Raw genomic sequence first — 71299 nt, 5'->3', positions numbered from 1 at the left:
TGGCCTCCAGCTAGAGCCCAAGTACAGACCTTCCTTAATTCACACCGACCTCCAGCCTCTCTGCTCAGGGAGTCTTAAGCCAAATCACTAAGTCACCAGGAGACACAAGAGCTACAAGAAACCTGTCAAGGTTCAACCCCACCCTCAACCATTCTTGCCCTGCAAGCCTGCCTGTGTGGGTCTCAGACTAGACTGAAGAACAGCACAAGGCCACAGGGGCCAGCTTCAAGGGCTCAGCCTAGAAACTTACCTTCCATTTCCCTCTTAGCCCGCTCAGCACTTTCCCTGTGGATTCTGTCCAAGTGCTTTTGCTTCTCTTCTTCTCGTTTCCTTTCTGCCACAGTCCTAACATTTATATCCCGAAAATCCACCTAAGAAATTAAGAAGGAAGTTTAGCATTGCCTACAGCAAACACAAAGTCAAAGTAAAAAAAGACACATTGCCATCAGCACAAGGCCAGGATCTCAGGGATCACTAGTCTACAGCACTTCAAACAAGGCTGCCTCATCTCGCCACATCTTCCCCTAGCTAGAAGAGGGAAGACATCAGTGCCCAGTACAACACCGTTCAGAAGTGGCATGCTCCTCTCACTGCAGGCTGGGATCGCCAGCTAGACCCAGAGACTAAACAGCACACAAACTCCAGAGAGTAGGAGACCACACAGGGACCACAGCCATGCAGGAAGGCCCAGCCATTTGCTTATGCTGCTGACAGGGACATGGCAGAATCTGGGCAGCGGCAGAGGGCTGGAAGACAGAATAGCACCTGGTATCTCACTCAGCACAGTACTAGTCAGAGCCCACGGCAAGAACTAAGCAGGGCTTACTGGCAAGAACAGGGTATGACCCAGGAAGGGGAGGCCATCGTAAAGCAGAGGGCATCTAGGACTATGATTCCACAGGCTCAGCTACACCCTCAGGCAGGTGCCAGGTGCAGCTTTCTTCCTCAAGGCCTTTCTGACCTGGAGAGAGCAATGTCCATTCTACTGCATGCTGAGCCAGCTGCTCTGCCTATCCAGCCTGTGCAATCTGCCAAACACTCAATGAAGAGAGCCCTCTCAGTCCTTGGCTAGCCTGCCTCACTCATCCTAGGGAAGCAGACTGCAGTGTCCAAGACCCACTTACCTTTTTGGTGTGTTTTAGGAAGTGGTAGCCCAAGGCTAGCTTCTTATAAGCCTCCCCAAACTTCTCATTCCAGCCTTCCACAGCCTGCATGGCTTCCTGCCTCAGCTTCTGGGCTGCCTCCCGTGGGGGTGGCAGGGGACAGTCATTATCTGTGCCCAGTGTGAGCTCTAGGAACTCCTGGAAGTCAGAAACAAGCAGCACTCTGAACTGATGAGACCTGGTGAACAGCTCATCCACGATCTGGAAGGCCGAGAGGCGGATCTCAGCATGGTCCTGAGTCAGCTGTGTCATCAGCAGGCGGTGGGCGTGCCTCAGCTGCTCCTCTGAAGACCTGGGAACACAAGCCAGCCTAACCAAATGCTCGCTCACTTTGTGTGTGAGGGCACTACATTACAAGCGGCAGGGACTGTGCTTAGCATCCAGTTTTCATTCTTCCCTCCTACAGCTAAGGGGACATACCACCTAGTAAGCATCAAATGTGACCCACTCCTGGCCTTTTTCTGTACTGCCCAAGAGCCAAGCACATTTTCTACATTTTCAAACGGCTAAAGCAGCTGTTGCTGTGGCACAGTGATAATGTGCCCGACTAGCATGTGTGAGGTCCTCAGCTGGATCTCCAGCGCTGCAGAGATGAGTTCATGGTTGAAACACACAAAAGAATGCTTTCTGACATATACACATTGCACTAAGACTCGAGTGTGAGGAGCTGGAGAGAGGCTCCGTGGTCAAAAGCCTTCGCTGCTCTTCTAGAGGACTAGGTTTGATTACTAGCACCAACATGGCAGCTCATAACCATCCCTACCTCTGATTCCAGAAGATCCGACATACTCGTTAGGCCTCTCCGAGCAGCAGTCATAAACGTGGTGCACAAACATACACACAGGCAAAACACCCATACGCATAAAATAATTTTTAAAAAGCAAATGCCAATGAGTTTTGTTGAAACACAGCTACCCCTGGATGGTCGCCAGCTATTTTGACAGTTGGCATCCAGTGTGCACAGACCTTTCACAGGATAGCAATAAGACAGAACAGGGCAGAGTGAGGGTCAGAAGGCCTCATACAGAACTTTACAAGATTAGCATATAAAAAGACGAGTGGGCAAAGAAGACTGTAACCCCAGCTAAGATCAACGCAAGCATGCTGGTGCTACTGTCCCAGGAATAGAGGCACTCCAGAATGTCTGAGAGTAACCAACGATTCATTATAATACTAAAATATACAACCCTGGGTGGAAAGTTAATATGTTAATGAGTCATGTAGTACATGAAATTAGATCTAGAAGTATATATAAGAGAGCACACACAGAAAGCTCGCGCTACGTAAATAAGCTCCCTTAGAAGTATATCCTTCCTTCCCTCTTTCTCTTTAAAAAAGATGTACTATTAGTGTGTGTGTGTGAGTGCAGGCACACACATGCCATGGCATGCGTGTGGAAGTCGGAAGGCAGCTTTCAGGAGCGAGCTCTCTCATTTAACTCTGGCTGTCAAGCTTGGAAGGTAAGGGCCTTTACGCACTGAGCCACTCGCATGGCAGCTGCTTGAAGACCCCCATCACAGGGTAATCTGGCAGAGGTCAGAAGTTAGCCCTTCAGGAATCAAGGCATGCTGTAGAAGTCACACATCAGGGCTTGGTGTGGTGGCACATACCTTTACTCTCTACACTCAGTGAGTCTGGGGCCAGCCTGGTGTACACAATGAGTTTCAACCTAGCCAAGGCTACACTCATCAAGGCTGAATCAAAAAAAAAAAAAAAAAAAAAGTCACACACCATCACATCCTGCGGCAGCTCCCTAGTAAGGACATACAACTTTAAAGGAGCCCACTAAGCCATGCCCACACATAACTTAGCAATCACTTTTCTGTCTCGTCTTCTCACTTGACCTGAGGCTTAGGTGATGGCAGACACAGAGTAGAGAGGGTGTTGGCTGGATGCTCAGAGACTCAGTTATGCAAGCATCTGTCTAGTTGGCTCTGGGCAGTGGCAATGGTGCAGTGGCTCCAGCCTGGAACATATCTGTCCTTAGCTGTGGTGAATGCTGCTCCTCCTGGCGCTTTCCTGCACCGTGAAAGCTCGCTCCTCTCTCTCCAGTCTTATCCTTCACAGAACTTCTCACTAGCTGCTCTGGACTTCTATATTGCTTCCCTGTGCTCCCCACATTCTAACCCCCCCTTTGCCTTTGTCCTCCTTGTTCACTTACAGTAGACAATCTATCTCTACAGCTACTCATTTAGCTTCCCAGATATTTTATACTCCCTTATACATGAGGTCCAAAGTCAAAGAGAAAAACTGCCTTTCCACTTTTATCCCGGACAACAACCTGAAAAAACCCAGAGCTACCCATGCAGGCAAACCTCTGATTAACCTAGCTGCCTGGGACTTTTTAGAAGCTCTCAGGAGAAGCCTTTTCCCACTGAGGTAGAAAGAAATGTGCTTGTAGTAGGGACCTGAATTCCATTCCAAGGCAGTTAATGCAGGACAAGGTCCCCAAGGAGACAACACGAGCTGGCTCCAACTCTAGCTGAGAGTAAGAAACATAGGAAAGATGGGGATTCAATCTCATAATTGGGGTCCTGACACCCCAGCAGGGACCTACAGATGTAGATTGGTGATAGAAAGCCTCCTTGCAGGGATGAAAACTTAAGAAACCTGTTAACTATGACAAGACTAGAGAACTTGTTCCATGTTTTATTTACTTTTCTGTTGATGTGGTGAGACACTATGACAAAGGCAACTTCAAGAACAAAGAGTTTATTTTGGGCTTAGAGTTTCAGAGTTAGAGTTAGGGTTTAGAGTCCACAATGGTGGAGTGTTAGCTGGGAGCTCACATCTTAAAGCTCAAACAAGAGGCAGAGAGAGCACTGCGGATGGCAGGAGGCTTTTGGAGCCTCAAAGCCTGCCTGGGCGACACACCTCCTCTCACAATAAACATCTCAGAAAACTAACATGGTTGGGAAATGGTAATTTTATTTCCAATACTGGTTTGTTCTCTTCCTGTCCTGATTGTTAGGTTTGTTTGCTTGTTTTCTGGTCACTTGACACAACCTAGAGTTATCTGGAAAAAAAAAACAAACAAACTTGGATAAGACAGTATCTCCATCCAACTGCTTGTAGGCAAGTCTTGGAGGTTCGCCCTTCCTTCCTTCCTTCCTTCCTTCCTTCCTTCCTTCCTTCCTTCCTTCCTTCCTTCCTTCCATTTTTTAAGACAGGGTTTCTCTGTGTAGTCTTGGCTGTCCTGGACTCACTTTGTAGACCAGGACCAGGCTGGCCTAGAACTCATCGGTACACCTGGCTCTGCCTCCCTGAGTGCTGGGATTACGGGTGTGCACCATGGCACCCGCTTCACTTATGTTCTTGATATTGATGTGGGAGGGCCTAGCCCACTGAGGGTTCCCACCACTGGGCAGGTAGTCCTGAGCTGTTTAAGAAAGCAGGCTTAGGAAGCCATGGGGAGTAAGCAAGTAAGCACCATTCCTAAATGGCTTTTGCTTCAGTTTCTACCTCTTTCTAGTTCCTCCCCTGATTTCCCTCAGTGGGGAATGTGACCTGAGAATTTGAAGATAAAATAAAGCCTTTCCCCTGCAAATTGCTTCTGGTCATCGTGTTTTTATGACAGCAAAAGAAAAAGAACTAAAACACAGACTTAAGCGATAATAATTAAGAGATCCCAGATCCCTTACTAAATAAACTTATGAATAGCCAGGGTTGATGAGAATGCTCAAAAGCCAAATGAGCTATTGTTTTCAGTCCCAACCTTTGCAATTGTTTAAAATATAATCCAATAACAAGCATATCACTGGAGGTCCTCAACTTAAAGTGAGAAGCCTTGTTATATCCACAGATTACTTCTGCAACTACACTGTAACGTAGATATCCAGGGTACTTGCAAGCTGTACCAGCCACAGCACTACTCAGATATGAACCTGTTAAAGATATAGATCTCAGGTGGAATATGAGGTCCAAAGGCCTTGTACAAAGCTTACCTAATTAGAATTTAAAAAAAAAAAGTGGGCAAACAGGAAGACGGGAGTCCTCTCAGCTAGGACCAACCAAAACTGACTGGCACCAGAGTGTCTTGGGAGTACCAGAGTGTCTTGGGAGTAATGTATGTTTCAATAAAATACTAAAAATGTACACCCCAGAGGGGATTTAAGATGCTAATGAGGCATTGTCTTCTTTACTCTTCTAGTGCTGTGATAAGACACCACAATTCGAGCAACATACAGAAGAGAGTTTATTGGGGCTTGTGGTTTCAGAGGGTGAGCCCATGAACATCATGGCGGAAAGCACGGCAGCAGACAGGTGGACACAGTGCTGGAACAGTAGCTGAGAGCTCACATCTTGAAACAACATGACGCAGAAAGCTAACTAGGTATGGAGTGGGCTTTCAAAACTTCAAAGCCTAACCAGAGTGACGTACCTCCTCAACAAGGCCACACCCCCTAATCCTTCCCAAACTATTCTACTACATGGGGCCAAGTACTCAAAAATGTGAGCCTCATTCAAACCACCCCGGATGTTGAATGCACGAGGTAATAATGTAGAAATACAATACACAGAGCAAGAAAAGCTCACAATAAGATACAGAAGAGCCCAACCCTTTATGTAACAGAGACATTTAGGATGTTAAACCTTTTCCCTGCTCTAGCCAGCTTCCTTCCTTGGAAGGGTATTCAATCTTAATATATTTTCTTGCTTTATTTGCTACCACACACACGTCTCTGTTCTGAAACACAAAAACCTTCCACAGGTGTCCTCTGAACCCCAGTGACAACAGGACAGGCCCCAGTGCACAGCCCCGCCCTCCTCTACAGGAAATGGAGTTAGATGCTCTCAAAGTCCTCTAGGCGGCTTCTCTTCCCCTCCATAGCACCCTTTGTAAATCTGAGTTACAGGTTTTTCTCGGGTGTGCAGCTAAACCAGGTCTGGACCAGAGTTTTTACGGAAATGTAAACACTCTACCACTTCATAAAGAACTACTTAAATTCTCTCCTTTTGTAAAAAAAAAAGATAACTAATGACCAAGGCAATGAAGGAATTTTGCTTCCTAACTAAATATGACCTGCCTCAAGCGGCAAGGCAGGGACCATCACGGTGCTGTCTTTGGAGGGATTAATAAGGGTGAGAATAAGTATCTTAAGAGACCGGGAGCACACTGATGGTGCATGCCTATGATCCTAAACTTGGTAAGTGGAAGCAGGAAGATCAGAAATGCACAGCCAGCCTTAGCTACACAGTAAGAGGTCAACCTGGGCTACACGAGTCTCATACAGAACAAAAATGAAAGAGAGAGTAGAGGGAGAGGTAGCTAAAAGGCGGTTTGCCTAGCACGCTTGAGGCTCTTGAACTCATCCCTAGAGCCAGGAAAAAAAAAAGCCAGGACCACTCACTCACCCAGTCATGAACTCCTTACTCCAACAGTAAAGACGATACATAGCGATTGCTTTCTAACATCCACGAATGGTCAGAGGCAGCAAGCTCAGCGTCTGCACTACATTCTGGACCCATGTGCCCTGGGATTACAGCGCCAGAACTCTTTCGGGGGTTCTGTGGAGTTTCTGAAACAAATTCTCACTATGTAGCCCACCTTGGCCTGGTCCTCATGATCCCCCTGCCTCCACCTCCCAACAGGCAAGCGCCACCATGCCCAGGTAATTCCTTTCCAGGTGGTGAAGGCAGGAGGTGGCAGAGGTGTACAAGCGGGCGGAGGGCTCGACTTCAAAGGGACCCCACCATCTCCACGGTGTGGGTGCTCAGTTATTATGGTACGTTTAACCTAAATACATACTTGCAAATTTTCTTCAGTTCCTTCATTTTCTGGGCATTCAGTTGGGATTCTCCTGAAGTTGTGAGCTCTTCTATCAACTGTGAAAGTTTCTGATCCATATCTAGAAACAAGGGCCGCGGAGACGCCGGGTTAACCTCTAGTACTTCACAGTCTCGGTTTTATCAACAAAGTTTCCTGGGGGACCTCCAAGTACTGGGGACTATGGCAAGGGCCTTAAGACCCATCAAGACCTTCGATGGTCATTAGCTTAGGTTTCGAAGAGGGAGAGTAACCCCGGCGATCTACAGTCAGCTGTGAGGGAGACGCCGTCGCCGGTTCAGAGGAAGTGTCACTAAATTATACTCAAACTGGCCTCCGCAAGCTGGCCGCACAGGATACTCGCTCTCTGCAAGCGACAGCCCCTCGACCACTGCAGCGGCGACCGATCCGACCCCGCGGGCCGAGAACCTGACCGACCACGACCGTCGGCGCACCGCACTCGCAGCTACAGCCGCCTCGGGAGACTCGGCACCGGGGTCCCGCCGCCGCTGTCACACGGAGCGCCGGATGCGGCAGCCTGTTCCACCCACCCTTTCCGGCGTAGGCAGAGCTCTGCTACAGGTCCCGAAGAGCAGCAAGCGCCCGCTCACCAGGCCCCGCGGCGCAGGAGCGGAAGTCACGGAGAGGCACCCGCCCTCGCCCAGTTCCTGTCAGACTGGGCCCCCCCGCCCGTCATTTGCCCGGGTGGTTCCATAGCGCAGGCGCGAGGACGCGGCTACGCGGTGACGCATGCGCCTCTAGGGGGCGGGGTAGCTCTAAGAGAGCGACCCGCGAGAAAAAGGAGACGGGAGGGCTCAGCAAGTTCTTAAAGGGGAGGGAGCCTTTGGGTCGGGAGCCTGAAGCCGGGGTGCAGGGAGAGGTTTGGATCTGGGCATCAGTTCCTTGGCCACCAGGAGGCTCGCGGCCCATGTACAGCCCCTGTACGTCGGCCGAGAAAGCTCCGAAGAGAGTCTGGGAGCAAGTCTGGTTGGGAGGGGCCGCCTCCCTAGCCGTGTCAGCCGTGTCCACCCGGAGGCCGGCCACCGTGGGAGGCTGCCCTAGGTAGTGGTGGTCGCTCTAACTGGATATTTTAAAGTGTCAGTTCCGTCTCAGCGTAGAATGATTTTAAAGGATATGGCGGCTCACGGCTAGAGCCGCTTGCTTCCTTCTCGACGATTTCACCGTGTCCAGGTCTCGGGCCCTTGCCCACCGCAGACTGCTTCAGCCTACCCGGGTCTAGATTACACAGATCCCGGCCTCTGTCACCTTAGCTCTCTCACAACTCGATCTGCTGGCTGGAGCCAGCCTTTCCTCTGTCAGCTCCTGGTTCACCCAGCAAAAGAGGCATACACCGGTCTTCCCTGTGTACCTTATGCTGGGCCGCGGTTTTCCACATTCAGCAAGTTTGAGTGTCCTGCGGTTCGCTTTTGCTTTTCTGGACTAGACTGCCCAGCACCGCTCCCCCGCCCCCCCTCCCCCACCTACCCACCCTTCTCCTAATCTAGGCCAGTGACCAGAGACAACTGGACTTTTTCTCTCACTCGGGTTCACATGTGAAGATCGTGCAGCCCAACTTCTGAATTGTTCAGGATGCGAACTCTTCCCACAACTTCGTGGCCACTGCCAGGTCCCAGGCCCTGCACACTCTTTGATGTCACGATTGATTGTGGCCTGCTGTTTCCCATTTCATATGCACACACAAAGATAAGCCACGGATTTGCCCCTTCCCCCCTCAAAAAAAAAAGTGAAAGCAAACGAAATGTGTTTGTGATATTTTTATTACATTTGTTTATTGGGGAGCTAGAAGGTGGGCCCTCATGCCATCAGGGCATCTCGAGAGCTAGTGTGGATTCCGCCACTCAGACTGAAGTTACCAGGCTTAGCAGCAAGTGCCTTGACCAGCTGAGTCATCTCAGAATGTCTTTTAAAGAATTAAAAAAAAAAAAAAAAAAGGCTCTGTGAAGACAGACTTGTATATATGTGCAACAAGGCATCCTTCAAAAGCTGAGCTTGCTGCAAACAGGAGCAAGCAGTCACATGCCAGCATGTCACAGGGACTCCCTTCTTCTTCTGAAGAAATGATATCAGATGCAGATTCTGGGCAACTAAAGAATGTAAATGATAAAGCTGATGAAATAATTTCACTTTTCTTTATTTAGGAAAAATTATGACAAGTTATTCAAGTGATATAGAGGGGAAAGATGGTAGTATATGTCCCAAGAGTTGTACTCTTACATAAATTGATATACTACTTGAAGGTACATTTTTATGATAATCACATAGTATATAATGGCATTTCAGTTGATGACAGACCAAACACAATACCTAATGGCATAGCAGACTTTTGTTTAAGTATATTCTATGAACATGTAACAATGTAACTGCCTAATGATCCGTTTCTCAGAGCATACCACTACCATCAAGAGAACCCCTGAAGTAACAAAATGAATAAGACACAGCAGGGCTGGGAGCGTGGCTTACTGATAGAGCATTTACCTAGCATGTATGAGGCTCTAGATTTGAGCCTATGCAAAAACATGGACATCGAGGATGGAAAGAAAGGAAGAAGGAGGATGCCACGATGGGTTAGCCTGAAGAAACCACATGGGGACGGGAGGAAGGACTCCAATAATGGCATGAAGAGGCCCAGATGAAGAATAAAAGCAAGTATTTCTAAGATTATGGATGGAAGATAGGATGGTTAAGGAGGATGGCGTTGGATGGGGGCTGGGAGATGGATGGTGAGGATATTCAGACAGCATAGATAGGAATATCTGACCGGCCCAAGGTAAATAAGGCAATTATAAAATCTTTAAAAAGAAAAGTGAACATCACTCTTAAGACTAGAAAGATAAAATGGGCTTAATTTAAAATAAATAAAATGGATACAGATGAAATGGAAAAAATAACAAAGAGCAAAAGATACAAATAGGAAAAAAGTAGCAGGTAACAGACATAAATCTAATAGTAAAAGTTACATGTCAAAGGCAGGCCTGGAGGCACATGCCTTTAATTCTCCAGTAGGAAGGGGCAGGTGGCTCTTTTTAATTTCAAGGCCAGCCTGGTCTACATAGTGAGTTCCAGGACAGCTAGAGCTATTGAATGAGACCCTGTCTCAACAACGAAACAATTAAATCTGGATGATGGGGCCTTCCTAGCCCCCAGATCAAGAATTCATAGGAAGGTAGTCTTCCCTGGGCACTGAGATTTTCTTTCAATAAGCTATTTGTTCTCAGGACTATCTGACACAACCTTCATCTGAAGTTTTAAATGCTTCTTTTGCTGTTCTTTCAGATGCTTTGTCAAACTTGAAAGACACCGCAGGCTACATAATGAGGCCTTTATGCAAAGGGTGGACAGGATCTTTGAAGTTTCACTGCCTTCCACTCAAAGCAAGTGAGATTGGTCTTGGGACTATGCAGACACTAAACAAGCCAGCAAGACATCATCATCATCATAGATGGATTGAAGGCACCATTCCATCTATCTCTCCATGATCCATCTAGCCTCTTCAACCACACTTTCATGTTCAAAAGGCCTGGGGGAGAGGGATAGCTGGAGAGGGGGCTCAGCAGTTAAGCACACTTGCTTCTCTTGCAGAGAACCTGGGTTCAATCTGAACCCAACACCTGGGCAGATACTCCTATCTACGCTGTCTGAATATCCTCACCATCCATCTCCCAGCCCCCATCCAACGCCATCCTCCTTAACCATCGTATCTTCCATCCATAATCTTATAAACACTTGCTTTTATTCTTCATCTGGGCCTCTTCATGCACTATTGGAGTCCTTCCTCCCGTCCCCATGTGGTTTCTTCTTCAGCCTAACCCAGCGTGGCGTCCTCCTTCTTCCTTTCTTTCCATCCCTGATGTGCACATTTTTGTAGATGAATTGTGGCTCTCACCTGTAACTCCAGTTCCAAGGGATCTGATTCTCTTTTCTGGCCTCTGTGGCCACTGTATGCCTGTGGTACACATACAGCTGTATACACATTTATATACACTCATATATACATAATTTTTTAAAAAAAAGGTCTTGGGATGACACAGCTTCATAGGCTCCAATTTACCCAAACATCCCTCAAGTAAAATTCTCCAATGGTTGTGTGCATGGTGTATTCCAGCAGTACATCCCTGTTTAAAAAATAATAATAATATCTATTTATGCATTTTGTTTCATGCAAGTGTGTTCACCATGCATGTGCCTGGTGCCCTAGGTTAAAAGGCATTGAATTTGCTGGAACTGGCATCACAGATGGTTATGTATGGGTGCTGGGAACCAAACCTGGGCTCGGCAAAAACAAGTGCTTTCAAACACTGAGCCATCTCTTGAGCCCCCAATCCCAAATTTTATTTCTATAGGGTAGAAATATACACAGCATACTAACGGGGTGGAGGGATTACTCACCCATAGAGTAAGCTTAGCCTTTTTTGCTAGCACTGCTCTTCCTCCATGTCCATCTGCTGCTGACCCTTGTTCCTAGGGCTTTTGGGTGTTATCATGAACTGAAAGTCCAATTGGCCCCAGTCTTCACTAAAGCCCAATGTTGTGCTCATTTCTAAACCTTATTTGCAGTATTTATGCCTCTACCTCCCTTCCACTAACCCTTTAACCCTAGGTAAGAGAGAGAAGGTTTGTGGGGAGAGAGGACACAGACCCCTTTACTTCTCCCAACTGTTGAGGGTCAATGGGTTCTTTCGGGGCTATAAAAATCTCTCAACAGCAAATGCAGTAAGCAGTCTCCTCCAAACCCCTGCGTTGAAATGTTTCTCTCCATCTGTCCAAGCCACCACACTCTCTGTCTTTGGACTCTCCAAACTGCCACCATTTCTTTCTGGGTTTTCCTATTTATATCCCTCAGAGTCCTAGACCACTCCTTTCTATGTGCTGCAAGAGGCAGGCTGTTACTGGCAAAGACCACGCCTGGCAGGAGGCAATTATCAGCTGTGGACAAACTACAGCCCAACTAAAATTCCACACTTGGGATTAAAACAAAAACATATTTACATAATATGAGTTTTTAAAGGAACCAAAACTTCCATTACAGCCCAAGTTTTGCTTATTAGAAGGGACTAACAAACATGAATTCAATGAGGGGCCTCTGACCACTCTGCAAAATCCTCAGCTGCAGGAAACATTGACCACCATGCTAAGGGTGCATCTGAGATTTCAATCTCAGGAGAGCTCCTTCCTCCACAGTAGTGGGAATACACCTCAAGAGTGGATGCCCAAAGTTATCCTTCAACCTCCATGAGTACACACACACCAACATACATACGAAACTGATGGTCTGAATGAGGATGGCCCCCACATGCTCATGTTTGAATGCTTGGTTCCCACTTGGTGGAACTGTTCAGAAAAGATTAAGAGGTGTGGCTTTCTGGGAAGGTGTCACTGGTTCTCTCTCTGCCTGATGGTTGTTCCCTCAAAATGTGACCTCTCAGGTACTGCTACAGCACACCTGCCTGCTGCCATGATGCTCACCGACTCTACCGCTCTGGATCAGTGAGCCCTCAAATGAAATGCTTTCTTCTAAACATTGCCCTAGCCAGCATTTTAGCGTGGCAATGAAAAAGTAACCAAGACTAAAACCTTCCAAGTCAGTATCTTAACTTTGTCTTACCTCTCTCCTGCCAAATCATAAGCTCGCATAGAAAATGTCACCTGCATGTCCCCTTTCCGATGTCATTCCTCCCTCATGCAGGTAGTTTTCCTCAAGGCAAACAGCTCAACTTCAACTGGGTGTCTTTGTCACCCAAAACAGAAATCCTGCACCTGCCACTAAAGAACAGGGGCATGCCAACTTACACCATGGACAGTCAAGGCACCAGCAGACCAGAGAAAGCGTTCCCTTTAAGTCTAGCTTGATAAGGCAATGAGTTCATCTGGATTGCTTACAGGAACATAGGAGACTTGAAGGCAGATACAGTACCAAGAAGTTCCCCCATGTAAACTTTTTGTCATCGTTCTGTTTTACAAGACAGGGTTTCTCTGTGTAGCCCTGGCTGTCGTGGAACTCACTCTGTAGATCTGTGTGCCTGTCTCCCGCACACTGAGGTTAAAGGCGCGCACCACCCCCGCCTGGCCCTGGGGGCGGGGAGTACAGCACTTTCACTCCCTCACTTGCTCACCCTGTATAATCTTGGTGATGGGAGAAGCCTCCTGAGCCTTCCCTAGCTCCAAGAAAGCATTCATAGGCTTAGTCACATGACGGTCACGTGCAGGTGATCGGTGATCGCAGCTACTGTGCCTTGAGATGGTAACAGTCCTACTCAACCCGAAGGGCAGCTACGCTGCAAGAAGGCACAGCGAAGTTCTGAGATCATTCTGGTGTCACGGGTACAAGAGGAAGGCCCCACACAGGCTCCAGAAAGTATAGTGGTGTCAACTGGTGCTAGGTCAGAGTCCCCGAAATAGACCACGAGGTGGCTCCAGAGAGCTGGAAGGCAGAGGGTACCACAGGCAAAGTCCTCCCCCACCAGCTTAAACTGGGGAACGTGTCTGGCTCCACTGGAAGAACTGGGTGATGTGGCCAGTGCAGCTGTCAGAGGAAGAGTCCGACCGCAGAGTTAGAGAAGGGCGGAGAATGACCCAAGTGATAGGTGCAGAGAACACTCAGAACCCTGCTTCTGGGTCTACATCCTGACCCCTTGCCCCAGCAGTGGCTCCTAAGATCCCAAGAGCAGCTATCGAGATCCTCCAACAAACCTGCAACGTTCCAGCTCCAGGTGGGAACTGGCTGGCCCAGCAGGAGCCAACTGTTACCTAGGCCTCTCAGCATTTATGTCCTCATTCCTCAGAAAAGCCCCTTGGAGTTTATCAGGCTATGCTGTGTACACTAGACCAAGTTAGGTATGCGGAGTCCCCTTCATTGTAGCGGCAGGACAAACCCAGGTCCCGTACGGGGCTGCGTGGCCTACTGGTCGGCAGGGTGAGCAGAAGAGACCTGAGGTCTCAGAAACACCTCACACGGAAGGTGAGAAATAGAAAGCTATTTTATTAACACGCTTTACATTTACAGTTCATTAGCTAATCAACATCAACATGCAAAAATAAGCGCTAGATACAAACCTCTACAATATGGTTTTGTGTCAATTACAATGGTTCATCTGTTTTGAAAACCCGTCAGTACTTATTTTAGCTGAACTATCAGTTTCTGTAATGAAAAGCATTTACACTCTAGACTACGGAACCACCTGGCAAGGCCTCTGCAGAAACTCAGTCCAGCGGCTTTCCCGTGAATACATTCTCAAAGCAGGAGATAAGGCGGTGCTGGAAGGTGAGCTACTGAGCCTGTGCACAGACCACAGCCCCAGACACCCTGGCCACGTGGGCAGAGCCTCCTCAAGTCGCAGGCCCAGGCGTGTGCGGTGCATGGTGCTTTGGCAGCAGCTAGACAGTGAAGTCAGGAAAGGCCTCGGCACCACGTTACAAGTCACTGCAGCCAACCTGGTTTGGCCAGCACCTTGCCCAGGCTGTGGCCAACAAGAGTTGGCAAAGGACCAGCCTGCTCCTCAAACTCCCCTGAGTCCCATCACTAGCAAAAGAAAGGAAACAGAGAAACACTGGGAAAAAACCGATGAACCGATTCCTACTTCTGAGATGCTCTGGATTTCCTTGTTCAGTCACACCGTAGAGAAAGTTTCCTCTGAGAGGTTCAAGAACTTGCAGAGGCATCAGTCGACTTATGTTACAAAATCCTACCAATCAAACGCTGTTCTTAAGCACAGACTTATTAAACCTCACTTCCTCTTTTTCTAAGAGTGTTTGTCGTTGCTCACTGATCTTTGGTCGCAAGAAACAGATGCCGAGGCAGGCTGGGGTCTGGGGCAGGGGTCAGGGCAGGGGGGATGGTTCCCACCCACCACAGCCTCTGGCCGAGGGCGTGCGCATGGCAACGCAGGGCCTACATGATGTATACTTTCTCAGCTTGGGAGAAGTGGAAGACTTCTTTGGTTCTTGGGCAAACAACTTTATCATCTTGACGAATAGAAAGCAGAGACTGGAAAACAAGACCAGAGTCACGCATTAAAATGAGAAAATCCCACACAAAGTAAAGACCTGAATTAAGGGCATTCCACAAAGTAAGCTATCATAAAATAAACCATCTAATATTATTTCAAAAAATTTCGACTTAAGTGTATGAGTGTTTTTCCCAAAGAACTGGAGTTACTCAGGGCTGGTGCTCTGCCAGAGTAACAAACGCTCTTAACTGAGCCACCATTTCTTTAGTCCCAAGCCATCTAATCTTACAAGTCACTTCTAGAAGGCACGCCTGTCAAAGAAGCCTGAGGTTGTTCGAATGTAGCATGATCCCGCCGCCCCCATGCCCCTTTACTCTTAGACAGCTCCCCTGCCCTGCCCAGCCCTGCCTATAGCCCTGATCATCCAGGCCCCTCACATTGTAGCCATAGACATAGCCATTAGGCAGCATCATGGGTGGGTTGTTCTCATTCATCACGTCACCAGAGATCTTGCAGACCAGGCGTGAGTTGGCACAGTGAGCCATGGGCAGCGGCTGTGCCAGTTTGTTCAGAGAGCGGCTGCATACAGGGCAGTCGGGGCTCTTGGAGCTGCCATCCTCCTTGTAGCACTGTCTGTACACAGGATTAAGGAAAGGCTATACCAACATGATCAGCAACAAGGCAGGTATGCTGTGACTATTAGTATCTAGACACAGGGCATCCTGATGGCCATAGGGACACCATGCAGAAAACAAACAGGGCTAACAGCCAAGGTAAAGAGTGCTATAGCCGTTTAATAATACTGGCACAGAGACCTGAGATAAGCCACCCAGTGGGACAACAGCACCCTTGCTGGCACCCTTCCTTACTCAAATTTCTAGGTAGAGCAGGCAAAAGTGTGAAACACGGATGTTCTGCTGTACTGTCAGAAGACAGCAGGTAAGGACATGCTTATTCTGCAGTGTCCACTAGATGGTGACAAAGATGGACCTTGAGCCTCAGCTTGGATCTCAGACCAAACAAGTCCCAACTGTGATCCCAGAACAGTCACTACTGGTAGGGCAGCCAGGGGCTGGCTACATGTAGCAATCAGGCCAGACACACAAGGGACAGGTTCAGCCAGAGAGGTAGGGTTTAGCCACACAATGGATACAGGTCAACCACACAAGGGAGAGTCACCCAGTGAGACAGGGGTCAGGCCCACAGGAGATGAGGTCAGTCTGAGGTCCGACTGCCAGAAGCCCACAGGGATGGGAGTGAAACATATGAGAGGGGACCAACCACACAAGGGACACGAGCAGCCACACCAAAGACACAATACTACCATAAGGAGGGGTGTCATCACAAGAAGGAAAAGGTCAGCCATGCAGGGCAAGTCATACAAGGGATGGGTCAGTCATCTTCAGGGTAGAGCATGCCAAATAAAAACAAGGAGGGATTAGCCTTTCTTGTCTTTCCTGAGGAGGGAAGCTGCCTCCTTGTCAGAGCCATGGCTATTACGAGTTAAGCTGAGAAGACAAACTAGCTAGACAGAGCTCAAGTCTCAAGGACTATAGAAGCCAGCATCAGGTGCATGGCAACACTTGAAATGGAAAAGCCATGGAGGACCTTGGGAGGACTCACAGACCAAGGAAAGACTAAGTTGCTGGGTCCCAGGCCCTCCCAACCTTCACCCCAGAGGGCAAGCTAGAGCAAGGAGGATACGGTGTCTTTATTGCCGAGAGCCCCGCCTGCAGGGTGAGGGTAAAGACAGAGCTGTTTCCCAGCTGGTGCAGTCGGTAGTTGTCATATCGGAACTGCTGGATCAGCATTCGCCACCGGGCTGGGTCCAGGAGGTCCTGAAAGACAATGCAGAGGTGTTGGGACCCTCCCCTGGGAGTTCTTGGCAGGCCCAGCCAGCAGGGATGCCCCAACAGCCATTACAAGACACCTGCTGGCCAAATGCTCCAGAATGATTCCTGCTGTGTACCCTGTGGTCTTGCAACAATGAAACAGAACTGCAGAGAATTACAGCTGAAAGAGAGGTCACTCCAGAGAAGAAATGCTAGACAGATGGTTACATATGATCTCAGCTCAGAGCTATCCCTGGTTAATGTGGCGTTAGACAGAGATAAAGAATGCACATGTACAAGAGCAAAAGAGGTAGGGCCTTAGCATCACTAGGGAAACAACACACTTCACCTCCACCTCTTTACTTTAAAAATAAATAAATACATAATTTCTTTTTTAGCCTTATGTGCACTGGTGTTTCACCTGCATGTGTGTCTGTGTGAGGGTGTGAGATCCCCAGGAACTGGAGTTACGGACAGTTGTGAGCTGCCTTGTGGGTGCTGGGAATTGAACCCGGGTTCTTTGGAAGAGCAGACAGTGCTCTTACCCACTGAACCATCTCTCCAGCCCACCTCCATCTCTTTATAAACACACTCTTCAGTATGATTTCTATAGAAACAGTCTATGGAGGGCTGTGCCCAGTCTGGAGGGCACATCAGCCTTCGGGACCCTTCTTCTCCTGAGGTCAGACCATCACCACCTTCCTCTGAAGGAAGTTTCTTCTCTGCCTTCATCACCAGTGCCCTGGTTCTTCCCTCCTTAATTTACAAAAGCCATTCTTTCAGTTCTCCTTTTGAGCACTTTGTGCCCTCAACTGCCTGTCTGCCCCTAAGACAAGGATTTCTGCTGTGATCCTGGTCTCTTTCAGGTCACCAATTATCTGTCACTGTCACAGCTATGCCTGTTACCCTGCTGACCTCAGAGCAGGCTTCTTCCTGTGCAAACTGATGGGATAGCAGGTGTGTCCTACCCTTGCCTGTACTACAGGCCTTGCATCAGAGAGATGGTTATCTTCTAACTCGACTCCTTAGGCCCAAACCAAACCTTCTCCAATGTAGTAAAGAGAAATTTAAGACACTAGTTTAAACTATAAATTTTAGACATTCCTGACACTCTCTGGCCTGGTGGCATTTCGATACAAGATGTCCTACACTTCAAAGTTGTACAGGTTTACTAGGGTCCAGAGCAAATCTAGCAGCTTTAAAGGTACTAAGTGGCTCTACTCAGGCATGTTGGCACTGTGGATAAGGCTGCAGGGCACACACAAAAGCCTTTCACAGACCAGTCTCAGGGCTCAGGCGACAATGTATGTGATGCTATAAGCAAAGCCTGTACCTAATGCCTTCTGAGGTCCTGGCTTGGTGAGGCTTTACTAAGCAAGGGTAAAAGCATCAACTGCTCACTCAGGAACAGATAGCCCAAAGTGGGACTAAGGTTTGTACAAAGCAATGGGGCATGCCCACATCCTCTCCCAGAACCTCTCCTACCACAGGCCAGAGAATGAGAACGGGGGGGGGGGGGGGGGGGGGCGGCCTGAAAGCAACAGACCTGCAGCAAGGAAAGAGACCAGCAGCAACCAAAGCAGGGCAAGATCACCACCATGACCTCTAGTGCCAAAACTCTGGCCTTACACAAAAAGGAAGTAGACCAGAGCAGGTAAAGCAGAAGACTCGATGCTAACGTGACAGAAAGACTACAGGAAAAGACCACCCAGGAGGAATGGCAGGGCATGGAGACCCAGAGCCTTCCAGGCTGAAGCATGCTGACCTCTGCCCAAACTGCTCACCAGGTAGACGGGAATAAAGCCAGAGAAGCACAGCTGGGTGGAACAAGCTACGAGGTTTGAAGAAGTGACAGCAGATGGGCACTCAGAAGCCGGCCAGCACCCTGTCTAGCCCAATCCACAAGACCCCTGACTCCAAGGACCAGCAGGAACCTAGATAATAGGTACATAAACATTACCTTGTATGGGGAGATGTGAGTGTCTGGTGGGAAGGCCAGCATGCCCATGACCTGGCGGACCTCATCCAGCTGGCTCCCTTCAGCCTGACTGAAGTGCTTTCTTGCATGTCTGAAAAACAACATTTGGCACATTTAGGTCTGTATTCCCAACTTTTCATTAATAATTACTTACACAATTCAGAGGTCAGAAGACAACTTGTCAGAGTTAGATCCTTTTCTTCTACCATGCAGGTCCCAGAGGTTAAACTTAGGTTACCAGGCTTGGAGGCAAGTGCCTTTACCTGCTGAGCCAACTCTCTATAAGGCCTGAATCTCCAATTTTAAGGATCTGGGCTTCAGAATCTGGCACAAAGGAATCCCATCCCAGAAGATGTGCTGGGTGGGGCCTGAGCGGTCAAGGTATCAGGAAATGGGTTCAGCCAGGGCTAGAAGAGTTACTGCCTGAGTCCTCGAGTGGTTCCAATTGCCATGAGTGCTTACCTTACCCTCCAGGCCCAGAGACTTCTACTCCTGCATATTCAACTGAAAGTTGTTCAGAGCAACTCAGGCCCAGAGATGGACTGCAAAGGTTGTCTAACTCATCGTGTACAAGCAAACACACTGTGTTCTTTCACACATGATACACATGGCTAGCTCCTGACCAGGGCCTGTCCTTCCTGGAAGGGCTGGGCATCCAGGAGGAGGAACATAGAACTCTTTGCTGGCCACTAGCCATGAAGACCTTAGGTTTTATATCTTCCCACAGGCCTCATCCCCTGTCACAACCTCTATTCCCCCAGTCCCTCTTGTGGAACCAGCCTACCTAAGCAGCGGCCACTGACACAGCAGAACCCACAGAACCAAGTCTCCATGTAGTTCAGCCCTGTGTTGGCTAAGTCAGGAAAAAAGAGCTACAAGGTCCTGGGAAGCTGAGGCAGCCTTGAGGTGAGTAATGGGTATGTATGCTTCAATAGAGAATAAAGCTGGTAGACGATGTCACCAAGCAGATGAGGAGCAAGATGGCCACAAAGCTAGTAAAGTGGGAGGCTGCAGTGAGAATTCTAGAACTTTGGTTTCTTTAAAAACACAGAACTATTATAAGAATACATTCTCATTTACTACCAGATGTGGGGATACGGGGCTGCTTTGCAGCAGCTGTGATTTGCCTCATGCTCTAGCAGAGGTGTGGTTTTCCAGCTGCTAATAGTTTCTGCGATTGTGTGATGTTTGGAATTCTGGGAATTTTTCAGAGGATATATAAACTAAAAGAGCCCCAAATAGGTAGGTTGGTTATTTAGGTGGGTTGGTTGTGGTTTGTTAGTAGTCACGCTCAAAGAAGAAACAAGTAGAAAGAAATTAGGTTCAGAGATCTTTCTCCCCTCTATCCTTCTAGCAATAGGAATGAAATGGGGGGGGGGTGGATAATAAAGGGTGGGAAAAGAATCTACAAAGTAGCGAAGACAAGCTACATAAGATATGTTCAGTTTAGGACACAACCAGCTGGTTTACATAGCTTCCCAACTCAACAGAAACAGAAGAGACTAGTATTAGGCCTAGGACTCTGACATCCTAAGCCAAGGGTAAAAGAGGTCCACAGCCAGCTCTAGCATGCCCTATCCTCACCCTCCCATGTTCCTAGGAAATAGCAGTCTTGGGTTCACTAAAAGCTAAGCCTTGGCTGGGCCTCACCTAGGCTTCTCTGGTGGGACATGTCACTACTGAGTCTCAGCATCACAGACAGGCACCATCTGGACATACTCCTTCAGTGCCTATGCTGGAAAGTGCCTGCAGCTGAGCACGTGTCCAGGAAGCAGTAGGTTTTCATTGGCCTGCCACATGACCCTGACCACAATGCTCTTTTCTGCTCACACTCCAGGACTAACTTGGGCAGGGGCCTTGGCAAAGCTGGAACTAGAGAACCCCAACTACAGAAGTTACTGCCCCACCAGATGACACTAGGAAGGCTTCACAAGCTGACTAAAGGCAAGTGGTTGAGGAGAAAGAGTGGAAACTGGTGCTTGGTACTCTGTGACACTCCAGCCAAACAAGGGTGAGCAGGTATGCTGGCTGCCCTTTCCACTTAGGTTTGACTGCTAGAGACCCACTAGGGACCTGCCAGGAAGTGGGCACATGGGCAGCCAGGCACTGTTTCCTGTATCCTTAGGGCAAAAACAGACCTCTGAAGCTCAGATACGCCTGCAGAAAGCCTCAGGCATTCTTTCTAAAGTAAGCATGCTCTCAGATGGCCATGAAAAAAACCTCAGACCAAGACACCTTGAACTGACCAGTTCAGTTTCCCTTGGAGAATACTTGTTACTTAAAGCTGATGACTATTTCCCAAGTGGAAAAGAAGGGACCCAGAGCCCTGCTGGGATCCCACCTGGCTCACTTGGCAGCTTTGAGAGCCTGGACTGCCACTGACTGAGGAGCAGGGGCCTCAGTCTCTGGCTTGGGAACACAGAAATGTAGTGTGCATGTAGGATCGAGGCCATCTGACTGGAAGCACACCAACATGTGTGTTTCCCTCTCCAGAACCCCAAACCTGAGGATGGAAAATGGGCAGTGGCAACTGAATGTCCTGCTACATGTGGCGCAGCCTACCTCACGGCGTCCAAGCGTTTGTTCTGCCGGACAAGTTCAATGAACTCCTGAATCCTGAGGCTGAACTCCAAGCAACTCTGAGGACAAAGACAGAGTTAGAAGGTGCCACCTGTCCGCAGTGCCAGGCCTAGGAGCCTGGCACAGGTCCCACAAATTCGACCAGAAAGCTCAGGGCCTCTCCATGGCGCTGGGAAGCAGTGCTGTGTCCAGAGCCTCTATTCTGATAGAGAAGCAGCAGTCTTCTTCCAGCAGGACAAAGCACTATGCAGATGGTGAGCCCAGGCCCCTGAGACAGCCATGTGGCACCTGTATGAGCAGCAGACTGGGACTGTCATCAGCTCCCAGAGAAAATGGAGTAAGGTAAGTGACTGTATGAGGAAACCCTGCCAACTCCCAGAGGCAGAGGGTCTTTCAGGTCCCCTACAGTCAAGATCCTGTAGTCTGTGAATGCTATAAAGTGCTCTTCCTCTAAACATGCTTCCTCTAGCTGGGCATGGTGGTGCGCCCATTTAATCACAGCACCCAGGAGGCAGAGGCAGGCAAATCCTGTGAGTTCAGGGCCAGCCTGATCTACATAGTAGTTCCAGGACAGTCAGGGCTATGTAAAGAGGCCTTGCTTCAATCTCCCTACCACCTCCACCACAAGGCTTCAACTCAGCACATTTCTTGTCTGTCCTGTAACTGGCCAAGTTGGTGACGGCTCTGGAAACTTTCCACAAGCTGTTTACCAATACTCTGATATCTGCTGGAAGAAGTCAGTGCCCCACGTGGGTGTGAGGTAGGCTAGAAAGTGGTACCTCAAAGACAGGGAACACTCTGGCAACGACATAAAGATAGAAGGCTGATATCAAAGAGAACTCTTAAAAACTGTGATAAAGATGAAGTGTAGCAGGTCTGCAGAGATGGCTCAGTGCTTAAGAGCACTGTCTGCTCTACCAGAGGACCGGGATTCAACTCTCAGCACCACACGGCAGCTCACAACTGTCTGTAACTCCAGTTCCAGGTGGTCAGACACCTTTACACCAATGTTCATAAAATAAAATTAAAAAAAATGAAGTGTAGCTCTCCACAATTAATGGCCCCTGGTAGGGGTGCAGGTGGGAAAAGATTCAGCTTTCTTTAAGGGGCTGGCCAGCAGGAGTTGGTCAATGCTCTGTGACTACATAGGCAACACAAAATAGACTTCTTTTTTGGGAGGGGGGAGGTCACAACAGTGGGGATGTGGACTCAGGAGAACTGGAAAGTGAGTGTGATAGGGTTCATGATGTAAAATTCCAAAAATTAATAAAGGCATTATGTTAAGGCTGAAAAGATGACCAGGAATGTTCCAGGCAGAAACAGAGACAGAAGAAAGGCCCTGGGAAGGAAGGAACAAGGTACCCAGAGCAGCGAGCCCACAACCTAAGGTCCAGGCTGGTGGGATCAGAGGAGATCCCACCATTCATGGGCAGGCCCCATGAATGGCAGAAGCTCCAAGATTTGCAGTTGTGAGGGAGACCTGAGCTCAGCACTGCAGTGACTCTTGGGGACAGTGCCAGGCGTGCTGGTAAATGCAGTCTACACAGAAGCTCCAAGCTAACCCTGAAATCAGTGCTACACTCCATTGTAGGCAGAGGTTCCTGTGCCCAGAAGACTGTAACAACTCACACATAAAGCTCCTTTCTGGGCAAGTAATAACCTAAAGATCCCAGGTATGAGGCAGTGGATATAAACAAACACCTAGGAGGCTGAGGCAAGACCTCAGTAAATCTGAGGTCATAGCGTAGGCAATGTCCACCCAAAAGCCGCTCAAAACATAAAATATATTCTGCTGGAAAGAGGAATGAGAACATGAAAAACTAGTCTAAGACTACTTATCAGGTCACTGATTCCAGAGAATCCCTATTACAACGGTAAAAACAGACTTCACATAGCAAGTAAATCATTTACAAACATGTAAGGCTTAAATTCACAGGGGCTGGAGAGATGGCTCAGAGGTAAGAGCACTGGCAACTCTTCTTCCAGAGGTCCTGAGTTCAATTCCGAGCAAACACATGGTAGCTCACAAGCACCTATAATGAGATCTGGTGCCCTCTTCTGGCAAGCAGGTGTACATGCAGGCAAAACACTGTACACATAATAAATAAATCTTTTAAAGAAACATTGTATATATAATAAATATATTTTTTTAAAAAAGACCTAAATTCACTTCCTCAGTGCTGCATCCTTCCCCACTTAACTGCGTGTGCATCCAACTCCCATGGCCCAGCTCAACACAACCCCAGCAGAACATATCCACACAGCTACACAAGCCTATTCCACCAATACAATGTAACCTCCATAGCTGATGTGGAGTCAGAAAGATGTCCACTCCTGGTCCCTGCACTACGCCCTCGACACTAGGCTGAGGGCAAAGCAGGCTGGAAACACAGTGTATTCCAAGCCAGAGCAGCGCCTGTCCTGACTGAGTGGTGGGTGGCAAACTTGATACAATCAGGAAAAGACAGGGTACCCCAGGGCTCCTCAGGAGCAGTATGGGTCCACTGATGAGTGGAGGTGCTTATGGTGCTGTGCTCTCTTCAAACCAGACAAACAGGAACTGAAGGTGAATCTGCACATTAGAGCCCCGTAAGCTTCAGAGTAACACTGTTCCTTCTACAGTTGGTGACCAGTGAGATGTTCATAAGCAGGACGAAGCCACTGCACAGGTATTGAAGGAAAAGCACTATTTTTTGCTTTGCAAAACATAAACCTTAAACCAGTCTTTATTCTTTAGGGGGAACATTCACTCTAACAGTTAACTAAATCAACTCCCCAGACCTGAATCTGAAACACGCATCTACCAAACCAGGTAGTGGGATGGCTGGCCACCCTGATCGCTCTGCAGTAGCTGGAGCTTCCAAGTTTACTGCTCTGTGTGATTCTAGACTCAAGGCCTTAAGGATGCTCTTTCAGCGTCCTGGCAAGTTTAGGGTCCAAAGCTAAATTGCAGATCTTAACTTGATGCCCTGCTATGCAGTATTTCCAATTTAGTGAAGCTGGGTCTGAGATGCTTCTCTTCCCATTCAACTAGTGTCTGATCTGTGGGGGCCTCCGTGCAGTGTGGCTCCTCCACTACTTTCCTCATTGGAGAGGAGAGCATGGTGCAATGCCACATTCCAATGTGAGGGGCAAGCCTGTCACTAGGCACCTTCACAAAGTAAAGTTCTCTTCAATGGAGAACTGCTAACATTCGCTTCTACCTTACTTCTTAGACACTGAAGCAATGCTCACGCTGTCAGCATTCATTTAGCACCTCAACTTCTCAAGCTTTGCCTACCCAGAGTGTCTATCCTGGGCCCACATGGAACACCTACAGTAAATTCAGGAAGCTTGTAGACAGGCTGCCTAAAGAGGTCAAAGCTTGGGAGATGGCCTCATGGAAGAGATAAAAATGCCCAGTGTTCCTTCTCTGGGAGGGAGTGAGGGTGGAACTCATTGGCCAGACTGATACACAACAATTCTGGCTTTCCTGTTAGGAGTTCCATACCAAGATCCTTTCTTTAAGGGGGCACTGGTGGCTCTACTCTGTTGTCCCATCTTCGTCTCACACTCACTTGGCGGCCCTGAGTGGCAGAGTGTGATTCTTGGCCGGTGACTACAAGCACCCCAACAAGCTCAACCAGATGGGCTAAAGCAGACTCAGTTTAGAAACAGAAACATGGCTCCTGTGCTGGAGGCAGGGCTGTTAATGAAAGCTAACATATTTCTGCTACAAAGCAGAAAGCAAGTTTAAGCCCTGTGGTCCAGGCTTTACTTTTAGGGAACACTTCAAAAGCACAAAGGGTATACTCAGTAGACATCACAGCCCAGAGTTCTGACTGACTGGGGAACCTCCAGGCTGCTTCTCCTCTAAGTGCAGTGGGCGTGAATGCTGAACCTGTAATGGGACCAAACCAACAACACACCTCAGGGTGAAGCACCATCACCCAAATACCCCAAACCCCACCCACCCCAAACCCAACAACTCTACCTCACAAACCAGAACCAACCCAAAGTCTGCAAGCAGGTGAAGCCATGGTGGTCCTGGGCAGGTGGCACAGGGTCCACCCCACCTTGGCCCCTCCTCCAAAAGAGACTCACCTTCCCCAGCAGAAGGCCCGCCCAGGAAGCCCACACACCTTCATCTTCCGAAGTCGAGACTTGTTATCATGGCACCAGGCAAGGCAGGTGGCTGTCTCACGCCTCTCCAAGGACTCCTCCACTTCTTTGGCTGTCAGGAACATCTCGATATTCACAAGGTCCTTAGAGGAAGGGGCAGCTCAGGTCACAACATGCCTGTGGCCTACAGGCAGGGGCAACTGGTTTCTACCCTCTCCACTCCAGCCTCCCACTCAAAGTTTAGGCTTTGCCCTAGTGCACCCCGCCTCTAGCCCAGCCTGTTGAGGGCACTGCACACAGACACATACCCAGGGAGTAAGATTCCAGGGAACAAAAATGGTCCACGAGGACTGGGAAACTTACATGTGTCAAATGCCTACTGGTTAGGGGATGCAGACCCACCCTGCTGCAATCAAGAAGGGCCAACAAGGACCATAAGCACCACACACACACTTGGACTGGCTCCCAGCATGGGATACAGGCCCTCTCTGGTTAATCTTGTCACTTGATGAGATTTTAGAATCACCATGGAAATTAATGTCTGGGCATATCTGTAAGGGATTACCTAGATTAGGTAAACTGAGGTGGGAAAATTCATTTTAAAATGTGGATTATACCATTCCAAGAGCTGGGGATCTCAAGATCAAAAATAGAGAAAGCAAGCTGCACACAAGTAACTGTCTCTATGATTTCCTGACCATGAGTACACATCAACAGCGGCCTCCTGCTTCTGCAGCCATGCCCTCTCTGGAACTCTGTGACAAATTTAACCTTCCTTCACTAAGCTAATTTTGTCAGGCATTTTGTTGCAGCAACAACAAAAGTAAATAACACCCCCACCAATCCCCCAACACAATATACAACCACTTTCAAGCCCTCAGCATAGGGTACAATGGCCCCACACCTCCATCTTCAAGTTTTGATTGTCTATTCTGAACACATTTGGAAGTGAGTGTGTGAATGTGTGTGAGACAGAGAGTGTGTGTGAGATACAACACTCTTCCCAGTGCCTGTGCTCTTTGAAAAGGGTGAACGATGGATCATCTGCTGAGCTCTGGAGGGTTCACATAGGTTAGGGCCTTTCTACATCTATGGGTCCAGCAAGATTAGCAAGAATGAGTGGCTAGGGCTATGAGATGTATACACATTACAAGAAAAGCAGGAAAACTACCTAAAGTAAATGTATGTATGTATGTATGTATGTATGTATGTATGTATATATATATATATATATATATATATATATATATATATTTTAAATCGCACTGATTTCAATATTAATGTGTAGAAGCACGGTGATCAGGGAACAACTTGCAGAAGTCACATCCCTCTTTCCACCATGTGGGTTCACAGGGTCAAAAATCAGTTAAGCTTTGGCAATAAGTGTCTTTACCTGCTGAACCATCTCACCAGCCAGAAAACATAATTTCAAAAGCCACGTTTCATTCCTATCTGAGATGTGCTCCAATAAAAACACATTAATAAAAAAAGCTTTTCAACTAAGAAAGAGAATACCAGCACAAAACAACTGCTAATTCCTAGCTGAGCTATGTGCACAGTATGCTCTGGCCAGGATCCACAGGGACCTGCTCTTCCTCCTGCCAAACCCCTTGACAAGGTCCTCATTAGCATCACATCCCAAGCACTGGGTTCTACACCTGCAAGACAATGGCCAAGGGAAGAAAGGGAGCTGACATTATGGGAAGCTCCTTTCCAGAGCACGGATGGCGGAGCATGCAGAGCCCGCTGCTGAACATGGTCTAGACATAGCCTCTAAATAAAAGAAATCATGATAAAAGACTCCTATTTCTCCTATTTTAAGATAAACAATTTTAATAAGCAGACTAGAGCCAAGACCAATGCAGTTAAAACCAATGGCTGGCATGATGTGCCTAGCTCAGTTGGATAAAGATGCTACCAAGCCTGACAACCTGAGTTCAAGCTCCATGACTCATATGATAGGAGAAAACTGACATGCCACATGACCCCCATGATAAATTTAATAAAAATGAAAAAATAATGGCTTACAAGAAAACTATCAAGAAGAAAGTAGGGTAAGCCTTGGGCTCAGTGATGCACTCTGTGGTGGCCAGGTACAGGCTGGGTATTTAGTGTCTAGCGGCAGACCATAACCAGTGGTCACTGGCCAGGGGCAGAAAGGCAGCAATACCTTTCCCTGGCTATGTGGTCATGTCAGTAACTCCAGGGAGCTCCTGTCATGAACACTGACCTTCTGGCCTCCTCAGGCATGAGGCTAACAAGTTCAAGTGCAAATATAAGTTCAAGTTGGCCAAAAGCAAGTTGCTTGTATCCTGTGCTCTTCGCTGACTGCAGAGGCACCACAATGGGTGGGATCAGAGGGAATGCCAACCAAGACAGGGGACCAAGAGTTCGAAGAGCCCACCTCAATGCCACTCTGGCGAGCCAGCTTCACGGCCGTGTTGTAGTACCCGCAGCGCAGCAGATGCTCCACCATCATGCGGTCCATGCGCTTCCGCTTCCACATGCTGGCTGCCGCGGGCTGGTCACTGCTGTGCTCCTTGAGGTGCTCGATCCTGCGTTTGCAGAGCTTGGCACTCTCATCCTCCGCCTGGATGGACTCCACTGCCTAAGTCACAGCAGACACACTTTAGATGTTTGTCCCATGACCCTACCACCAGCCACGGAAACATACATACGTGCTTTCCTCTGAACGCTCTCAAAAGACAAGCAACAAAAAGCAAAAGCTGGGGATGTTTTTGGACTATATGAAGAAATAAAAAAGAAATCTGGTTCTACATTTGTTTGGGGTGAATTTGAACGAGACAGTGATTACTGAGAAATACACAGACCCACTACTTCGTGCATGACGTCTTATCTCCCTCAAAAAGGTCTACCATGCATGTATATCTTATTTTGGTTTAAGCTATACTGTCAGTTGCTTAAAGTCTGAAATTTGCTGTACTTTGTCTTATTATTTACTACAAAGTGACCATTTATTCATTTTGAGATAAGGTCCAACTATGTAACCCTAGCTGGCCTGGAACTTGCTATCTAAACCAAGCTGTCCTTAAACTCACTAAAATCTTCTGGCTCTGCCTCCTGAATGCTAGCATTAAAAGCACGTGTCACCATGCTTAGACTGGCTTTTAAATCATACATGCAGGCTCATACTGAGGCCTGAAGCCAGTACTTCAGCAGCCCCACTCCCAATCTGTGGACCCAACATTAGCCCTGTCCTCACCCCCCCACAACCCCACCACACACACACACACACACACACACACACACACACACACACACACGAGGAGCCAGGTCTGATGTCACTGGAATAACCTTTCATAGCCACGGAGCTAACAGTTAAATCAGGGTACCACAGGCAGGCCCCTGCTGGCTCTTCCCTCGAGCCTCACCATCACTTTCAGTCACTGCTACCAGGACGGCTGCTAGGCTACAGTTCCGCTGGTAGTGGGTTTTTTCCTTGGCTACTGTTAGGGTTGATCTCGGTGTGAGGCCTTCAGTCTCACTGTGTAACACACTAGGTAAGTTTATCTTTACCTGTGCTGTAGCGGTCTATGAGCCAATGACTTCAGTAGCCACTGTCATTCACCCTGTCCTGTGTCTCCCCCTTCTTGTCAGAAGTCCATCATCTCTAATGTACTTGCCTTCTAGACAATCTCTTTGGGGCCACTTTCCAGTCCTGGTAGTCAACCACTGAGCAACATCACCAGCCTGGCTAGTATTTGTTTGTGACAGATTCTCACTATGTGGTCCCCGAAAGCCTGGCGCTTGGTATGTAACCAGACCAGCCTCAAACTCAGATGGATTGTCTGTTACTTTTTCCCAAGTGCTGGGATTAATGGTGTGTGCCACCAGTGTTCAGCCCTGGTTACTGCTTTTTTTTTTTTTTTTTTTGGGGGGGGGGGGTTTGAGACAGGGTTTCTCTGTGTAACCTTGGCTGTCCTGGACTCACTTTGTAGATCAGGCTGGCCTCGAACTCACAGCTATCTGCTGCCTCTGCCCCACTGAGTTCTGGGATTACTGGCATGCAGCAGCACGCCCTGCTCTTCCCTACAGGTTTGCAATTTGTTTTCTGGCTACTTTCCTGGGCGCCAGAGTCATCTGTCATATGACCTCGATGCTGAGACAATGCTCCAGGACAGCTGCAGCCCTCCGGCCTCTTCCTCTATCTGACCCCATCTGTGCTGGGACTGGTGAGTCTCTTCTGCTGCCTGAGTTCTTCCCTCTGGGAAGATGTTTTAAAGGACAGTCAAGTCTTTAAAGGGTCATCCTCAGTGGCTAGGTCATTCCGACAGTCCCAGGAAGTTCTGGGGTGGACATCAGTCTCTGTAAGCCCTAGCTTCCCGACAGGTCAGGTTTCTGACACTTTTAGTTCTCTTTCTGGCAGCATGAGGCCTGAACATCCTGCCCACAGGATGCTGCCTATGTCTCAATCTCCAGTCAGGGTCCACTCCCGGAGGACAAACCTTCCTCTTGAGGACACTCAGCTTCTCCACCACACCATCCAGTAGGCTGACCACAGAGTCCACAGCTGGGCAACCACTCAGTGTCTTCTCAAGCTCAGCTACCACCATGGTGACGTGGCTGGTCTCCCGATCAATGTTTTTCTGAGCAGCTCGGAAGCGTTTATTCAGTGTCTCATAGGGCACCTAGACAAGAAAAGGCAGAAAGAACCTCAACCCTGACCTTCAATGCACGGTGCAGCCCAGGCACAACACATGGGCCTCTTTCACATCTGGCACAGGCATCCTAAGACTCTCAGCTCTCAAAGAACACCTCACAGCACCCTCACAGCACAGCCCACAAAGTATGATGATGAGAAGTGGCCCAGAGCTTGGGAGGGAGACCAATGCTAAGACACATGCTGCCCTAACAGTGCCAAGCCACAATCTTTTCACCCAAACAAACAAACAAAGAAACAAGTGCATGTGAAAAAAATAACACGTCTAGAAAAAAACATGGTTAACAAGTGACCCAAAAGGAGATAAGGGAAAGGGACTTTCCATTTAGCCAGTAGGGAACTGGAGGTGAGGGCCGGGCAGTCAGGATGAGTTCATGCAGGGTTAATGTGAAGCCATCATTTTTCATGTGGAATTACAAACACACATTAACATTTCTCTTCCATGAAAAAATATTTTATCCCACTTGTAAAAAACAAAGAAAAACCTATTTCCTACGGAAAAATTAGAAAGTAAGGAATACATAAAGAATTGTCAAGATGGGCATGGTGGCACACTCCTGTAATCCCAGCACTCGTGGAATTAGAAGTAGGTGGATCTCTGTGAGTTAGAGGCCAGCCTGCTCTACAAATGAGTCCAGGACAGGCAAGGCCACACAGAGAAACTCTGCCTCAAAAAATACAAACCAAACAAACAAAAAAAAACCTGTCAAATCACTGCGATTTTTACCCTTCCAGAAAATCGCTGTCACTCTTCTCTCTCATTCCTGGCCCCAATGTGAAGCTGTGCCTGAGCACTGTGCCCCGCCTCTGTGGCAGGCTAAAAGTACAGCCACACTCACATCGCTACTGTTAGGTACTGCCAGTATCAACTGCTGTTACAGCAAACTCATCTGCAATGTTTTTTAAGACAGGGTTTCTTTATATTGCCCTGACAGTCCCGAAGCTCTGTAGTCCAAGCTGTTTGGAAAACTCAGAGATCCACCAGCTTCTGCCTCCATAGTGCTGGGATTAAAGTGCTGGGATCAATACCCAGCTCAAGCTCACCTGTAACCACCACTCAGCAACATGGGCAGACTCAAGAGGGCTCTGTAGCCCTCAACATGAAGCAGGCACAGACTGCACCAGCCAGCCTCTGAGTTCATGGTGAGGCCTGATGAAGGTAGGAATGTAGACAGAGACCTAGACCTGGTTCACCTTGAATCCTAGGTTTCTCGAGATGTAAAGAGTAACAATAACAGAAAACAAAATCCAAGGTCCAACATGTGGAAGGGCTGTGTGAACAAAGCCACCACAGAGCGTTACCAGTGACTATGACGACCATTTGGAATCTAAGGTAAGGCTGTAAAGCACAGGCCTTCATTGAACGTGGTTCACACAACCCACAGCACAGATGTCACTGAGCTAATGGGATGGATGGTACAGACCTGAAAGGCAGTGTGACAGCACCTAATACTATCAGGTGAGGGTCCTCTCGGGGTTCTGCACTGACTGAACGTGTGAGTCTACCTCAGAATAGCCCCAGTGTCAACTTCCTTTGGTCAGGCTTGTCAGACACCCCCACCCCCACCTCTACTTCCTTCTCTAGCCTACCTTCCCCTTCCGAAGGTCCCAGCATGATGGATTGACCTGTGCCTCCTAGGTCTTAGGGCAGATGCCGGAGCTCATCTAAAACTAGGGAATGGATAAAGTAGGTCTGTATATCCTTAGGGACTCTCACAACATGTCATGGTATAGCCAACAAATCAGGAAAGAGTTTCCCAAACCAACTTCTTCCCTGTACCCACCCAGGGCAGATGCTCTCCCTCTGGGCTGTGATTCCAAATCGAAAGTGCCAACAGCTCCTTCCAAAAGCCTCTGGAGAATGAACAAGCAGAATTTCAAAACACTAAAGATGTTGACCCAAGCTAAATCGCCACTCACAAATGAGGGCAGGATGAGGACATTTCCAGATATGCATGGTTGAAAAGTTCAGCAAGCACAAGCCTCTGCTGGAAGTAAAACTGCTCAGACAGTGCTCAGAGGTGAAACAGAAAGTCTCTGAGGGAAGACAACAGACACTGGACATGGTACTAAGGAAGAAACCAAGAAAAGACCCAATACCCCTAACAAAGATGGTAACTAACATGCCTACACGGTTAACGGACCTTAAGGAAAACTGGGAAATGAGGCAAAATACTAAATACATACTCTTCACAAAAAGAAACAAATGCGACAACAGCAAGGATGTGTCCAGAGTGGCAGAAAACAACCAATAGCATAAAAGGCAATGTAAGTCATGTGACTGACACAGAGGTACACACACCTGCGTTCCTCGAACTTGGAAGTAGAAGCAGAATTCCAGGGCCAACCTAGTTGATACACAGCAAATTCCAGGCACACTTCAGATACTTAGAAAGTTCTCATCCCAAAAACAACAAAACATCCCCCAAACTCAGAAAAAAAAAAAAAGAAAAAACAACAAATGTCTCTAATAATGCTGTGCAGGAATATAAAGGATGGAATGTATATGGAGAGATGGCTCATTCTATTCCAAAACCCACATCAAGCAGCTCAGAACAGCTTATACTCCAGCTCTAGGAGGCCCAACGCCCTCTTCTGATCTCGAAGGATACTACATTCACAAAACGCACACAAAGAATTTAAAAGAAAAGCTGGGCAGGATGGCGCAGGCCGGTAATTCCAGTACCCAGAAAGGCAGAGGCACTTAGATTCTGCGAGTTTGAGGCCAGCCTAGTCTACAAAGCAAGCCCAGGACAGCCAAGGCTACATAGAGAAATGCTGTCTCAAAACACAGCCCCCCAAAAACGAGGTGGGTCGGTGGGTTTTTAGCTTAGTGGTAGAGTGCTTGTAGCATAAGGCCCTGGGTTTGGTCCTCAGCTCTGAAGGAAAACAAAACTGACAAAAACATAAAAAAAAAAAAAAAAAAAAAAAAAAAAGAAGGAATTAAAAAGAAAACAAATTAAAAACAAACTGTAAAAGATGCTCATTACCATAGTTAGTGAAGAAATGTAAATAAAAGCTACAATGAAGCATCACCTTATAACTGTTACAACGGCTTTTATCAAGTCAAAATATAGCCAGGCACATGCTTTTAATCCCAGCAGGCAGAAGGGCAGAAGCTGAGTTCAGTTCAAGGCCAGTGTGTGTGGTCTACACAGGAAGTTCCCGACACAGATTTTGTTGTTGTCTCAAAGCAACAACAACAAAATCACACCCAAACCACAAAATGTATCAGCAAAGTGTCTTGCTGGTGAGGCTGGACTGGTGCTGCCATTGGGGATTAACATGAACAGACAACCACATCTGTTAGCAGGCCCACGTCTAGGTGTGCATCTAAAGAGCAGGATCTCTACAAGATGTTTACTGCAACATCCCCATCTGGGTGCTCATCAGCAAACGAATGAAGAAAATGCAGCATATACACACTAATTCAGCTTTACAATGCAAAATCCTGCCATACGCCATAATACGGATGAAGCCTGAGGGCACGCTCTATAAAATGAGCTGACCACACAGTGACCAACTGTTTCAGTCTACTGAACAGGAGTCTTTAAAAAACCAAGCTATGGCACACCCCTGTAATACCAGCACTCAGGGAGGTAGAGGCAGGTGGGTCTCTGTGAGTTTCAGGCCAGCCTGGTCTACAGAGCGAATTCCAGGACAGCCAAAGCTACACAAAGAAACCTAGTCTTGAAACCAAACAAAACAAAAAAAAATCATCAAACTTTCAGAAAACAAAAGTAGGATGCATGGTCAATCTCTAATGGCAGAACTTCAGTTCTACAAGATGGAATGTTCCAGAGACCATGAGGGTACATACAAGTAACAGTGCACACTGTATTTAACAATTCTATACTGTGCTTTCACTACAAACAGATACAAAGACAGACAGACAGACTGACTGACTGAAATGAAATATCCCAGGCTGGAATGTGGCTCAGTTGGCACAGACACTGCTTGCCCAGCACATATGAAGCCCTGACTTTGATGCCATCATTTTATAAAGACTGTGCACAGCGGTGGTGCACACCTGTAATCCTAGCACTCTGGAAGTGGAGGCAGAGGAATCAAAAGTTCAAGATCAGATCCTCTTTGACTACATAGTAAGTCTGGGGCAAAAGAAACCAAGTAACAACTTTGATAGGATACAAGCAATGGTAGCTGATGTCAAGACTTAGCTGAGTGTGTGGCACGTGTCTGTGTTCCCAGCACTCAGGAATCCAAGGCCAGAGGATAGTGACCTTGAGCTTTGACTGCATAAAGACATCCCATCTCAACACCACCATCACCCCAAACCAAACTGCAACAACAACAAAAACCTATTGATCTTTGTGATTCCCCTTAGCAAGGTGCTGGTCTGAGAATAGATATGGATCAAATAGCCCCCCACCCCTAAGAGAAATGGTAGTCATTACAACAGTATCAGGACTAAAAACTTGCCTGAAAGCAGAGAAAACCAAACCATGCCTCATACATCTACAAGACCACCCTGAAACAGATCACATATCCAAACATAAATGCAGACACTTCTGAGGAAACAAGACACTGTCCTGACCTTAGGAGGATACAAGCTTTGTAAGTGACACTAACCACACAAACTACGAAAGAAAACTCATTAACTCTCTTTACCAAACTCAAACTTCTGCCCTACAGACAACCACCTAAGGAATGAGAACAGATGCCAGACTGGAAGGAAGCCACTAGAAATGTACACATCTAGCATGAACGCTTCCAGAGAGAACATGGAATGCCTACAAAAAATTTAAAGTGAGGACAGCAACCACCCCATTGTCAACACAGGTCAGAGAGCTTGGCAGACATGCCATCCAAAATGACACATGGGAGACCTACAATGCAGCTTGTCACCAGGAAAATAGTTATTCTTAGACAGCACCTTGATCTGGCCATATCCCAGACTTCTGGCCAAAAACTCTTGAGTGTCTGTGAGCATGTGTCTGGATGAGACAGTGACCCAGTCCTCAGGAAAGCCCTCTTTGGCACGGTCCAAACAGCTGAAGAACTGAACAGAACACACATCCGCATCCAGGTGGGATGCTGCCGCTGTCAGTGTTCTTTCTGCCTTTGGATCAAGATGGCAGCAATGGCTTATCTTAGGTCTCAGATGCTTTGGATTAGAACCCTACCGTGATTTTCTTTGCGCTGAGAATGAACCACTTGGTATCTTGGGATCTCCCTTCCACAAGGCAATTCCCTATTTTTAATATTTCTATAAACACATTCTATCAAGTCTGTTTCTCTGGAGAACTCTGGTTCAAAGAACAACTCATGATAAGCTGATGAAGATGACCAAAAGTTGACCCCTGCTGGCTTTTGAATAATTGTCTGGAAAGCTGGAAAGTTTCTTGTGGAAAGAAATGCAGTAATCCCACCCAGATGATGCAGTGATGCCATCCCTTGAGGAAGGAAGAGACACTGCCCATCCAATGCTCACCAATAGGGATAAGAGCAAAGAAGCCAACTAGACCATCAATCAGAGGAGTAAACTACAGTTATGTAAAGGAGCGGAGACTAGGCTCACACCTGTGCTCCTCTGGGAAGCTCCTCTCACAGATTACCTTACATGGACAGCAGGATTCCCCCCCTCCCCAGCACTGCGCACCCCAGCTGCACCTGGCAATGTGTGAGGCATTCTTTTGCCTCAACTGGGTGTGGCTGTGAGCTAGTTTCTGTAAGGGGTTGGGGTGAAATCCTATCAACCTACCCAAAGGGAAGAATGAAGGAAAAAGAAAAATTAAAGACACAGGAAACAGAAAAAAATAGGATAGGACAGCAAGGCCATGGCATCACCATTATTTTAAACCCAGACAGAAAAAAAGGAATTTCAGAACAAGTGCCTACTTGCTCTTTTTTTTGAGACAGGGTTTCATGTAGCCCAAGCTGCTCTTAAATTCATAATCTTTGTGCCTCAGCAGTGTAAGTGCTAGAATTATAGGTATATACTAATCCCAACTGACAGAACCACCACTTTCTTTTTATAAACAACTCTGAAAAACAGAAGTAAAAAAGTAGCTCAGCGGGCACCATGTTCTGAGCCGTCATCACACACTAAACTGCAGGTTTGACACCAGTGTCATAAAGAAGCCAATAAATAAAAGCAGCCTGAGGCTCACACCATTTCACATTTCCTGGTTGTCATAATAAAAACTTAAATGAAGCCTGGCCTACAAAGCGAATCCAGGACGGCCAAGGCTACACAAAGAAACCCTGTCTAGAAAACAACAAAACAAACAAAGCAAAACCCAAACAAACAGAAAAGTTAAATGAGGCCAGGCTCGGCAATAGTGATTGTCATCTCGGCTATTCACAGCACTCAGGCAGGAAGACCATAAATGTGGGGCTACCCTGGGCTACACAGCAAGGCTCTGTCTGCAGATCTGCATATCTCATGTGATCATACCCCCACCCCCACCCCTTTCCCAAGGCAAGGTTTCTTTGTAGCTCTGGATGTCTTGGAACTCAATCTGTAGACCAGTCTTGCCTCCAACTCAGAGATCCGTCTGTCTCTGCCTCCTGAGTGCTGGGATTAAAGGCGTGAGCCACCACCACCTGGTGGAAAGGTGAAATCTGTTCTTAATATATTTTAACTCAATGTAACTCAGATATTTTAATGTAGATATACAATCAAGTTGTTTTTCTCCTTTTTGTACTGAATCTTTAAAAGCATAGTCCTCTTAACTCAGAGCATAGAACATTCCCAGCGCTCCCCAGCTATGCCCGCTCAGAGCTGCCCTGACAGGGGGTGGCACTCAGGCGTGATGGAGAGCTCCTCAGAATCTGGGACTCACGTCACTGACACCCTAGGGCCCAGGTAGAGCTGATGTGCTGTGAGCCCCAGACCATGCATTGCTTCTTGACCCAGTCACGATACAGACCTATCCTGAGAACAACTGCTCACACGTGGTGCAGAGCTGTGTATCCCAGCAATCAACAGAGCCACCCAGGCTGTGCCTTTTTCAGTTGCCAGTCAAGCTAACCCTTACAAAAGAGGGGGTGGGGGGGAGTGTTTATACAATTCACAAACTCTAAGCCCCCTTTAAAAAGTACCACTTAAGAGGTTTTAGTGTAATTGTAAGGTTGTGAAACCATTACCATCATCTGCTTGGAGAGCGTTTTCATAATCATGCCATGGCCATCCTTCCAGACACAGGAACCCAGCTATGACTCCATCTCCATTCTTGAAATTTCACACAAATGAAACCACAGGTTACAGGGACTTTTGCCTGACCTTTTCACTTTAATGTTGTTTCTGACACTGGTCCATGCTCTTTCTGGATGAGTAGTCCTGTGTTAATAACTCAGTTTATACACAAAATTGAGACCACATGCACTTTGGGACCATTTTGTGTAAGGTTGTCAAAATTTTTGTACCTTGTATGGACAGCAACTAATAAATGCCTAAAGTGTTTCTGTTTTTCATTTCCATCAACAGTACCTGAGTGTTTATGGTTTCGCCACATCATTCCCCTGCAGTCACCATGTCTCATTGGCTTTGGTCTGCATGTCCTTGATGACGAAAGATAGTGAGCACCTGCCTGTGTGCTTACTGACTGTATATATTTTCTGTAGAAAGCCTTTGAATTGTTCTGGGTTTTAGAATGCATGTAGGTGCACACAAACCACTGTAAAAAGGACTTTTATTTGCCTGTTTCAATTGTTGTCTCAGAGGCTTTAATTTAAAGCCTTTTTTTCTGCTAACCTAGGACTAGTCCTGGAAGGTTCTAGCCTCCATACAATCTAACCTAGGTCTGGAATAGTTTCAGCTTTGAGATTTACTACTTAATAAACTCACCCTTTTCTTGTTCTTACTGAGCTCTGGGCTGGCTGGTTCAATTCAGCAATTCTTGCTCAAATTCCTCTCCCAGCTGACTGATTCAATCTCACTTTTCTCTCTTGGCCCCTGCCTGAACTGCTCTACTTGGCCTCCAACTAACTCCAGCAATCTGCTCTAATCTCTTGGCTCCTTCTCATTCTCTAGTTCATTCGATCTTCACTGGAGTTCTCTCTCTGCAACCTATTACCGTCTCCATAAAACTGGCTTATCTTTCCTCATTTTGTGTTGCTCCCTTAAGTAGCTTCCCTGTCCTCTCTGTTCTCATGAGAGTTGGGCATATACTACTCTGTCTAATCACTTTTTCTGCCACTCAATTAGACATTACTTTTGAACATAGGCGCTTCCTTCTACAAACTAACTTTACCTTCACTGTTTGGGATTAAAGGCGTGTGCCACCACGTCTGGACCTAAGCTTTTCTTTACTTGACACTTGCTCCGTACCAGGCTGGCCTTGAACTCATATCTGCTTGCCTCTATCTACTGGATTAAAGGTGTGTTTGTATTCCAGACCTAGAAGGTCTTTGGATATGGTTTCTTGCCAGAGCAGCCATGTTCTGAATTAAAATTCCTCTACATCATGCGTACAGGGCAGAGGCGAACATTAATAGTGCCTTCTTAATCACTATTTATCAGGCAGGATCTCTGCCCAATTCAGAGTTTATTTGCATAGCCAGCTGCCTTATAAAACCCTACCTCAGCCTTCCAAGTGCTAGAATTCAGTCAGGCTACAGGCAAGCTACCACATCATGGCTTTATGTGGTTGTTGGGGCTCTAAACCCAGGTCCCCAAGCTTGCATGGTGAGAACTTTGCTTTTCTCCACTGTTTGCTCATTTAAAAATTTAAATTATTACTCAACAATAAGACTTCTTCATAGACTCTAAATAGGAGTTCTTATCAGATAGGTGATTTACAAATGTTTCTTCCTATTTTGTGAGTAGCTATCTTGGTCATCTCAAGAAGCTTACACAAATAATCTTTACTACATAGTTAAAAAGGCTGCAAATCTCAGAGCAAGGTGCTGACAGAGCTGAGTCTGGCAAAGACCCCCTTGCTGATTATGATCTCACATTTTCTTTTGGTATGCATGCAGAAAAAGGCGGCTCTGTGGGTAAAAGGACTTGTTCTCAGGCCTGACCATCTGAGTTCAATGCCTGGAGCCAATATTACAGGAAGAAAACGGACTCAAGCAAGCTCTTCTGATCTCTACTCATGCATGCTCACACATGTGCACACAAAATAAATAAACGCAAACAAAAACCCACTTAATCCAGGCTGGGATCAGTACACACAAGGGTGCAGTGCTTGGCTGGCATGCATGAAGCCCTGTGCCCCATCCCCAGCGTCACGGAAGACCAAGCATGGTGGCACATGCTGTAATCCCAGCACTTAGAAGGCAGACCAGGAGAATGGAAGTGAAAGGTCAGCTGATAGTAGAAAATGTGAGATTTTGACAGTAAACAGGGAAATGCTACAGACAGAAAGGTTTAAGGAGAGACAGGGACCAGAAGGGGGAGGGGAAGGCTAACCAAAACTGGGGGAGGGTTGACCAAAACTAACAATTTATTAAAAAGTCACATGAAAACCTATTTTATAAGCTAATTAAACGCTGTAACTTTAAAAAAAGTTTGAATGTAGTCACTCTGCAAGGGTGAATAATACTTTCCCCAAAGCCATGGATTACGTGAAAATCCCAGTGCCAGGTGTGGGATGCCTCCCCTCAGTTGTTAGACAGGGAAGTCCCAGAGGTCCCTAAAACAATAGTCTCATGGCTGCCAATCAAAATTGGATAGTAAGATCCCATTGCTGAAAATAACACAAACTTTGGTGTCAGGACACAGAAAATCAAGCTGGAACTGAGCTGGAAGCATCCTCGTCCTTCTGGATAGCTTTCATAGTGCTGGAAGGTGCTACATGGGCTGCTTACGAGAGGAGAACTAGTCAGCTGTGGGACCTGTGTGCTCGGCTACCAACCTTCCAGGAAAGAGCTGCCCACGGCTGCAGCAGTGGTGTGAACATTATGAGGGTAAATAAGCATTTTCTGATCGGAGTTTACACTCACTCCACAGGAGGAATTCACGTCTGGTACTGTAAACCTGGTCAAAGGTTTCTGGCTGGCTCCCTGGTGGGAATCCTTCTATAGTTGCTTTGCTAAATGGTCATGCTGTCAAACAGCCCTCCAAGCATTTATAACTATAGATTAGCTATAGATTTATAGTATTTATAGCTATAGATTACAACTATAGATCAGTGCTGTTCTCAGTCCTGGTCAGAGAAGCTTTTCTTTGCAGCTAGCAACAGTTAATGGGAAGACTTAGAACTGATCACAGTCCCAAGAGTACATGACTGTTGTGGGCTGTGTCCTAAATGGGACATCTGTTGCTCCCTCCAAAGCTCAAGGAACACTGAAGAGGGAGCAGAAAGGATGTAACAGCAACAGGGTAGCGAGAGTGCTGTGAACAATGCTGTCTTCCAGACAGACATGGCTGTTGGACTTAGGAACTCACAGCAGCTGTGGTGACCTGCACAAGATGGGACCTGCTTCAACATTCCATCATGGATTGGGAAGGGGCTCATGAGGCCCTACCACTCCATGAGGAGCTGCTGGCAGCTGGAGGTTGCTGGAGGAGTGGGCGTCATTTTCTCAGTGGTATAGCCACTGTTGCCTATACTCCAGTAGATAATTCTCACCCATGCTCATGCAAGCAACTCTAAATTAAAACTCTCTGGTTCACAAAAATAAAAACCAAAAAACAAATAAATAAATAAGTAGAGGACATGTTGGAAAGAAGATAGATTTAAAGCCGGACAGTGGTGGCTCATGCCTTTAATCCCAGCACTAGGGAGGCAAAGGCAGGTGGATCTCTGTGAGTTTGAGGCCAACATGGTCTACAGAGCGAGTTCCAGGACAGCCAGGCTACACAGAGAAATCCTGTCTTAAATAAATAAATAAATAGATAAATAAATAAAAAGATTGCAAATGAAACAAGAGGTTAAAATACAACTTAAAAGAGATGTTTAAAGTAAAAAAACAAAAAACAAACACAAAAAGTCAGCCTTAACTACAGAAGACCCTGTCTTAAAGAAAACAAACAAACAAAAAACAACACCACACCTTGGGGACTGAGCCTTTAGCGTGTATTTTTAGGTGATGGAGATGGGACTCACAAAAAAAAAAAAAACCACTCTTCATTTGCACAGATTCCCATCAGGCAGTCTTTCATTTGGGCCTCTGTGCACAGATGTTGAGAAACTACTGACTAACACAAGGTCAGAGTTATTTTATATTGTTCTAGATTTCTAGAAGCTTTGTAATTTTAAATCTTTCATTTAGTTCTTACTTTCAGTTTTTGTGTATGATGCAATATAGGGGCCCAACTTCATTTTGTACATGAAAACACTACCCTTGCCTTATCATCTGAAACACTTGCTAAGAGTTAATCACTATAAACATCTGGGTTCAATGCTGGGTGTCGTCAACAGTACAATGCTCGGTTTCCACGTGTGAGGTGTTGGGTTCAATCCTCAGCATTGCAAAAGAAAATAAATGCCCACCCTCAATTTTGGTAGATGTCTATTCGTTTGCCAATATCATGCAGTCTTACACCTCCATAACAAGTTTTGAAATCCAAAACTCCAAGGTCTGTAACAGCTCTTTATAGTGTCGTCTTGGCCTGTCTTTCCTGACTTAACACTGTGGATTTACAAGCAACTTGCCAATTTCTGAAAAAAAAAAAAAAAAAAAAAAAAAGGAAGCCAGCTGAAATGTTGATGCAGCTCACAATGACCCTGCACATTAGCTCAGGGAGTAAAGCTAGCCTAACAAGCCTGTCTTAGTCCTACATGTTGTATTCTTTTTGTGCTATAGTAAACAAATTTTTTTTCAATTTCCTTTTAGGCTGTTCACTTCTAGGGTACAGAAATGCAACTTATTTTATTTACTGCTTTTGTATTCTGCAACACTGATGAACTAACTTATTAGTCTAATAGCTTGTGCATTAGGCTCCCAGAATCATGTCATCTGCAAATAATTGTACTTCTTCAGGACTACAGAGGAGTCACTAGCTTTGAGGTCAAGATGAACACCAGGATACCTGCGGGCAGGTTGCTGTGGATAGACATACGGTCAAAGGGTCTGAGCAGTGCTATAAGGTTGCCCAATGGCCCTGACTACAGGATGGCCATGGCAAGGTGGGCAAAAGCAAAGGTGAGGCTACTCTAGAAATTAAACAAGACAAGCTCAGAGAGAATGTAACACTTTGCTCACTGGGTAACTAGAAGGCAGCCATTATTTGCACATCTTTTAATTGTGAGGGATGGAAATGGGCAGGGATCGGGAACAGGTAACTTATTTCCAGTCACTAGAACAAGGCAACGAGTATAGGCAGGCAGGTCACAGACAGACAGACACAAGCCATGAGCATAGCCCCTGCCATATGGCACAAGAGTAGGGTTTAAGGTGAAAAGAGAAATAGATGAAACAGCACTTGGGTGCAATGGGCCCTCCAAGTGGGCTGTCAGGGCCCTCAGGTGGGAGAGACTGCTGGGCCAGTGCAGAGTCCGCACAGATGGCTGACTCTAGGCTGGAATTTATCAGTAAGAACGCTGGACATCCATGGGCAGGATGCTGGTGGTGCAACTCCAGGGTACAAGTAGGTGAGAGGATTGATGCAAAAGAAAACAAAGAAGTGACGTGTCTGCCTAGAGAAGCATCGAGAATTCAACAAGTGAACAAAAGCGACACAAAGTTTTACGGAATTTTCCAACTGGAGCGCAGAGAAAGCCATTTGGTGAGAGCTGCTTATTGTGACTCTGTGCCAGGTATTCTTGGATGTGCTAGGATATAGATATAGCAGTGACCAAACATATCCTAAAGAAGATGTCTAACAGAAAGAGGGGGGAGCCATAAACGCGGATAATTCTGTTAAACTGTGGTTAATATTATAAAGAAACCAAAACAGGGAAGGGGTGGGGGACTGGAGAGATGGCTCAAGGGTTAAAAGCACTTGATGCCCCAGAGGACCTGAGCTTTGGGTCCCAGCATCCAGGCCAGGCAGCTGGAAAGTGAAACTCCAGCCTCAGAGGATGATATCTCTGGTGTTCCAGGGAACCTGCACTCACATGCAGACACACACACCTAACATAATTAAAGATAAACCTTAAAGATGATGAAAGAAACATCATCCCTTGGAAAGCATTGCAATAAGATGCAAGCACTGTGCCGCCGCTATGGCTCTAAGGCCTACCACCTTTAGAAGTCGACCTGTGGCAAATGTGGCTACCCTGCCAAGTGCAAGAGAAAGTACAATTGGAGTGCAGGTGTTCATGCAGTCAGAACATTCATATACATAAACAGATCTTAAAAAGAAAGAAAGAGAAAAAGGAAAGCTTAGGTCCAGGTGTGGTGGTACAGGCCTTTAATCCAAAGAAATGAAGGTAAAGTTAGTTGGTAGAAGGAAGCACCAATGTTTGAAAGGTGATACCAAACTGAGTGATAGAAAAGGTGATGAATCAGAGAAAGATTTGACAGGCTAGACTATGCCCAACTCTCATGAAGAGAGAAGAAAGGGAAGCTACTTAAGGGGCAATGAGAGAGCGAGCAGGCGGTTCTACCAGGAAAGTAATAGAGACAGGTTGCAAAGAGGGAACTCAGGTGAAGACCGAAGGAGCTCCGAGAATGAGAAGGAGCCAGATTACAACAGATTGCTGGAGGCAATCTGAGGCCAAGCAGAGCAATTCAAAGGCTAAGAGGGAAGCCAGATTGAATAAATCAGCTGGGAGAAGAGTTTGAGCCAGAACAGCAGCTGAGTCGAACCAACCAGCCCAGAGCTGAGTAAGGACAAGAAAGGGTGAGCTTATTAAGCAGTAGGCGTAGGTTAGAAGGTCTAGCAGATTAGCAGATGGAGGCAGTAAGCCTTAGAGACAACAACTGAACCAGAGGTAAAAAAAAAAAAAAAAAAAAAAGGTACCTTTTACAACCCTGTCTCCCAGCAGTTTATATTAACTAAGGATTTCAAAGATGAAGGAAGCAAGAGACTTACAGATTTAACTCCATGTGTGTTTAGAGGGTGGGGAGACAAGCTAGGTGTTGTAGCCTGCCATGAACAAGTCAGGAAAAAATACTGTCTTCAACTGGGATGGTACGGAGTTGATCTGAGGCTTCAAATCCAGGATCTATTGTTCATTTTGCAAGTGGTACCCTTGACCACCTCCCAGACAACCAAAGAAACACACTGGGTTACTACTACATTAGTGAGAACTTGAGAAGCCTAGCGGGAGGTAAAGCCTGAGATATAGCACTAAGGCCACCTCTCAGGGTTAAGTGGAGACACCAAAGATGAAGCAAAAAGATTCAAGATTGTGGAGAAACAGTAAAGGTGCCTAAAGATTGCCCAGAAAGAAATGGAGAAAGGTGTGGCCGAGTGGTATGAAAGAGGAAGGGGGAGAAGGTAGAGACAGCAGCGATAACTGCTGTCTACATGCTGACAGCCCAGCCCAGCAAGGGGGGCTGGACAAGTGAATAGGAAAGCAGGAAGGAACACAAGCACATGCCCTAAAGATTTAGAGTGTGTCATGTGGGACCGACAACTGTCATGACAGGCATGGGCACAGGCAGAGGACACATGGGTAGGAAAGAGTGTCTAATAAGACAGCAGGTACAGGCTAGGCCTGGTGGTGCATGCCTTTAATCCCACCACTTGGGAGGCAGAAGTAGGTGGATCTATCGAGTTCAAAGCCATCCTGGTCTACATAACAAGTTGCAGGTCAGCAGGGCTACAGTGACCTCTCTCAAAACGAACAAACAGGACAAGAGGGACACTAACCTGGGATAAAAGAAGGTACTAGGTAGCATCAAGAGTTTCACAGTCAGAAAGTAAAGCCAGGCCTAGGTCTTGAAGACATCAGTGTTGTCTCCATTCAGCTGTATTCTGATCAAGTTACTGGTTGTTAAAACAGTGAATAATTCTTTTCAAATTCTCAAGGAATGGTTCCTATGTCTAAGGACTCTCCAGCAATGCACACTACCACTGGCAGAGCCTGAACTCTGTGACACTGAGCCCTAGGTGACTGGTGACTAGTGGCAGTCATGGGATTTCCACAAATGGATGCATACACTGACTATATATGCTGGTCAACCTCCTTTCTTCTAGACCTGCAGACCTCACACTATTTCCTAGGTCATTCCCAGCCATATCATCCTGCTGGTCCATGTGCCTCAGGGGCAACGTCAGCCAAGACTTCACACAGTTCACATGGCTTTACAGCACCAGCTATTATTTCCATTATCTCTAGCTGAGGCTGTCAGTCATAGGAGCCCAGTCTCCTTCCTCTATCCAACTTCACTTTGGCTTTATTAGCATCTTTTTTAAAAAAAATTATTTCTGTCTGTACGTGTGTGAGTGTCACGGAGTGTATGCAGAGGTCACACTACAACTTTTGGGAATCGGGTTTCTTCTACCACAAGGGTTCCAGGGATCAAAATCAGGGCATAGGTCTGACAGCACGTGCCTTTACCTCCTCAGCCATGTCACCTGTCCTGGTCATCTGGAACAGATGTATACAGCAAACGCCCACTGGTTAACTGCTTTCTAGCGTAGGGTTTGACTCCAAGAGGACATGCACAAGTGCTTTTCCTAACACCTGAGGGTCCTCACAGGGCCTACCAGGAAATTCATCAACAGCTGCTTTCACCGGAAGGGTCAAGGCCTTGGCTCTAAGGTCTGGGGTGCACAGTGGCAGTGCAGCCTCCTGGATATGTCCTGCTCAAGTCCCTTGTCACTCTGTGCCTCAACTTAGCAGTGCCTCTAACCACAGAGACCTAGTACTTTATTTTTCTAACTCAAAAGCTGTTTAAGACAACAGAAGTGTAAAAAAAAAAAACAAAACAAAACAACAACAAAAAAAAAACAAACCCAGCAGCTATCAAGGAATTCAAACATGCACTTTGTAATCTCAGCAGATATCCACCTTTCAGAAAGACAGAGGTACACACGTCTGAAACTGATTCGTTCACTCAAATGTCCAACCAATGAAAGACAAGGTGACTGAGAGATGGGAGGATCTGAGCTTCAGGGCACAGCTTTTAAAGAACCATTCAGATGGCCCACTAATGGGTGGCAGGTCCTAAAAGGAAAAGAAAGGAGGCTGCTTCTCACTACAACAGTGTGTTGAAAGCTGGCAGGGTTTGGAAAGGAGTAAGGTACAATCTACTAAGTCTACCCAAGACGGCAGAGTGGGCCAAGTATCCTCAGCACCAGGCAGCCTGCCCACCAACAAAGGCAGGCTCAAATCTGCACATCAAAAGATCCAGCCCACTGTAGGATTCAGCTCTGGCCACCCCCAGCACAGGGTGTGCCTGTCTCAAGTCAAACTTTTATGGTTGTCATGCTCTCATACTTAATGATCCTCCCAGTGTCTTCAGCTCCTGACACTGGACTGCAAGCTGCCACCTGATTTAAGAGGTAAGCACACACCGCAACACAAGACGAGGCTACCGCTATCTGAAGGAGGAAATGGAGAAGAAAGATGAATGGAGTGATCTCTGCAGTAGACTAATCTGAAGAAGAAAAATTTCCTTTTGTAACTTAAAAAAAAAAAAAAAAGCTTAAAAAATAATTCAAATAAGGAATCTAAGTGCAAGGTGTTGGGCCATGAATCCCAGTTGCCCTTTGCTTCAAAGGTCCATCACTTTCAATGTGGTTCCAGACAGACTCCAGCAGTCAGAATATCAGATGTCTCATGATCACACTCCCAGAGCTTTTGAAGAACATGTTCAGTCCAGAGGTCCTCATGCTGGTGACTTTGTACCCAGGGGCAACCTGGCAATGTCTGAGGTATTCTGTGGATACTCCTGATGGGCAGAGGCTAGACATACTACTGGGATGATGAAGATGAAATGCTCCAAGTCCCATAAAGAAGCCTGTGCTTCTTTATAGGCCACCACTATGGAGGAAATACAGGAAGAGAAAAGAGCCATGCTCAGAGTCAAGGGATGCCAGCAACAGGCCCTCACAGGAAAATGAAGAAAAGGAGTGCCTGCCAGGGCCTGAAACTGCAAAACAGAAATCCTGGTGCAGGGCTTAAGTCCAACTGCCAGTTCCCAAGCCTGCACAGCTGAGGCCTTGCTTGGCAGGTGAAGAATCTGTCAATAACCAAAATATATAAATTATTACATTTTCAATGAGTAAGTAAAATAAAAAAAAATTAATGGTCTTCCCAGTATGCTCCAGATCCCACCGCTTTTTAGGAGCCTCCAGCCACCGGGGGGTGGGAGGGCCCCAACCCACACACCACCCCTGCATCTGGACCTTCCTAAGGACTGTCCACAGACACACCTCTCTTGCTGTTCTGACTGAGTCTGCGTCAGCAAACAATTCTGAGCCAAAGCTATGGCGCTTCCCAGTACCCAGCATTAATTACTCTTGAAATGTTACAGGAAATGGAGCTAGGTATGGAGCTCAGATGGCAGAATCCTTGTCAATCATGCATAAAGTCCTGGATTTGATATCCATCACTGCATAAAGTGAGTGTGGTACACATGCCTGAGGTCCCAGCACAGGAGATGGAGGCAGGAGGATTAGAAATTCAAGGTCATCTTTAGCCATCCAGTGAGTTGCAGGCTAGCCAAGGCTACATGAGACCCTGTCTCAAAAAACCAAACAACAATAACCTATAAGAAAAACATAAGGCTAGGATCTGAAGGACCTGGAGGGAAGTGCTACTTTTTCCTGGAGGGAGAAGCATTTCTACTCATGAAAACTTTGCTTATTGTCATTCTTTAAAAAAGAAAAGGAGAACAAAAGAAAGGAAAGAAGGAAAGAAAGGGCAATCCTGTTTAAATGACACCACAACTTCTTGTACCTGCTTGAGGATCCAAATCATTTTAATCAGAAGCTGTGCAATAGCTTTGGAATGCAAAGTGCATTCACGGTCACGAGAAGACGGAAGACTGGAGGAACCCTTTCCTGACCATCCATTTCACTGCCTAATGCCTTCAGTAAGCCAGGGAGGGAGCTCTAGAAACCTTCCCTGTCAGTGGGTTCCAAATTCATCAGCCAGACCAAAAAACCATATTCTCCCACAGCAACAGGCCTGGAGGTCCTGACTAGGCCCACAAGTCAGTGATTACAGGTCAACAGCTCCCAGGGACAGACTACTGTGGGCTGCAGGGTTTCCATCTGTCAATCAACAGAAATCCAACTATGCCAGGAAACTACAGACCAGATAAGAGTCACCCATAACCCAATACTCAGGAGGAAGTAGAAAGAGAATTCAGAGCTCATGGCCAACCAGAAGCCTGCCTCAAAAAACAAAACAAAACAAAACAAAACAAAACAAAAAAAAAAAAAAAACAAGGCCTGAGGGTGTAGCTCAGCAGCAGCCCATCAGCCTAGCATGGCACAAGATGTCACAAGTACCTCCCCCCCAATAACCCTGTTTTGGAGGTGTTTCAAGGAGACTGGTGATGCCAGCATCGTTTGCTCCCTTCCTTGGTCAAATAAAGCTCGGGACACAAAACAGCAATCCAATATGGCTGCTCACCTACTGCTGAAGAGGAGCAGCAGGGCCTTGCTTCTGCCCCTTGTGATGACAAACTATATCAGATCTGTCCGATATCACGGGGACAATGACAAGAGATAGATACCTTCCAAGGAATGCCAAAACTTCCATGTGCAATATGCCATTAATCATTTCCACCTAGGGGAAAAACCACTGCTCCCTAGGGCTTGCTTACACCTGAGGAGGGCCCGGCAGCAGAGAGGTGCCTCCCATCCACAAGCTGGGCCTCCCTAAGCACAGACAGCAGTCTAGCTTAGAACCTGTACTCTTCAACCTTGGCTCAACTATCCACCCACCACCAAGCCACACAGCAACCGCTCAGTCACCACAGGGATGGAGGAGGTGCCAAGCGCTTCAGAAGAAAAGCTGCCCAGCCCTCAAGAAAGGAATGTAGAACCCCAAGGCCCAGCTGGCCTTCCTTGGAACGACCGAATTTGTTCTCTGAAGGATTTCTTCCCCGGTACTTCACCGCAGTCCATCCGGCACCATCAAACCCTCTTGTAGCTGAAGAACCAGTCTCCCAACAGGGATGAACGTTTGTCCTAAAGGATCGCTCCAGTGCAGCGACCACCCAAGGTCACGCCCCGGAAACGAAGGGCAGGAGCTGCGCTGGAGTTATGGGGACGCCCAGCGAGGCAGGGTGCCACCGGGTTGCCAGTGCTCCCCAGTGGCCCCTTAATTAGCACCAGAGGCATGCCCGCCACGCCCCAGGCCGGGCTTCCGGAAGGACGCCGGGTGCCGTCGCGATACACGCCAGCGCCCTGGGACCCCAATTCTCTAGTGCCCGCAGCTTGGACCGTGGCCTCGCTGCCCGCACCCGGACGGCCCGCAGCCTCTAGGCTCTAAGGGCTGGGCGGAGGGCGGGGCTCAGGCTCCGCCGTCCGGGCCTCGGAGGACTTCGGTCCCGGCTGACCCACGACACCTAGACCCCCGTACGCCGAGAGTCCCCCAGGGTACCAGACCGAGAGAAGCCGGGCCATGCCCACCGCCCTGGAGAGCCGCAGCCCCACCGCCCCCGACCCCGCCCCCGGCCGTGCAGCCCCTCCAAGAAGCGGCTCCGGCCCCGATCCGGCCCCTGCGCCCCCACGACTCCTCCGAAGGTGCAGTGGCGGCCCTAGCAGCGCCCACCACGCACCTTGAGGGTCGGGTACTCCTGCACCTTCAGGGTCATGGACAGCTGGGCCGCCGACTCCTGCACCGCCATCTTGGGCCGGCCGAGCGGAGGAGGCGGGTACGCGGCACGCCGGATAGTGACGTGCTACGCGCGGGAGGAGGCGGAGCATCTGTGCGTCTGCACCAATCCCGTCGCCGGGTCGCCCGAGCGGAAGACGTCCAGGACCAATCACCTTCCACGGGCTCCACCAATCGCCGACAGCTCTAAGAGCGGCTTCCTCATTGAATTGTCCGCCGGCGTAGGCCACCGATGCGGGGTGAGAGTAGAGCCGAGACGCCATATGCATCCTTGGGTTTGGAACTGTTGGGTGGCTCGCTTGGGATCGCACGCTTCCCGCCCCCGCTCCCACCCCCCGAGGTCGCTTCGCGAAGCGGTCACAGGCCCGCCTCAGCGCTCGGTGACCGTCATCTCCTGTTGGTCACTTAGGGGTGCGGTTTTTGCCATCGGGGAACTACTTTCCTTCGTCTCCATTTTCACAGATTAGCCACGCTGGCGTCCTGGCACGGGCTTCCTAATGAAAGATAAAGGTGAATGTTTACAGTAGAGTAGGACAGAGGCCATTGAGCAGCTGGCCTTTCCTGTCGGTAATACCATAAGGAACGCGTGGAAACTGCTTTTGCTAAAAAGCGACGACTGCTTGATTTGGATCCAAAAGGCACCTCAACGTGTCCTGTCCCTTACCTACACCCATAGTCAAGGTTGGATTCCGGGAGCAATGGTACTGATCAATTAACATCTTCCTAACAAGGAACTGAAACCAAGCAACATTGACCTTCCAGGGCCCCCAGCTGAGTGCGGTTATCCTGTTGTAGGCTGCCTCCTAAAGCACAAGTAACGACCTGGGAATCAGCTTGTCCCCCCCCAAGACAATAAGGACTTCTTTGAACCACTCCTCAGAACTTAAATAACGACCAACCAGACCACACCTTGACTAAGATTGCTTACTTGTACCCCTGCTCTAGTTCTTCCTCGGTTTTAAACAAAAGTTGGCAGTTGGAAGCCGTACAATAGAGTGGGGGTCACTGAATCCCTTTATCTGTACCGAATGTGGCTGGGTTTTTTTTGTTGTTTTGTTTTGTTTTGGTGAATTGAAACTACCTCATATTTACTTGATTTCTGCAGAAGCCAGAAGAGAGCATTAGATCCCCTGGAACTGGAGTTAGAGATTATTGTGAGCTGAGCACGTGGGTGCTGAGAACTGAACACAGCAAGTGCGCTTAACCCAAGCACCATCTCTCCATCCCCCACACCTGCTTTTAAATTTTAAAATGAAATTGGGTTTCATTCATTAGGAAATGTCTTCAGAACACAATTCTTTGTTTTGTTTTTGTTCTTTTGAGACAGTCTCTCTAATTCTGGCTGTCTTGGCACTCACTATGTCGGCCAGGCTGGCCTCAAACTCAACAGAGATCCTCCTGCTTTAGAGAGCCTTTGTGTCCCTTCTCAGCTGGTACCACCTCCCTTCAAGTTCCATGCCCCCCCCCCCCCCCCCGTTAATCTTTATCCTTAGAATTAGTCTTATCTGGTGGCCTGAGATAATGGAGAAATCAGTGACACTGAGGCACAGCAGTGCCCAGCCCTCCAGCCCATTTTTGCACAGTGGTATTACATGCTCTCTTCTGTAGCCATCCTGGCTGACTCTTCTATAGTCACATTTATGCTCAGTGCTGTAATATTTGATGTGCCCGTCAGAGTTCAATTTTGTGGCTTTATGGATTCCAAACTAACCCAAAGAGAGAAACATAGAGTTCTTCTCTAACATCATCTTCAGGATGATGTTGTAGGAATGAATTCTTATTCTGTTGATTCAAAGAATAAAAAGGCAGGAAAAGCAAAGCCTCAGCACTCAACTGAATTTTGTTGAAAGCAGAAGCACACACACAAATACACAGCAAAACACCAAAAGATAAGACTCTCCACAGTAGAGAGGGAACCAAAAGATGGCGCCAGAGTCTACTCAGATGATAGTGGGATTTTATATTTGGGGATGGGGGATGAGTCCCCTTTGGCTGGTTTGGGATCTGGCAGGAGATTGTAGGCTATTGGTTCCCACCATAGGAGTCCTCCAGTGGGGGATTTGAATATCTCACCCAGTAGTTGCTTCTGTGGGAGTCAGGGGAAAGCCCATCAAATCTTTGGCTTAAAGAGGAAGAAGAACTAGGAAGTCAGCCATCTTAGGAAGTCAGCCATCTTAAAATTTTAAGTGAAAAGTACACTGATCTACTTACAGCCTCTTTTCCTTATTTGTCTTTCAGCAGGGATCTGTCTGATTCCTATTTGCTCCTTGCCAAACCAAGCAATCATGTTTTAGTGCCCTTGAACTTAACCAGCAGTGTTCACCAACAGTAAAGAAACAGTTTGTGTGTTGAAGCTGTAGGACCTTACACAGTTTGATTGGATCCTTCACTCTAGAGCATTTTGGTTCTCAACCTTCCTAACGCTGCAACGCTTTAATACAGTTCCTCATGTTTTGCTGACCCCTAGCCATAAGATTATTGTTGCTACTTCATAACTGTAATTTCGCTACTGCAATGAATCATAATATAAATATCTGATAGGAAAGATATCTCTGATAGGCAACCCCCCAAGGGGTCACAACCTATAGGTTGAGAAAGAATGCTCTAGAGTTTCTTGTATTTGAAGATAAAACTGCGTTGTAACTATTTTTTTTTTCCTGGATGACAAAATGATTGAGGGAAAAAATTAAAGGGAGGAAAGGTTTAGTTTGGCTCATGGTGTGCAGAAGCTTCAGTCTATTGCCACCCGGTGCCTCTGCTTTTGGGCCTCTGTGTGGTATGAACATCCTGTCAGGGAACATGTGGAGAAACAAAGTGTCTCCTTGTGGCTGTCTAACGGCTCAAAGAGTAAGAAACAAGATGGTGGAATGTAATACATCCAAAAGACTCGAGAAAGCTGAACAGTTTATTTGTCGATTCTTCGGAAATGGTGGACACCAACTTAGAGAAAAGGCAAAAGTGGCTGGTGCCCTAATTTGACAGGAGATAGTGTGTTTTTGTTGTTTTGTTTTTGTGTAGCTCTGGCTGTCCTGGACTCACTCTGTACACCAGGCTGGCCTCAAACTCAGAGATCCTTCTGCCTCTGCCTCCCTGAGTGCTGAGATTACAGTTATGTGCCACCATGCCGGGCTGAAATGGTGGTTTTCAAAGTCCTGATTGTGGAAGCCTCCTGCCCTCTTTTTTCCCATTGGCTGGTGGTACTCCAGAGAGTTAAAGAAAATCTTTGCCCTTGCCTAACATAGCCCTCTCCCCAAGACCCTACCCTACTGATTCAGGACATAAGGCCTTACGTAATGAATATCCTGGAGCTTGAGTTGCTCTCCTATTATGATTCTGCAATCTGTCACACAGAAGTCCGCCTGTGACTTTTCAACCCTAGGATGGACTGAGAGCAGGGCCAGCTGCCAGCTAAGGGAGGGCCTGATTCCCCCAGCTTATCTATGACTCTTTAGTGAGCTTTCAGTCTACCCAATACTGAAAACGAACTCTAAAGAATTATTTCTTAAGGAAATAATTTCCAAGAGAGGAAAGGTCCAGAGACAAGGTATGTTCTTTAAAAGCACATCCTCAGTGCCCCGCCCCCTCCTTTAACTAAACTCTACCTTCCAGTTACCCATCAGGACTAGTTTAATATCCTCAGCATCCAATCTTTTCTCAATAGTGCCACTAGCTAGAACCAGATCTTCAGTATACGAGCCTTTAAGGTGGGGTGGAGTACTTCATATTCAGATCACAGAATGCTGCCTCTGGCTCCCAGAGAGAAAGGCTTACATCCATTTCACAGTGCATTTGATCCATCTCCAGGAGTGTCCAGATGGTCCCCACATTGCTTAAACAGTCCAAGTCTGAAGTCTTCTGTAAGAGTCAAAGCAAACTCTTAGGTATGACCTCCTGTGTAAAATCAAACCAGGTTGCATGCTTTCAACATACAATGGCACAAGGGAAACCTTCCTGTTTTGGTCAGGTTGTTCGTGTACAGGGGATTCCACTGGCCTGCTCTCAGAGACCTAGCAGGTGCTCATGTCATCACCTGCTACTGCCAGGTACTCTGGATGGGTGCTGCAGGTAATAGGCCCACCAGCCACCCCAGTTCTCTTTCTGTTCTCTGCACCTGTTCCCTCCATCCTTGGGGTCCGTGCCTGACCTCCCCCTGCCTGTTCTCTGGCTCGCTCTCTCTTTCCTGCCTAGGTGCCTGTCTACCTGTCCGCTTGTCTGCCTCTATCCTTTCCCCAGGCCCCCACTCAGGGGTACACCTTGGTATGGGTCCGCCAAAGGTACCCACCCTGCCGCATTTTTTTTTATCATAACAAGGGTGCTCTAGAGGAACAGAGCTAAAGGGATGGAGTGTGTGTGTGTGTGTGTGTGTGTGTGTGTGTGTGTGTGTGTGTGTCAGGCTTTATTAAATGAGCTTTAAAATAATATCAATAGTCAAATCACACCTGAGATGCAAAGACTCTGGTGCTTGGTCCTCGAGTCTGGGAGCCTCAGCAGATACAGTAGTCCCAGAATAATTATCCCTCACTAGAAACTGGTGCTCAGTAGTCTCTCAAGTTCACAAGGCAGGATGCCTCGCAAGTCTTAATCTGATGGGAGCCCAATCTGGAAAGCCACTGGGCCCTAGTCTGGAATGAACACCTGGAGACACTGGTTCTCCTGTTAGTGAAGGAATCAGCAGCAGAGGCAATGGGTAAATCAGCCTGGCAGCAAGAAGGCGGAGTAAGCTTCCTTCTGGAATAGCCCCCTCCTCCCAGGAGGTACCACCCACACCAATAAAGGCAATTGGGTCAATTTTTTCAAATGAGGCTCCCTACTCGGGTGATTATAAATTGTGGAAAGTTGACATAATTTTCATCCTAAAGCAGAGGAATGGAGGGATAGGAAGGACAAGGCAGAAAGGCAGCTGCATGCTCCCTGTCCAACACCGAGAGCATGTGGAAGACCACTGGATTGGTTGGCTGTAGCCACGTGGCCTCCATCAGCTGGCTTTGCTCGTTGCCGGAGGCTTTTGGCAGATGCTCTCCACGCCTGGTGCCTTCAACATCCTGGGAATTCTATTGCTCACAATTTCATACAGCACTCTTGTTACGTTTCAAGCCCAGGACAAATGGCTGAGGTGCCTATTTAATATATCAAAGCAGACCTGGCTCTCAGATTATCCCAGCATCCCTCAGTCCCTACCTGTTACAGGGTATGGCTGGCACACCCCACCCCCTCCAGCCCAGGGACTGGCCTGTGCCCCCATCGGCCACCCCCAGAGGATTTTCCCTATATAATCCATCCATTTTGGATGCCTGGCCCTTTTGTACCTTTACCCTCTTGGCTGCTGCACCTCAGACTCCTCTCTTCCCTCTCCCTTCCCCTTCCTGTCTGGCCCTGTCTACTCTGGACTCTCCCCAGTGTCTCTGCCTCTGGCTATATGCTCTCCCTTTTATGTACAATGAACTTTTTTTCCTAGCATATCTAGGATCAGTCATGTCCTTTCCTTTCATTCAACCCAGTCATGGGCTGCTTGTAAGACTCTGTCATATTTTGCCTGGTATCCCAGACCTTCCTTTGGTGTGATGTGTAAGCCTCCATAGCACTTTTACATTCTGCATGCCTGCAAAACCAGCACCATATGAACACTGAGGTCTGCTATGAACATGAACAGTAGCCACGCCTTCTTAGGTCATGGCTGCAGTGGCCTCTGGATGCCTGGTTGTCTCAATGTTGATATGAATAGATGGCTCTGTTCAAGCCAGAAAATGTCTTTCAAATAAGCTTCCCCTTTCCACCCTTAGGCTCTTGCTGGGAGGGGTCTGGTTAATTCCTGGGAAAGGCATCGTTCCCATTGTCCTAAGGTAAAGTTCTTCTTTATAATGATCCTGTTCTTAGCCATTACACTCCCCTCTCCCCTACCTCGGTATAACTTTAAATGAGCCCAGTCAGGGGATGAGCTGTAGGGCACACAAGCCTTCTGGAAGCCCCTTCTGAAGGCAGGTTGGGAAGCCAGAGAAGAGGGGCAGCACAGACCAGTTATCCTGGGCACTTGCTGTCACATGGTGCTTAGAATCTGCATACCCAGCAGGTTCTTGTTCATTTCAGAGTGCCTAGAACAGGCTCACTGCCAGTGCCCAAAGAAGCAAAGATGATGGCATTGGGGTTCACAAAGAGAAAAGGCACCACTGTGTGGTTTTATGTTTTGTTCTTGAAGCAGTGTCTTGCTGTGTTGCCCAGGAGGGTTCAAATTTGTCATCCTCCTGGGAAAGACTTTATTGCATAGTAAACTTAGAAGTATGAGCTGGCTTCTGTGCATATCTTTGCTTGGTTTCAAAGTGTTCCCAAGTAGATTCTGCAAAACCAATGTAATCACTTTGCTACTCAGCGTATCTATGTCCAGGTGAGCCCCAGTCCCTCCAGATTTCATCAGGATCTGACCTGACAACTCTAAACTTCGATGCCACTGTGAGTCAGCTGCCTCCTCTTACCCACCCAGCCCTGAAACGGATGACAATGGGTTCACATCTTGGCGAGTGCAGAGCCAAAGTAAGCACAGCCAAGACATGAAAGAGTGGAGAAGGATCTGTATCACCTGCAGCAAAGGAGACCAATACTTTCCTCACCAGAGAAGCCATGGGGCTGTTTTTAGTGAGTTTATTCATACTAATGGGGTGGGGTGGACTATTCCTAAGCAAACCCACTGAGCATGCCCAGTTAAGAAGCACATTCCTAAGGGTCTGGAGGAGAAAAGAAAGGGGGAATGGATGTAAGCATATGTGCATGGAATTCTCAGAGAGTAAATAAAAAATATATTTCAAAAATGGAATGAAGAGCTGGAGTGATGGCTCAGTAGTTAAGAGAATCTGGCTGCTCTTCCAGAGCACTGAGGTTCCATTCCTAGCACCCTCATGGCAGCTCAGAACCATCTGTAACTCCAGTCCCAGGGATCTGACACCCTCTTCTAGCATTCTCAGGCATGTACATGGTGTGCAGACATGCGTTCTGGCAAAACACAAACATAAAAGCCTCAAAAATATGTTTAACAAAACAACCAAAAAAGGAGTACACTCCTGAGCATTCTCTGTTTAAGATGATTTAAGAAAATATAGACTTGTTTAGCTCAAGATCATGCACCAATAGCTGGGCACAATGGTAGCAAATGCCTTTAGACCAGGTACTCCAGAGGCAGAGGCAGGCATCATCTCTGCAAACTTGTGATGACTAACATAAGTTTAAGCTACTGTGCTTAAGGTAGCTATAAAACGAGAAGCAGTGCATATGCTTTTAATTCCAGCACTCAGAAGGCAGAGGCAGTCAGATCTCGGTGAGTTCAAGGCCATCCTGGTCTACAGCCAGGGCTATACAGAGAAACCGTGTCTCAAAAACTGAGAGAAAGAGAGTGAGAGATCTATAAAACTGGCTGGAGAGATGGCTTAGTAGTTAAAAGCATTAGCTATTCTTCCAGAGTACTAGGGTTTAATTCCCAGCACCCACAGGGCAGCTCACAGCTGTCCTTAACTCTAGCTCCAGGGGATCTGAAACCCTCACACAGAAGTGGAGGCAGGCAAAACATCGCTGCACAAAAAGTAAAAAATCAATTCTATTAAAGAGAGATGGGGGAGAAAGCTTGGTGGTGATGGCTCACACTTTTAGTCCTAGTACTTGGGAGGCAAAAGACAGTCAGGGCTATACAGAAAAAACCCTGTCTCAAAAACAAAACAAACAAAAACCCCAAGAGATCTATAAAACAAAAATGTGTCTAACCTGTAAACTCCACTTGTCCAAGGACAGATAACTCCCCGTAATGCTGGAAGCTGTTCATGTACTTGCCTGGTTTTGTACAATCTGAACAAAACTCTTGTTCGTGTAAGATAACAAACTGCATGTTCTCACTTCTGTAAACAAGCTTGCTTGCCCCTGATTGCACATAGACAGGATGTGTGCTCTATCACCCTTGATAGAAAGCCTATCAGCATGTGTGCTTGACCCTGACCATATGAAGGCAGGAAGTGTGTCACCTTGTGAGGTTTTTGCCTTTATAAACCTCTGGCTAATATAATTTGGTGCTATGCCTTGGTGCCAGTATCCATATCGTTCCAGTTTTAGTCTATGTGCTGCCCAAGCGAACACATGGTGCCAGTATCTGAAGGAAGCCTCTTTAAAATGTAGCATGGTCAGACTGGTGAGTCTCTGAAGGATTTCAGACCCACAACAGACTCATGGCCAGCATGGTCCATATAGTGAATTCCTGGTCAGCTAAGGAGACAAGTGAAACCTTGTCTCAGAAATATCTTTGTTAGCCAGGTGGTGGTGGCTCACACCTTTAATCCCAGCATGTGGAAGGCAGAGGCAGGTGGATCTATGTGAGTTTGAGGCCAGCCTTGTCTACAAAGTGATTCCAGGACAGCCAGGGCTGTTACATAAAGAAACCCTGTCTCAAATAACAAAACAAAACAAACAAAATTTTGTTAGCCAGGTGTGCTACCACATACCTGTAATCCCAGTACTCAGGGAGGCAGAGGCGGGTGGATCTCTGTGAGTTTGAGGCCATCCTGGTCTACAAATTGAGTCCAGGAGAGCCAGGGCTACAGAGAGAAGCCCTTTATTGAAAAAACAAAAGCAAATAACACCCCCCAAAAAACACCAAACTAAAGAAAAATTTTGTTTTGGACAGTAATGCCTCTGGGCATGCTCAGCTCATGGCATAATGTTTTAGCTCAAAATAAAGGCATTGCAGAGGTACAGTAATAGAGGAGTCTGCCTTGTTTAACAGCTAACAGGATTTATTTTCTCTTATTATTGTGTGTGGGAGGGTATGATGTGCGGGGTGAAGGAGCACAGCACGCACGTGGAGGTCAGAGGGTAACTTTTTGAACTTGGTTCTCTCCTTCCACCTTTATGTGGGCTCTGGGGATCGAACTGAAGTTGTCGGGTGTGTTTGGCAAGCACCTTTACGCGGCGAGTCGTTTTGCCAGCTCCGTTCTGGTTTTCTGAGTTCTAAACTGAGCTGCCTGTGTGGTTATTTTGAGCCATACAGTCTTCTCACTGGCAGTGAACACCTGCCAATTCTGTTTTAAAACCTAATTCTTGAATAAACCACACACCTCACATCAAACGGTAAGACTACAGAGCTGAGTGGTTTATTGGCAAGAAAATAACATGACTTGATTTTCCCTTGAAATTATTTAGTAATACAACCTATAATTAGTTTCTATGATTAGCTAGAGATTGAATCCGTCCAAACCACGTAATTGTTATTTTCACATCTGCTTATAAATGTCTCCTAGGAAATGGCTTCTGGTTGCCTCCAGGCTGGAGGTCCAGAGGCCCTTCCTAGGATAGCTGTGTGCAGAGGTGGGTGGGGGAGGAGATGCACAGGGGATTCCACCAGGGGTGGGAGCTTAGATATGAACTTGCTTGACTGCACCTGAGGCGGTGGCAAGTATCGGCCCTTAAAATTACAAGGCTAGGTAAAGACAAAGCTCGGTGTCACGGATTCAGAAAGACCCGTCTTCTGTTCAGTGTCCCTAGCAGAGGTCAGCCCAGCTAGCTCTGGTGACCAAGAAGAGCTACGGGGAGGGGCACCCCCTGGTGTGTTTATGTAGCCCAACTACAGGTTAGTGGAAGGAATTCAGTGTCCTTCACTCTGAGCAGCTGAGCCAATTAGGTCACTAGAGAGCATGTGCCCCAGAGAGCCACTAACACCAGCCACCTAGGAGGCCACAATGAAGGTGTTCCAAGGTAAGTGTGGCTCTCCTCGGTTTCCACGTCTCAAAGAAGATGCTAGAAGAGATGTTCCTTTAACCATCCTGGCGGAAGTGAAGATGTTCTAAAGAGAGACTCTAACACTGTGTTCTTCCCTTTGCCTATCACACTGCTGAATCAATGGTCCCCCAGAAACTGGAATTTCTCCAGGAATCTCAAGCTCGAGGAAGAGAAAACTGAATCACTTAACGCTAACCACGGGAGAAACTTGTTCCCCAGAAAGATGTTTCACAGAGGACAAATTTATAGGATAAATTAATGATGAGTAAGTGATGGGCAGGACCACACTGGACCAGGCCTGCTTAGTTACACATAGCTATTGTCCTCTATTTAAACCTACACCTCATTCTAGGACACTGAAGATGGACTTGGAGATCACTGACCTCTTGGTTATTCTGCTTGCCAGTGTGGCTGTATTGAATACATCCGCCTTCTCCTCTTCTCACAACTGCTTGCCTCTTTACTTGACTTTATGAAAATGGGTGGTTGGGCCTAGATTAATTGGGCTCTGGAGTCCAGACTTTGATCCTAAAGCCTCCAGGAAAACTCCCACCAGAAACACCAAGTTCTCTCCAGAACCACAGAGGAGGCAGAAGTCGATGACAGTTGCCAGAAGAACTGCCCTTTGCTGGGCCTCAGGGAAGGTCACAGCTCTTAAGAACCATGTTAGTTACAAAGCGAGAAATAAGAATTGTGGAGTGTGGGATACTGAGAAGTGTGTGCTAGGATGTGACAAAGTGTCAGAGCATTTGCACAGCACAGGCAAGATCCTGGGTTCAGTCCTCAGCACCACTTAAAAACAGTGGAGGCTGGAGGATGTCTCAGTGGATAAGAGTACTTGCTGTTCTTGAGGACCCAAGAACAGATCCCAGCACCCACATCAGGCACACACGCACACACGCACACACTCGCGCACACACACACACATACACACACACACACACACATACACACAAAATGTTTTTGTTTTTTTTTGTTTTTCCTAGGGAAGGGCAGGTGGGAAACAGGCTTTCAATGTACCACTATGCCTGGTCTATTTGGTGCTGGGGACTGAACTCAGGGCCTTGCGCGTGCTAGACAAGCACTCTACGAAACAAATCTTTAAAGAAAAAACAAAAAAAAAAAAAAAAAAAAAAAAAAAACAAGCCAGGCACAGTGGTGCATGCTGGGGCACTCGGGGAGGCAGACGCAGGTAGATCTCTGTGAGTTTGAGGTCAGCTTGGTCTACAAAGCAAGTCCAGGACAGTCAAGGCTAAACAGGAAACCCTGTTTCAGAAAAACAAAACAAACAAACAAACAAAAAAAAAGCAAGAAGAAAAAATAAGAGCAAAGACAAAATTAGAAATGATGTTAGACAATTTAAAGATGATAGAATCCTATAGAAAATGTGGAATATGATTGTTTAAAAACTAATACACAGTCAGGCACTGTGGTTCATTCTTTTATATATTAAAATAAAGAATTTATTTTATTTTAATCAGAGGTCATTCACTTGTATCCCAGCCATAGCCCCCTTCTTCTTTCCCTCCCAATCCAACCCTCCCTCCCTCATCTCCTCCCTGCCCTCTTCCAAGTTTACTGTTAGGGGAGGTCCTCCTCCCCTTGCATCTGACCCTAGCCTATCAGGTATCTTCAGGACTGGCTGCAATGTCCTTACCTGTGGCCTAGCAAGGCTGCTCCTCCCTCAGGGGGGAGGGGGAGATCAATGAGCCAGTCACTAAGTGCATGTCAGCAATAATCCCATACTAGGGAACCCACTTGGATACTGAGCTACCATGGGCTACACCAGAGCAGGGGTTATATCTTTGTTGGAGAAACAGTCTCATAGAAGACCCCTGTGCCCTGATATATTTGGTCCTTGTGGAGCTCCTGTCCCCTCTAGGTCACACTAACTCCCCTTTCTTTCATACTATTCCTTGCACTCTGCCAAAGGTTTGGTTGTTAGTCTCAGCATCTGCTTTGATACACTCCTAGGTAAAGTCTTTCAGATGCCCTCGTGGTTCATCTTGTAATCCCAACACTCTGGGAGGTAGAGGTACATGGATCTCTGAGTTAGAGGCTAGCCTGGTCTACAAAGTGAGTCCAAGACAGCCAGGACTACACAGAGAAACTTTGTCTTGAAAAAAAGAAAAAAGAAAAAGAAAGAAACAAAACAAAACCAAATCAAAAGACAGTTCCACTATCTGAGTTGATTGCAAACAACAAGATGTCATGAAAATGGAAAGTCAAAAATAACAAAAGGAACCTGCCACAAACATGAAAGGAATGAATAGAATCAAGAGCTTTCTGTTGCAATCCAAGCCTCAGAAAAACCCCTGGGATTCATGTCCTTCACGGCTGCTTGCTAGCACAACTGATGACTGAAGTGGGCAGTGAGCTCTGCAGGCTGCAACCAGGCTTTTCTGGAAGTTAGAGGAGAGGTAGAGTGGCATTGATCTGTGGCTGGCCAGAGTGGCAGTACCACCTGCTTCCTTTCGCTGCTTAAAGCACTGCGTTGAGCTGGCCAGAGTGTTGTATGCACCTGTGCCCCTAGAATAGTGCAGGCTGAGGCAGGAGGATTGCTTGAGTCTAGGAGGATGAACTCCATCCAGCTTGGACTAGTGGGTTGAGGAGGAAGTAGGAGTTAGGGACCCAACAGAGACCACAAAGCTCTGAGCTAAGTCCACCAGAGAGCACACATAGCCACTTAAAGCTGAACAGAAAGTGTGTATTGCCAGCCAGCAGCTGCAGGGGGAACTTGCCGAAATCACGCAGCCCTGAGTCTCACGGTTCTGTGCTTTTAATGTACAAAAACCACATTCTGATTGGCACACTTCAGTTAGTAAGAACAATTAGGGAGAAGCAAAACTGCAGAAGCCAAAAAGTAAGGTTAATACATTTAGGGACTTTCCTGGATCCTGGATCCTGGATCCTGGAACTTGTCTTTGATAAATTAAGTCTTTGTTACTGTTTTGAAAGGTGTTGGGGCCTATTGCTGGATTCTATGGTGAGAATGGCACCTTTAACATGGTGTTTGTTGTGCTAAGGTCTTGGGGCCTGTTACAACAGGAAAGTCTTGGAGTTGGCCCCTGGAGGCTTATAGTTAGTAAAGCCAATTCTCTTTCACTTGACAGAACAGGTTCATATCAGCTTTCAGCAAGTCCAGAGATCAGTGGTTCCACAGGACCACCTAGTGCTAGCCCAGTGAGTCATCTTGGAGAAGCTGCAGGAAGATCGTTGATTTCTGGGTGATGTCTGCTAGCGAGACGGATATCTGCTGAGATACAGACATCTGCTGAGATACAGACTAGGGGCAGAAGGCAAAGTCGAGGAACTTAAGGGGATCTTTAGTTGCTACTTCCTAAGTCTGTCTCTTTGCCTAAGAAGACTAGAACACAGAACACACACCCAATGGGAGGGAGAGGAAGGGGTCCATTTGACCTGTGACAGATGGTTTCAAGTCCCTGTCCATTTGTGCTACTGACCTAAATTCCTAGAGCAGACTGCTCATTGGACCAGCCATAAACTCCTTTAGAGTGTGTGCCCCTGACCCAAAGGTTATGAGAACCACAGGGCCGCTTCACTGCTGTCTCTCTGCTGCTGTAAACAACGCTTGCTGCAGATGTCCAGAGCTGCCTTTCTGAGTATGTCACAGCTGCAGTTCTTGCCTCTCAAAACTCAAACAAATTGGAAGTTGGGGCTGCTTGCTCAACTTCCCCAACTTCCTGGGACAGTCCCTCAGGAGGAAATATGACTTATTCAGGCATCTCTGGAGTTTTTCTCTTCAGGTATCCCATAACAGTCTTGACTCCCTAAAGGTTGCATGAATCCTTTAAAAACTGACAAAAAGCGATGAAAGTTTTAGATACATTGGCATGGTCGCTGCCTGTGATCTGCGCTGAAATCCTCACTGCAGAAAAAGCAGTCTGTAAACAGCTGCAGCAGATTCACGCCTTTGATCCACAGCCAAACAAAGCCTGAAATGTTATCAAGCTACATAACAGCAGCATGAGTATGCATCTGTAACAAGGACAGAAATTTCTTGGCAGGAAAGAGTACAAAGGGGAAGAAGAGCTTGAGGACCCCCCAAAAAAAACGATGGTTATAAAAGAGAACATTTTTTTCCTTTGTCCAGAGGGCTGGATCTATATAGATTGGACAGAAAGGTTTTCAGTACAACAACTGGTTTCAGTACAAACCAGAAGCAGTTTTAGAAAATAGCCAAGGGCAATTTAAAATTTGACACTGTGACTATGATCGTATTACTATCACCAAGACTAGATTAGTAACATATAAGAATTCTATTGAACTTTGAAGTCTTAACATCATATGTATCATCCTTAAATTTCATTTTTCACATACCTTAGGTCACCTTCTTTACAACTTATATAAGCTTTAAGCTTTTTTTTCTTTTGAAACGTTTAATCATTCACCATGAGACAGATATTTGGTGACTGGGAGCAGTCATTGAAAAGCAAGCTCTTTCAGTCAGCAACGACAGCATGTAGCTTAAGTTTGCTTTCACATTGAAATCTGTTTGTGAGTCTGTCTTTCTCAGTAGAGACCCAGTAGGTCTAGGAAGGGCAAGGTCATTATTCTTACATATGAAACTAATTCAGGCTAGCAGCTGATAGTCTCAACTTCAAAGCTTTTCCATTTAAGAAAGTTAGGTAATTTAAACTTTTTTAAAAAGTTTTTGTTTGGTTGGTTGTTTTTTTTTTTTTTTTTTTGAGGGGGAGGGCAGGGTTGCTCTGTGTATCCTCCACTGTCCTGGAACTCAGTCTGTAGCCTAGGCTGGCCTTGAACTCAAAGAAATCCAACTGCTTCTGCATCCTGGAGATTAATGCAGAGATTAAAGGCATGTGCCATCACTGCCTGGCTTTTTAAAACTGTTTTAAAATTTGTACCATCAGTAAGTAATATGTCCATCTTGTACCAAAGTTATGTTAAAGCCAAAATGTGTTAAGGTGAATTCTTGTACCCGAAGTCACTGTAAATCTAAATGTTTTAAGGTAAAAGCTATGAATGGACTGGCTGGCTGCTGCAGCCTAGGAGGGTCAGCTGGCTGAGTTTGGCTTGCTGCTGCAAGACTGTCAAAGCTGGGTCCACCATCAGTGCCATCACGGGGAGCTGCGAAGGATAGAATTGAGCAGGAAGTACAAACTGTACCTCTGTACCAGTTAAAATGGCAGAGACTGTAACATCCCCCCAGACCTTAGCTCAACTGGCTGTGCGAGAAGCACCATTCCCGACCTTAGAGCCCAGCACACAGGCCCCAATGAATGCCAAAAAGGAAACAAAGACCTAATCCATATGTTTTAGTTAGGGTTTCTGTTGTTGTAAAGAGATTCCATGACCACAGCAACTCTCTAAAGGAAAACATGTAATTGGGGTTGTGTTACACTTCAGAGGTTTAAACCATTATCATTATGGCAGGAGACATGATGGCATGTGGGCAGATACAGTGTTGGAAAGCTGGCTGAGAGTTCTACATCTGGGTTCACAAGCAACTCGAAGAGACAGTTACACTAGGTCAGGCTTGAACATCTGAGACCCCAACGCCCACCCCCAGTGACACGCTTCCTCCAGTAAGGTCACACCTCCCAAATAGTCTCAGTCCCTATGAGTCTATAAGACCGTTTTCATTATAGTTCCAGGATCCAGAAAACTCCCTAAATGTACTGACCTTGATTTTTGGCTACTATAGTTTTGCTTCTCACTAACTGTTCTTACCAACTGAAGCACGTCAACTAGGATGTGGTTTTTGTGCACAAAAGGCAAAGAGTGGTAAGGCTTGGGCTGCATGATTTGGGCAAGTAACCCATGCATCTGCTAGCCAGCAATAAAGACTTTCTATTTGGCTTTAAGAGTGTCCGTGTTTGCTCTCCGCTGTTCTTACCTTGAGAGATTCCCAGAGGCTGAAATGCTGGGATTTCAGGGAAGGGGTAGAATTCACAGCCCCTTTTGGGCTGACTACATGGGAGAATGGACAGTTCCTAGGGTGTGCATACTCTGAGATGTTCCAAGGCCCCAAGAACTTCTCCCACCTCTGCTCCTGTCAACCCAGAGATTTCCGATGCTTCTACTTTTGGTGAGACAGTTGTCTGGCTCTGTCCCTTCCAGAGGGGAGTCTGTTTCTGGGGGGCCTTCTGCATTGGACACTTAGGAAAGGACGGAAGCAACCCTAATTACAGATGTCCATATGAGACATCACTGGGTCCTCTGGTTTTAGGCTGAGTGGTGGCGCTCCTGGTTGTCTTTACTGCCTGGAAAACTTCAGACCATCTGTGAAATTGACTGGTCCTCTTTTTTAAGTGAGGTGGCCCAGTGGAATGTGGTACTGGAGAACCCTGGCCACCATGACCAGTTTCCCTATATTGACTAGTGACTTTCTGTAATAGAAATTTTGGTTTCTTTAAAAAACTCAGTTATGTTATGTAAATATGTTTTTGTTTTAATCCCAAGTATAGGATTTTAATTTTAATCCACAGATGTCAATTATCTTGTGTGGGGCGTGGCTTTTGCTAGCAGGTAACAGACTACCTTGTGCCTAGTGTGGCATGTAGAGGGGTGTGGTCTAGGGCTCTGAGGATATAAACATGAGAGCCCAGAAGGAGAAGGTGTGGCATGCAGTGTTGGCGAGTGTCGTGTCGCCGTTTGTAGAGGGCAGAGAGATGGACAGTGTGGCGGTTTGGAGCAGACAGAGGGAGAGAAATGCTTTGGGGTGCAGCAGCTTGGAGGAGACTGCTGGCTGTGTTTGCTGTTGATGGAGATTGGTATATCCCCCCAAAGACCCCTCAACCCTAAACAGCTAGGAAAGTAAAGTGTTCTATACTCCTCTCCCCATTAACCTCTCTCCTACATAGGGTTGGGAGGCTGGAAGGGAGGTAGAGGCCCAAACACTTCAAATAAAGTACAGTTTTAAAAATGAGCGCTACAACTTTCTCTGTCCTCTTGTTGGGGACCCACATCTTCTTGAGTCAGCCAGGTTTTCCAAAGAAATCCAAACCTTCACCTGTCCTCAGTGGCTGGAGAACATTGACTTTCCACTTCCACATGGCCCTGGCCGTGGGAACGGGGGAGTCTCTTCTACCTCTGCCCCCTCTCCCCTTCACACACATGAAGTGGCTCTGGTTTCCGGGAGCTCTGGGAAGAATTTCTCTTGGTCAGAGGCAGCCCACATCCTCCCACTCAAGGAAGTGTCTCCAGTAGCCTCAAGACCCGAAGGTTTCCTCCCTCCCCTTTATGGTTTATGTCTCCCTTTCAACCAATGATCTGTGTAATTGGAAAATTCAGAACCCACAATTCTCCAAAAACCCTGCAGGCTCTCATTAGTCTCCTTGAGACTGTCTCTTACACACACCAGCTGACCTGGGATGACTGCCAACAGTTTCTGGCTGTACTCTTCGTGGCCAACAAGCACAACAGAATCTGGCCTGAGAATAGGAAAGCCACCTTGGGCTGGCTCAGGGATTGCCACTGGACAATACAGCCCAGCTACAGTGGTTTCCTCCTGCCAGACTGGAATTCCAACACTGACCAAGGTAAGGAGGCTCTAGGCAGTTTTTGCAAGGCCCTTTTAGGAAGATTGAAGATAGATGCTAGAAAACCTACCAATCTATCTAAGGTGAGCAAACATAATGTAAGAGCACCCCAAATTGCCCACTGGGTTCCTAGAGTGCCTTTGCAAGGATTACTGGACCCATAGACCCAGATGTGCCAGAAAACCAGAGAGCAACCTATATTTCTTTGTAATGCAGCCAGCCGTAGATACTAGAAAGAAACTTCAGAGATGGCACACACCTTTAACCCCAGCCTTTGGTAGGCAGAGGCAGGTGGATCTCTGAATTCGAGGCCAGCCTGGTCTGGCCTTACAGAGCAAGTTCCAGGACAGCCATGGCTACACAGAGAAACCCTGTCTTGAAAAACAAACAAACAGAACAACACAACAAAAGAAAGAAACTTCAGAAGTTAGAAGGGTTTGAAAGTGTGAGCAGGTCCAGTTACTGGAGATTGCTCAAAGGGTTTTCAATAACTGTGACTCTGTAGAAGAAAAGCAGAACAAAAGATTGACCCAAACAGTGGTGGCAGTTCTCAGGGAGACTGATAAAAGAGATCCCAGAGGGGGAAGTCAGACTGCTGGAGAGGAAGAGGCTAAAGGAGGGCCAATGTGCTTATTGTAAACAAAAAGGACACCAGGAAAATGAATTCTCAAATCAAAAGAGGGAAGAAGGATGCCCTGTCCTTCATTTGGTTGAGGACCAATGGGGCTGGGGCTCCATTCCACTGAACCCTCCCCAGCAGCCCAGGGAAACACTAAAGGTTGGTGGCAAACCTTTTTAATTCCTAGTCAGTGTCAGACTGCCTCTTTCCCCTAATCGGTAGATCCCAGACAATGGGACCCTGGAAGAGGCCAGTGGGCCACCTACCCAAAAGACTTGACTCTGTTTCTGTCAGTTAGCCAGCTTGTTTGTGGCAGTTGCCACTGTTGCCAGGATAGCAAAAGAAGCTGACAAGCTGACCTTGGGCCAGGAACTAACTGTTCGTAATCACCCTGCACTCTGTAGAGATCATCCTGGGGTGGGGGGGCAGAGAGGTGAATGTCCAATGCCCAAACAAAGCATTAGCAAGCACTTCCCCTGGACCACCCACATCCAGTTCCGTAAAACTTCAGCCAGCCTTCTGCCGGATGATAACCTCTCCGTGAGTGCCTGGCAGTGACTGATGTGGTCCAGACCGGATGTCCTGATACAGCGGAAGAGGTACTGTACACTGATGGGAGAAGTTTTGTTCAAGATAGAATCAGATATGCAGGGGCTGCTGTTTTCACCTTAACCAAGATATTGCCAGCTGAGAGACTTCAGCACAAAGGGCTTAGCTCCTGAGGTTAACTGGGTGCTTCACAGGGGGAGGGGCAAAGCCATTATCATGTACACAAACAGTATGCGTTTGCTACATCCCACGTCCAGGAGCTCTTGGTAGAGAGAGGGAGCAGATCGTCTCAGCTGAAAAGAAAATCAAAACAAAAAAGCGGTCCTGGCCATCCTAGCTAGGCCATATAGCTGTCAGCAGAGGTAGCCATTGTCCACTGCAAAGGGCATCAAAAAGGAGGGTCCCAAAGAAAGGAGAGGCTCAAAGAAATAGAGCAGCGAATTTGGCCACTGTCTTAGGTTTACTACTGCTGTGATGAAACACCATGGCCAAAAGCAACATGGGGAGAAAAGGGTTAATCTGGCTTACACTTCTACATTGTAGTTCATCACTGGAGGAAACCAGGACAGGAGGCAGGAGCTGATGCAGAGGCCAAAGAAAAGTATTGTTTACTGGTTTTGTTCTCTATGGCTTGTTTAGCCCACTTTTTTTTTTTTTTAAAATAGAACCTTGGGCCACCAGTCCAGGGATGGCACCACCCACAATGGGCATGGACCCCCTCCATGCCCATTGACTGTGCTTAGCTTTAAAAAATGCCCTATAGGCCTGCCTATAGCCTGATCTTATGAAGGCATTTTCTTAATTGAGGGTCTCCCTTCTCACACGACTTTAACTTATGTCAAGTTGACATACAACTATCCAGTACAGCCACCCAGGAGGCAGCCCGAGAACTAAGATCTCCAGATTTTGGTTCCTCAAATTGTAACACATATGAACAAAAGGGAAGCTGCCAAACAGGAGACAGACGTACGGTGGTTCTTGCTGGACGAGAGACCTGACTCCCTGCTGCTAGACTGTGTGTTCCTACTCCACTACCCCTCCCTCAACCAGACTGGTGGCTTAAGAAAGTGAGGCAAGCACGCCTGAGGTGATGGAGATCTCGGGCAGCAGTGAGCACGTCACTTCTCAGGAGGCAGGCTTCATTGAGCACTTCATTTATTGGGGGGGGGGAAACAAAGATTATTTAAACATTTTGGGAGTGGGGAGGGGCTTTCAGGGTGAGTGTACATCCTTGGCCAGGGCCAGGGTGCTGGGGATACTTTATTTGCATGAAGAGGAATTCCAGGTGCTTGCTGGACATGACCTTATAAGGAATGGAAGTTTAACCTGTAATCTGGCCGCCAGGCTAAGTGACCACCTCAAGGTTGGCAGAAGTGGGGTTGTATGGCTACATTCACTGGGACATTCAGGGGAGGGAGTGGCTCCTACTTCTACTGATCTCAAGACTAGATTTCTGGGGGTGGACACAACTCAACCCCACTCCTGCTCAAGACCAGTTTCTCCTGGTTCCACGGTACCCAGACCCCACAATTGTGTTCAAGTGTACCGCTTGTGTAGAAGTGAATCCAGAAGGAGAAAGAAAGCCCTGGAAGAAATTTGTGCACGAGGGAGCACCCTCTCCCCAGGGAACATTGGGAAGTGGACTTTTCAGAAGTAAAACCCACAGTTCTTGGCTATAAGCATTTGTTAGTTTTTATAGATGCCTTCTCTGGATGGGTGGAAGCCTACCCCACCTGTCTGAGTCACTGTTCTATTGCTGTGAATAGACAGCCAAGACAACTCTTATAAAGGAAATAATTTAGTTGGCAGCTTGCTCACAGTTTCAGAGACTTGGTTATCATCATGGCGTGTTGCAACTCAGAATGCATAGTGCCAGAACAGTAGCTGATACCCACATCTTAAATCCATAGGCAGAGAGAGACTGTGCTTAGCTTGTGAAACCTCAAGGCTCACTCCTAGTGACACACTTCCTCCAACCAGGCCATACCTATTTCAACAAGGCCATACCTACTCCAACAAGGCCACACCTCCTAATCCTTCTCAAATAATGTCAGTCTCTGAGGAAGCTCAAACATGTGAGCCTACGGTGCCATTCTGATTCAAACCATCACATCCCTGGAATGGAGACACCCTCAATAGTCAGACATTCCTCCAAGAGCTACTTCCTAGATTTGGATTGGCCCTCTCCCTGACATTGAACAATGGCTGAGCCTTCATAGCCAACATTTCACAAAATCTGGCAAAGGTCCTAAATGTTGATTGGAAATTGCATTGTGCCTATAGGCCACAAAGCTCAGGGCAGGTAGGATGAATATGACCTTAAAGTAGACTTTAACTAAATATATCCTTGTGACTGGTGAAAATTGGGCCAGCCTCCTTTTTGCTTTCTTAAGAGCTAGGTGAACCCCACATCAACACGGTTTCACCCTATTTGAAATCACCTCACCCCCCACACCTCCCTAAGCTCAGAGATTTTCATAAAGTAGAAATTACTAACCACTCCCTCCTCAAGTCCTTATAGGTCCTTCAAACAGACCCAGAGGATTTATTCATCAGATGGCTCGAGGGGTCATGTTATTGCCTGTATCTGAGCTTACTCTCAAGTTCTACCCTGGCAACTTTGGTAACAAGGATTCCAACGTGGTGCCTGGAGTCAACGTGGAAAGGTCCATATCCTGTGGTCCTCACCATCCTCGCAGCAGTGAAAATTGCCAGTGTTACCCCACGAATCCACCACACTCAGCTAAAGGAGGCCACAGAAGATGAAAGCTGGGTTGTCACCAGGTCATTCCACCCCTTAAAGATAGAGGGACATGGGCCCTGTGATTATGATTGTCTTATTTTTGCCTTTCTTGTATCTCCATGGGTATGGGAATTAAGAAAGAAGACTGGTCATGCTGGACTTCGAACTCTCAGCTTATGCTAAGGTAGAAGTGAAGCCAACAATAAGCTCCTCCTCCAATCCTGACACCTGTAAATCGGATCAACCATAGCTCACCCTGGAAGCCTCTAAGGAAAGGGTGTCTGTTTAGTATCACCAAGATAGCCCCTATACACTTCCCCCGTGTAGATTCCTCTAGTCATACACAACAGGTTAGCTCCAGGGACTACCTGGCTTCCATGCACTGGTGGCTTATCTATAATGGAGGAGAGGGCAGGGACCACCTACATCTAGATTCTGGGGTTCCTCATGCATG

The 71299-nt window shown here is 47.1% G+C and overlaps 2 protein-coding genes across 5 annotated transcripts in view; both read right to left on the bottom strand.

The window, feature by feature from the left end:
- Uvssa (UV stimulated scaffold protein A) overlaps nt 1–7551 on the bottom strand; it is a 38884-nt gene extending 31333 nt beyond the window's left edge. Inside the window, exons 1-4 of one of the 4 annotated variants that reach the window (XM_055623870.1) lie at nt 7482–7551; nt 6913–7012; nt 1125–1455; nt 251–371 (exon numbers count right to left, since the gene is read on the bottom strand). In XM_055623870.1, coding sequence (XP_055479845.1) covers nt 251–371; nt 1125–1455; nt 6913–7010 — 550 coding nt within the window. In that variant the 5' untranslated portion in view covers nt 7011–7012; nt 7482–7551. The other 3 variants (XM_055623869.1, XM_055623872.1, XM_055623871.1) reach the window with 3 other exon arrangements.
- Nucleotides 7552–13907: 6356 nt separating this feature from the next.
- Nucleotides 13908–49710, bottom strand: Maea (macrophage erythroblast attacher, E3 ubiquitin ligase). Its single transcript, XM_055623958.1, has 9 exons — nt 49612–49710; nt 29852–30034; nt 27790–27993; nt 25406–25528; nt 21267–21343; nt 18687–18795; nt 16599–16732; nt 15332–15527; nt 13908–14932 (listed from the first exon to the last, which is right to left on the bottom strand). Exons 1-9 carry the CDS (start codon nt 49678–49680, stop codon nt 14837–14839), a joined length of 1191 nt encoding a protein of 396 aa, XP_055479933.1. The 5' UTR covers nt 49681–49710; the 3' UTR covers nt 13908–14836.
- Nucleotides 49711–71299: the final 21589 nt, after the last annotated feature.

The sequence above is a fragment of the Psammomys obesus genome, unplaced genomic scaffold, assembly GCF_907164565.1.
Source record: "Psammomys obesus unplaced genomic scaffold, mPsaObe1.curated_primary_1811, whole genome shotgun sequence".
NCBI classification, from domain to species: domain Eukaryota; kingdom Metazoa; phylum Chordata; class Mammalia; order Rodentia; family Muridae; genus Psammomys; species Psammomys obesus.
The sequence above is the reverse complement of the archived record's forward strand: the minus strand, read 5'-3'. Positions and strand labels throughout refer to the sequence as shown.

What these genes read in the sequence shown, in the direction of transcription:
- Maea (XM_055623958.1), bottom strand. Translation starts at nt 49,680, where the DNA reads ATGGCGGTGCAGGAGTCGGCGGCCCAGCTGTCCATGACCCTGAAGGTG. An exon ending in AGGAGTACCCGACCCTCAAG is followed by an intron (nt 30,035 to 49,611) that starts GTGCGTGGTGGG and finishes TTTCTTGTCTAG; the next exon opens with GTGCCCTATGAGACACTGAA. An exon ending in AAACGCTTGGACGCCGTGAG is followed by an intron (nt 18,796 to 21,266) that starts GTAGGCTGCGCC and finishes GTTGTTTTTCAG; the next exon opens with ACATGCAAGAAAGCACTTCA.